A 72,089-nucleotide genomic window follows, 5' to 3' on the forward strand; every position below is an offset into this window, starting at 1 on the left:
CCTTCACGACATAATGTCACCCATTACGACAGTTAGGACATCACTGGAGTCCAAAATTGAAAATGTCTCTACAGAAATCTCATTGATAAGCGCCAATATGAGGTCAATGAATGTTATAACACTTGCATTAAAGTTGAACCACCTCAGTATATAATTTCATGAATGTACATGAATATAAAAAAAATGTGTCCAATTAATACAATTCCTTCCTTCAGGGTGTGTATTCTTCTCTTTATTTAAGTGTTCACAGCCAACGCGTTTCGTTCTGAAACCAGAACTTCTTCAGGGCATCCAAAGCCGTATAACGTCAATAGGATCATGGAATCAAATTCATTCCTTTTTACGTGAGTGCACAATAAATCATGTAGCGAGAGCAATTCCAATATTTTGCAGCAAATTCTGACAATAATGTGTCATTCTCTGGATCACCGGATCCACGGGTCAAATTGAGGTTTCAAATCCACCTCCTTAATGTCAAGATTGATGTATTTCACCAGCTATGTTCGTGGTCCGCTGTAATAAGGCTCCTACAGTGTATCTTCTTGGAAATGTGGGCGCTTATTTCATTTGAATCGACCGCCAGATACGCATTCCTACGGGGAAGGTCAATGAATACTAGACTCAAAGAGGTGGAATCAACCGCAATTTCCCAGGTCAAAGACACATCCAGCCTTCTTTATTTTATTCCTCATTACACCATGGCTACTGCACTCTGGGTCGATTGTAACACCCTCGATCCGTCTGTGGTCCAAGCAGTTTCGGACTCGCACTTTCCATGGCACAAGTCTTTGTGAAGGGTGAAGGGCGGAGAACCCCCACTACCTGATCCATAGCTTGATGGAATCATTGCACCAAATATCAATGTTTATGACCAACTTGTCGGCTTACCCTCGATTCCTAACCTGACCACTTCAGAAAATCCTCCCAAATTTCTGCGAACCGTCATAGGTTATCCTTAGTATCTAAGTTACATGTCCATTTAACCACACTTAACCAGCAGTTGAGTTCGGGGGGGTGCGGGTCCAAAATGTTTATAAATCTCTCGCCTGGCCAAGGTCTACTGATAAAATAGTAGACCCCTTTGCCTACTGTTTATAGCCTGTTGGGAGGCGTTGTCCACCCAAAAGAAGCACCAATGTTTCAGTTAAGATTATATTTTCTGCTAAGATGGCCCTTATGGTGGCTTCTACAGTCTACCAATTTTTGTTTTATTTCTGGACATGTATAGAAGACATGGACATCATCAGCCCATGAATGGCTATATCTCTTGAATGGGGAACAGGCTGCAGCACAAACTTGTCTAACATAATATGACCTGGTCCTACTTCATGAACAGTTCAACTTGGATTTCTACGTGTCTTTAGCTCCCACAATTTTGTGTGTTATGTTAGCAGTTATTCATATACTTTCTATCGCAGCAAATCCCTGTTCTGTTTTCTTGTTCAGCTCCCTTTATGTACAACCAAATGTGTAATGTAACATACATTCAAAAAGTGAAAAGAAAAAGAAAGAAGAATGAAAAAATGGTGAACAGGTATGGAGTACCTCACGGAAGTAACACCATGGTAGTCCACTGGTTGGTTCTCACCAGTGGGCTCAGGTTCTCATCATCAGCACTACCATACCATAACAAAAAATGTGCAAAAGTTGTGAAAGAACAATAAAGCCAGTGGAGAAAAATACTGGTGACGTGAGCGCTAGGATGTATCTCCCTAGTGCTTACTATATCTGACCCCTACTTAATAAAATGGAACCTATGGCCACATGCATCATTGCACCCGTTTGCGATTCCTAAATTGCGAAAATTAAGGAACCGCAATTTAGAAATCGGAAACTGCAATGCATGAAAAATTTGCTTTTTTTTTTGCGATTCGTTATTTTTCCTTAATTGCGATTCACAATTTGCGAATCGCAATTAGGGAAAACCCTTCCCATTGATTCCTATGGGCCAAAAGGCCCATAGGAATCAATGGGAAGGCATTCACATTTTGCGAATTTCAAATTGCGATTCGCAAAATGTGAATGCAATTTCAAGGGTGCAGGGGGGGGTCCAAAGAACCCCTCCCTGCACCCCTGAAATGTAACTTTAAATGCAATTTACACACACACATGCCACAAGGGCATGTGTGTGTGTAAATTAAAACTTTCAAAAATGCAATTTGTGCATATTTTAAAGTTTTTGGTAAATTAGTATGAAGGTCAACTTCATGCTGATTTACCACTTCCAAATTGCGAATTCACAATTAAAAAATGATCATGCATTGCATTTAAGAAATCTGAAATTGCGATTACTTAAATGCAATCGCAATTTTAGAAATCGCAACATGGTTGCGATTTCTAAAATTGCGAAATGCATGATGCATTCCAAATTAGTCAATTGCATTCGCAAACGGACGAAAATTGCGATTCGCACCGTTTGCAAATGCAATTGACTTTGATGCATGTGGGCACTAGTGCTTTGAAACCACTTGATTAAGTTTAAAAACGAGCTAAACCACCACTAGCTATCCTCCTGTATTCTGTGCCATAGGTCTGTTCACATTAAAAGACACTATGTTGCCTTCTATCTCCATAGAGGGCCAACATGTTTCATTGCCATGTGTATTTTAGGCAATTTCTTCAGGGCGAGGGTCAGTTTTCACCACACTGCAGACGTTTCATGCATGAATTATTACCACTTCACTGACCCATTTGGGCATACCGGTGTCAATTTAGGTTGCTTTTTTGGTCACACTCCATCGGTGTGATCCCCGTGCTGCTGTCCGTCAGCCGGCTCTGTGGGAGTGCTGTGTCTTATTTTGTCAGCTCTGAACAAGCAAACATAACAGGGATTCGCTGCAATAGACAGTATATGAATAACTGCTAACATAGCACACAAAATTACGGGAACTAAAGACACGTACAAATCCAAGTTGGACTGTTCATAAAGTAGGACCAGGTCATATTGTGTTACACTTGTTGAGTGGGGTTGACCTGTTCCTTTTAAATAAACCATTGAGCTCCTTTTTGAGAATAGTGTAGCACAAACTTGGCAAATCTTTGGGGTGTCCAATACAACCATGGATGACAAAAAAGTGATGGCATTTAAAGTTAGCTGGAGTTACTGTAGCATAAAGCAATTTCACAGAGTCTATCTACAGAGATTGCATGCTACCCTCCAGCAATATATCTGTCCAGACCTCAAAGGGATCCTTCATTTTCTCTTCCTCTGCCTCCAAGAATTGTCCATACCATTTTGCCACTTCTTTAGCTTTCTGATTGGTATCCTGGAGTGAGGTCTCAAAATCCCAATTACCACCAACATCATCCCCTGCAGTCAGAGCCCATGAAGTAAGCTGCAAGTACTTAAACACGGAGAGCCTATGGCCTGTCCTAATGTTCAAAACCTCCCAGGGAATCAATCATCCCCATTTCGTTATCCCCGCCTGCTTTAAGGGCAAGCATCTTCCAGACATTCTGGTGTCCCCGGGGATTCCCAAATTGGGGCAAATTCTGAGAAATAACCAATCTTTAGAATCCGTCTCACTACAAGCCAGAGGCCTAAAGCTGATCTTAAAACCTTTAACCTTACTTTTTTTATGCGAGCCTCAAATTTATATAAAAAGGCTCCTCCCACATCTTTGGTAATTTCTCTCAATATTAGACCCCAGGTAGTATTCATGGATTCCCCTGCCAGCATACACATTTTTTTTTAAGTGGAAGGCCATACAATAAAGTCTGAGATCTGGCAATGCTAACCCCCCCCCCCCCCCCACCCCCACCCCCTTCTTAAGGCTACCCAGATAAAACAAGATTTTGTCCCTTGTATTTTATTAATTTCATCTTTAGGGAAACTTACTTCAATATGATACTAACCATAGCGTGATCTGAGATGTGACCTGGAAGTATTTGGACCTCCTTTATTTTCCCAGCCCACTCTCTATCTACTAGCAGGTAATCCAAACTTGAGAAGTGATGATACTTCTTACTATGAAAAGTGTATCCTCTTTATCCTTTCATTAGGTGCCTCCAGGATTCAACCATACCCAACTCGTTTAGCATATGCTTAAGGGCCTGTTTTGTCTTTGGTGCTTGGGCTAGAACCTCCCTCCTGCTCGTAGATCTATCTAATATTGGCATTGGAAGGGTATTGAAAATACACAAGAATTAAGGGAGGGACAGTTTAACGACCTGAGCACAGTTATAATCCTCCTGACAAGCTATAGAGAAAACAACAATTAACTGTGGGTCATGAACAATCAGAAGGCTATGTGTGTATCAAGTTGGCTAAGTGTATGCTTTCAAATTAAAGCAGACTATCGGACATTTACCCTTTGTGAAAAAATGTCCATCAGTTACTCGTATTGTACCGCCCAATACATCATTTGGTCTACTTCACAGTAGGTAGTCCATTGTTTATCTCCACAGATTTAACAAGGAGATGAATTAATTCAGGTGGATGTTTGGTAGATGTTATTTACTGGTAACTAAAAGCAGTGCATATGTGATAAATAAAAAGTGAATGTGCTTATAATAAAATTGGATAGTGTACGCAATATGACTTTATTCTGGAGTCGTGCACTTCCAACCATAAAAACAATTTAGTGCAAAAAAGTCAGATGGTTCAAACAAATAACTTCTGACTGGGTAATCTGGTCGACATGTTTCTGCGGAGATTAAAAGTCCAAGTTGGTACCTGCCGCTTCTTCAGGACCCATTAACTTAATTGCTACTGCTCTTACGTGAAAAAATTACGTGAAACTAATGTAGTAGGACAACAGTGAACAAAAATGCTAAATGTCACCTGTTCACTTCTGGTTTCCCTCCTTTTTTGGGGTCAGAAGGTCCAGATATGGGATCACCAACGTACACACACATAGACAAACACAGGAAAAGAATAGAATGACAAACCATCATTAGTATGGGTTATCGCTAACATTATTAAATTGTTATCCTTGTCATTTTAGGTCAAAACCTTAATTTGCAGCCCATTTCACAAAATATATTAGGCTCACCTTAATTTGTAAGGGAAAACTGCCTCTCCTCGCCTGGCAAACACCTCAGGACAATGGAGCACAGCTCTATAGTGTAGAAAATTGAAAAACTCTGTTAAAAACGTGACCACTCAATAGTTAAAGACTCAGCGCTATTAAAAACCTTTGCAAAACGAGTTTTGTGTTTGTTATGCTTTATTATACACATTTTTACTCGTATGCTCTTCATATTTTTGTCTCTTCGTCAGACTAATGGATTATACTCATGCACTAGATGATTAACAACACGGCAATGAGCTAGTCGCTGATCGCTTTTATATGTAGTAGGGCTGTAGCACTACCACACGCGACTTATAGTGCTTTCAAACATCCTGTTGGGATGTATACTGTGTCCCGCCAGGCTCCCTGATCAAGCGGAGCCTCAAATACTACAACTGTGCTATAGCGCGAGTTATTGTCACGTGGCAATGTTATCCACTCGTAGTTATGGAAACTGATGTATTCGTCAAGCCCAAACATCAGCTCGGGATAGATCGTCTTTCTGCTACCCAAATTTTTTAATCTTACTGCGTTTCTTGCAGCATACGCTCTAATCTTTAGCTGCTAGTGTCCCGCCCTTACCTCTCCGTCGGTACTCCGATCAGCCTGCTGGGCTGTTTGGGGAGGTAACGCGGCTAGGTCAGAGCACTTCCTTATTGCTTTCCAATCGATCGTGATTGGGTCTCAACTATCAGATGATCCAACAATGTTGATCTGGGAGTTGTAGTCCACAATATGTAAATGGAGACTATACTTCAGATGGCCCGAGATTTTGGTTAAATGGATATACTTTAAATACTTGATTCAGTGTAGATTGTATAAGCGCTCTCATTTGGAGAGCGGGAACTTTTTAATTTTTAACCAATACCTTATTACGAGCGGAAGGGTGCCAAAAAACTTTGAAATCGTCACTCCGCGCTATACCCCACAATTGTAATAAGCGAGTTGTTTAGTGTCTGCAGGACAGAGAAGTTAGTTGCGTCTATATAAAATCAGATATGTGTGATGTTTTCAAGAGTCACTTCTTAGTATTGCTAGTAATAGATACGACTCATCCTGAATCAGAACATGTATTGAGTCATAGTAATGCGTTAATCTCATGTTTGGTTGGTATACAGTGTGCAGAGACCGGATCGATATCATTCGGTTCAAGGAACTTTGATAGTGGCAAAGTCAAATCAAGAAAATTATAATGACATCCATGGGATGTCTTCATTGAGTCCGGCTTTGTCGCAATTGAGTTTATAAACCCACTTTTGTTCAATTTTAAACAAGTGCTTGGACACGTCAGTTATGTGTGCTGGGATTTTGGGTTGTTCCAGTACTGTCCATTCAAAAGCAGTTGGTTTGTGCCCCACTTGTATAAAGTGGTTGGTCAATCGGGTCGCTTGTTTTTTACATCTTATTGTGCTCTTGTGCTCTGAAATCCGTGTTCTTATTTTTCGCGTTGTCATTCCAACGTACCTGAGTGAACACGGGCAGGTTATTAAATAGATCAGTTGGTTGCTGTTGCAATTTGTAAATCTTTTTTGCTCCCAGGGGCGTCCTGTCCCTATCTCAATGGCTGTGGAATGTTTTGTCTGGGGACATGCAGCACAGTTCCCACACGGATGATGCCCTATTACCGGGGGCATGTTCCATAGTGTGCCTACTTGATGGATCTCTTTAGTTAATGGTCTGGTATGTATCAGTTGATCTCTTATACTGACGCATCGTTTAAACGCGAACAAAGGTTGTTCAAGAGAGTCATTCCCCGTGTTCAAGATCTTCCAATGTCTACGAACTATACGTTGAATGGCATTAGACCTTGTGCTAAAGGTGTTGACACATGTCAGTCTTTTGTTCTTCTCCTTATGGCCAGAAGGCTCTAGCAGGGCTTCCCGGTTATTATTTGCTGCTCTCTTCTTGGAGCGTTTGATCAGTTTTTTGGGGTAATTTCTTTCAGCGAGTTGATTTGCTAAAACCTTGGAATGTCTTTCAAAGTCTTCCTTCATTGAGCAGTTACGTTGTACACGTAAAAACTGCCCATATGGTAAGTTGTCACGTAGTGACTTAGGATGACAGCGGGTGTATTGTAACAAGGAGTTACGGGCCATAGGCTTCCTATACAGTTCTGATTTAAGACCTTCTGATGTCGCGGTGATAAGCAGGTCTAGGAATGCCAATGAGTGTTGGTTGCATTCCAGCGTGAAACGCAGAAACTTATTGCGATCATTCAGCCAGTTATGAAAAGACCGGAGGGAAGATTCATCGCCATGCCAAATCACCAGGATATCATCGATGTATCTCTTCCAAGACCGTATAGATGTTAAATACGGGTTCCCAGTGTTTAGTACATGATCTTGTTCGAATTTATGCATGTATAAATTAGCCAGGCTTGGCGCAAAAACGCTGCCCATGCTGGTCCCTGATGTTTGTAGGTAGCATTGGCCCTCAAATTCGAAAAAGTTTTCTTTCATGGCTATTGTGGCCAGGTTCATGATCACAGCGATCGGTGTTATAGAGTCCAAATCTCGCTCTCCTAATAGAGTTTCAATAACTTCCAAAGTTTCATTTTGAGGGATGGAAGTGTACAATGACTCTACGTCAAAGGACACAAAAAATCCATCGAGGAGTCAAACTCCATTTCAGGCAAAAGCCTGAGTAGATCTTTCGTATCCTGAAGGTACGTAGGCATGAGTTTGACCATCGGTCTCAGAATAAAATCAACGAACGTCGATAATGGCTCCAGTATGGATCCGATTCCCGAGATTATCGGCCGGCCCGGTGGAGGTCTCTGTTGCTTATGAATTTTGGGCAGGACATAAAAATACGGTTTTATAGGATGTGGAGTTTGTAAGAAGGCTGCTTCCTTAGTTGTTATCCACCCCTTTGCCAAAGCCTCCTCTACAATATGAGCAATAGTCATGGCTAATCTCGATGTAGGATCTTCTGTTAGTAGTTGATAGGAGTGTGTATCTCCCAGCTGGCGTAAACATTCCTCCCTGTAGGTTGTTGTGTCCATAAGTACTGTCGCTCCGCCCTTATCCGATTGTTTGATTGTTAGCGATTGATCTTTCATCAGTTCTCTCAGGGCTTCTTGTTCAGATTTGGCGATGTTAACAAAAGGTTTATGAGTTTGTTTGAATAACTCATGCACATCATGCTGTACTGCTTCTTCAAACGCAATAACCTTCGCCGGCACAGTGCCTGTCAGTGGATTGAATGTCGAAGGTCTTTTTAGTCCAGTGTTCTGAGGGTTTGTGTCTCCCTGGTCATCTTTTGCGAAAAAGAAGTGCAGTCTCACCTTTCTGAAAAATTTTGAGATTTCAATCTGAGTCTGGAAAGGGTCTCCCATATTTGTCTTCACAAAACCAAGGCCTCGGTTGAGTACTTTTTCTTCCAAAGGTGTTAGGGACCGTGAGCTCAAATTGATTACGAGGCTGGTCCCACACTCGTTCCTGCTTGTTCTTGTGGAACTTGTTTCCCGCTCCGGAGACCCATTGCTTGTTGGGGGACATTCCACTGCACTTGGCCCTGTGGAGCCCGGCGTCTTCCGCGAGACCTCCCTTGGCCATACCCTAAAAAAGGAGGCATGTTTTGGCCTGTTAGAAACGGTCCTGGTCCAAAAGGTCCCATATGTTGGGGGAACTGCAGTTGTCCTTGTATCCACGGATTTGGAGGCCACCAAGGATTGAATTGGCTTTGGTTGTAATTTTGTCCACCTCGTTGTTTCCAGCTTCCTCTCCCTCTATTAGTGGTTACAGAGTTATTCTGATTGGAAGAGTCCGAGTCGGTGGAGTTATCTTCTGATGAAGATGTACCATAGATAGAGCCTCCTCTTCTGCCGTCACGATTGAAAGGTGTGGGGACATAATTAGTACTTGTGTAAGGATAAATTTTTTCTTTAGAGAATTTGGAAAGATCTTTCTTACATTTCTCTAGTTTGGAAAACAGAATGTTGTCTTTAAAATCCTTATTTGTTTTGTTGTTTTCGTCCTGTTGTTTAGTAAACAGTTTACCCGATATGGTGGCTTTTATTTGACCCTCCAATGTTTGGATCTCTATCATGATGTTGTCTGCAGCTTTTTTTGCAGTTTTTATGATTAAGACCAACCAGTCTTGCGTGCACTTCCAGGCGATGAGATACCAGTCTCTTATAAAATCTTCATCGTCCAGAAAGAGTCTAGGAGAATTTGAAACAATTAAACCAGAGGGGGCACCATTCCCTCGGAGGTATTCCGCCATGGTAATTCCATGAATACAAGTGCGAGAATGACTCTTTTTTAAGATCAAGATTTTTGGCCACCCATCCTGACTAGCGTCTTGAGGTCTTGGTAGGTTATCTAGCATGCTCGGATTGTCGTCAAGAATCGACTGTATCTCGGCTTCATCATAGGCTAGGCCTAGATTTGATGCCATTGTAAATTCCAGACCTGAAAGTAATGTCTCAGTCTGTAGTGATTTATATACATCTATAAAAACAGAAACAGTTTTCGGTAGCTAAGGAGTCAAGGTCACTAAAAGAGCCATCAACAGAAATTAACAGAGCTATTCGAACCACCTCTAATTTTAGAAGTGGATAGTGAATTTGTCACTCATATCCTAGAGTAGGACCCACAGCCTCGGCTGCTCTGGGACTGAAAATACACAAGAATTAAGGGAGGGTCCGAGGGACAGTTTAACGACCTGAGCACAGTTATAATCCCCCTGACAAGCTATAGAGAAAACAACAAATAACTGTGGGTCATGAACAATCAGAAGGCTATGTGTGTATCAAGTTGGCAAAGTGTATGCTTTCAAATTAAAGCAGACTATCGGACATTTACCCTTTGTGAAAAAATGTCCATCAGTTACTCGTATTGTACCGCCCAATACATCATTTGGTCTACTTCACAGTAGGTAGTCCATTGTTTATCTCCACAGATTTAACAAGGAGATGAATTAATTCAGGTGGATGTTTGGTAGATGTTATTTACTGGTAACTGAAAGCAGTGCATATGTGATAAATAAAAAGTGAATGTGCTTATAATAAAATTGGATAGTGTACGCAATATGACTTTATTCATGAGTCGTGCACTTCCAACCATAAAAACAATTTAGTGCAAAAAAGTCAGATGGTTCAAACAAATAACTTCTGACTGGGTAATCTGGTCGACATGTTTCTGCGGACATTAAAAGTCCAAGTTGGTACCTGCCACTTCTTCAGGACCCATTAACTTAATTGCTACTGCTCTTACGTGAACAAATTACGTGAAACTAATATAGTAGGACAACAGTGAACAAAAATGCTAAATGTCACCTGTTCACTTCTGGTTTCCCTCCTTTTTTGGGGTCAGAAGGTCCAGATATGGGATCACCAACGTACACACACATAGACAAACACAGGAAAAGAATAGAATGACAAACCATCATTAGTATGGGTTATCGCTAACATTATTAAATTGTTATCCTTGTCATTTTAGGTCAAAACATTAATATGCAGCCCATTTCACAAAATATAATAGGCTCACCTTAATTTGTTAGGGAAAACTGCCTCTCCTCGCCTGGCAACCAGCTCAGGACAATGGAGCACCGCTCTATAGTGTAGAAAATTGAAAAACTCTGTTAAAAACGTGACCACTCAATAGTTGAAGACTCAGCGCTATTAAAAACCTTTGCAAAACGAGTTTTGTGTTTGTAATGCTTTATTATACAAATTTTTACTCGTATGCTCTTCATATTTTTGTCTCTTCGTCAGACTAATGGATTATACTCATGCACTAGATGATTAACAACACGGCAATAAGCTAGTCGCTGATTGCTTTTATATGTAGTAGGGCTGTAGCACTACCACAAGCGACTTATAGTGCTTTCAAACATCCTGTTGGGATGTATACTGTGTCCCGCCAGGTTCCCTGATCAAGCGGAGCCTCAAATACTACAACTGTGCTATAGCGCGAGTTATTGTCACGTGGCAAGGTTATCCACTCGTAGTTATGGAAACTGATGTAATCGTCAAGCCCAAACATCAGCTCGGGATAGATCGTCTTTCTGCTACCCATATTTTTTACCCCAGGATCTCTGCTTCTCTATACTAAAAGTAAACCCTAGTAATGTGCCTAGTATGTCTAATGAGGACTGATTTTTTATTTTCTCCAACTGCTCCCCACCCTGTGCGCCCTTAACCCCACCCTTGGAAACCCCCCAAACTGTCAGGCATAAAGCCTATTGAACAGCTGGAGGAAGGAGACTTATCTGTGATTAGACCCGGACCAACCCCTCATCCCACCCCTAGTGCTGATGACTATGTATCTATATTGTATTTATTTCATTTATGTGTTTTTTTTCCTTTTCTTTCTTTTTCTAACTTTTATTTTCACTCTTTTTGGCTCACACTTAGCTTAAATTAAAGACTCATTTTCTCAGGAGCTCCCCCCTTTCCTTATGGAATCTATCAAGCTATATGCTTCTTCTATGGACAGAATATTGCGCATTTGGTTGTTCCACATGACACAGAGCATAGCTGGGAATTTTAGTTGGGCCTTAGTCCCAAGATTATTAAGCTCCCCCATTCTTTTTCCCAGGTCCCATTGTTTCTGGTCCGTTGTGTGGCATACATCTGGTCTAATATTAAACATGAGGTTCTGGATTGTGTAGGGACCATTCCTCAGCACGGCCAACAAAATGATTTCTTTAACTGAATATGAAAGAAAATATCAACATTTTCCTTGGCTTCTGCCGCTGTGGATTCCTCTTGAATGGGTCTCTAAGTACCCGTTATATCTCTTGATCCAGGTTGATATCTGGTCTATCCTTCTGGGTCGTCTCCATTAGTAATTTAATCACAAATGCTTTAAGGTTTGTCCCCTCCTCCGCCTCTGGAATATTTAAAATTGCAAATTGTTTCTCCGAGAATGGTTTTCTATTCTTTCCAGATCCTCCCTGAGGCTAGCGTTTTCTTTAACCAATGTTTCAATACTTTTTGTGTTATTTGAGATGTCCTTCCGCATCAAACTACTTCCTCCTCGAGTTTCCCTGTTCGAATGGCACATCCACCCTTCACCAAACAGTGAGCGACCTACAGTCTTGCAATGATAGGATGGAAGCTCGGAAGGATGAATATGAGGGGCATTCTAGACGTAACAACGTGCGTATTCTTGGTGTCCCAGAAAAGACGGAAGGGCAACGACAGACTTGTTCATGGAGGAAATTGTTACGAACTATCTAAAGCCTTCAAGATTGTCAAAGTTCTTTACGATCGAGCGGGCGCACAGAGTGACTGAAACCCGGTGCTCCTCCGAGGCCTATAGAAGCAAGAGTCTTCAACTACAGGAACAGAGACATCATTCTACAAACGGCTAGCACAGCACCTCCAATTGAACTCGAAAACAGTAGGGTCTCCTTCTTCCCAGACTTCACGGTAAAGGTGCATCGTCAACAACGAAGCTTTCTTGAAATTAAAAAAGCCCTGCATGATCAGGACATTAAATACGCAATGCTCTTCCCAGCCAAGTTGTGAGCGGAATCGAAGGTAAATGCCTGGTTTTTCATCACTCCTGAGGAGGCATGGGATTGGCCCAACGGCTGGCGAACAGCATGAAAGAAGGGTCACCAAAACCAATGAGACAGACCAGGGAAACTGCGAGTGGAACAGAGAGGGCAATCCTCCACAGAGGAGAATGCAGAGATTGATGGCTACAAAGAGGACTAGTCATCATTCTTCACTTCTTTTACGAAAGTATAGGGACTCCTACGTTGAACCTCACACGATCTTGATTCCCCAGCTGGCAAGCATTTAGGAGGGAGGTGAGATAAAATGGTGCTACTGACCACGAGGGGCAAGAGATAATGTAACAGATGGAGCTAATTGAGAAATCAGGACACTGACTCAGTATTTCTAATTTTTAACTGCTGGGCGGAAGTGGGGTTTACACACGCACCACAAGTTAAAGGGGTGGGCGATAGGCACTCTGCAAGTTTGGGGTGGTGGGAGGTTCTGAAACTGCCATGCTAGGAGGCAGGGAGGGGGTAAAGTTCTATGAAATGGGAGGGGTGGGTTTCCAATCAGCGAGAATCTCCGGCGAACACCACATTATGCATATGAAGGATCGGTCAATATACATTGGTGAAAGGAAGCGGGTTGAGAAGTGTTTAGTTATGGAAGCAGATTGTTTGGACAAGGTAGACACTACGCGTAAAGCTTGAGACAGTACAATCCATGCATTGGGAAATTCAAGATTGATAACCGGCAGGTCGAGATGGACAAAAGGTCCAACACAAAGAGAAGAGGCGGCAGAGGTCTTCCCTCCTCGATGCAGATTAATAACTCATACAAACATGGTAATAGCATCTAAACAAGGACTTAACTTGTTGTCCTGGAATGTGAATGGGTTAGGGGACAAGAAAAAGAGGAGTTGTTCTCCAATATGTAAAACATCACTCCTCTGACATGATTCTGCTCCAAAAAAACCACTTATTAGGCAATGCATGTAAAGCACTGACAAGATGCGAATTCAAACTAGTAGCACATGCAGCGTTCGGTTCGGGCTCCCGCATAATGACTCGTAAGTCATTTCAGATGACGACTGAGCACACATGGATGGACAATTTGGGTCGCTTTGTGGCAATCTCAGGGATGTGGGAGGGACGTACGTTAAATTTAGTATTTGTGTACCTACCACTGGGCCTTTAGACCCCAGCATTCAGAGACTTTGGTGACCTCCTGCTCACCCTACCAGAGGGTAGACTCCTAATTGGGGGCAACTTTAATTGAATTGTTTCTGATTCCTAAGACATATGGCCCCAGAAAGTGCTACCACCAGAGCGTACACAAATTCATAACTTTATGGAAGCAATGGGTCTAGTAGACATCTGGAGGGTACTCCACCCCAGGGAACAGCTGTATACATATTATTCAGGAGCTCACCACAGTATGTCCAGGATGGATTACATTATAACGCTAGCATACCAGTTAGAAAACATCAAAGAATTGAGCCACCTTGCCAGCGGTATATCAGATTACTCACCTGTCTGGGCCCAGATCGAGGTGGGAGAACCCAGAATTGGTAGAGTAGCCCCAATTAATCGGTGGTATCTTAAAAACCCTCAAATAAACAAGAAAATTATACAAAACACAGGACTGTATTTTCAGGAAAACGAGCATTTGGTGGATTCGGCTCAGACACTGTTGGAAGCCTATAAGGTTGTAATTCGTGGTGCGGCTATCTCTCAAATTGCTGGAAGAAGCAGGAAGAATTAGTGTGTTTAGAAACAGAAATACTGGAACAAGAGGGGAAGCGTCGAGAAGCTAACCTAGACGAGACAAGACACACCTTAACATTAAAAACAAAAGAGTATTCTGCAGTGGCCACTGATGCAGCCAAGACATTGCACAGGGCAACGCTCAGCAAGATCTATGAAGTTGAGGACAAAGCTGGGAAACTGCTGGCCTGGTTAGACCATAGGGAACTAGCAAGTTGAGTAGTGGCGGAGCTCGCATTGGAACCTGGGGAGAGACTCGCTGAGCCACAGGAGATCTCAGATGCCTTTGGTGTATATTTGGTGCCTGTGGTATACATAGGTCTCAGATGCCATAGGTAGAAAAAGACGTGCACTCCTTTTCTTACGTGTAGGAAAGGCATCAGGCCCAAATGGCTTGCACATTGCATACTATAAACTAGCCTCGAGTAAGATTGCACACTATCTCACTGAAATGTTTTGGGACAGCAGATTGTGGTAATTCATAAAAGCGGCAAACCCAAGAATTTGTGCTCGTCGTATAGGCCGATATCGCTGCTCAACGCAGAAGCCAAGATATAGGTGAAAGTCCTAGCCACTCATTTAATGAACGTCATAACACAACTGGTAAACCTGGACCAATCGTTCTTTATGCCAGCCAGGAACAGTGCTCTTAACTTGCAGAGACTACAGGGAGTACTGGACCGAGCCAACACGATTACCGAAGACGCAGTGGTGGTGTCCCTGGATGCGGCCATGGCGCTTGACAATGATCCTACAGGTTTGCAGTATTACAGAAGTTGGGATTTGACCCGCGCTACTTGGGATGGGTCCGCCTTCTTTATTCCGAACCGCTTGCTCAAATAGTGGTCAATAGCAGAAAGTCTCCTGTGTTCGAACTCTATAGGGGTACCTGGCAAGGCGGCCCAACCTCCCCATTGCTCTTTGCCTTAGTGCTTGTGCCACAGGCAATGTGGATACAAAAGGATCTCGTCATTAGGGGGCTCAGATGGGCTGAGGGCTGGGAAGACTGTATTTCGCCAATGATATTTTATTGTATTTGGCATCCCCTCTCAGCCTCCCTAAATAGAGTACTCCACATTTTCATGGTGTTTGGAAGATTCTCATGTTATACGATTAATTGGTTCAAGTCGGTCATCTATGTTGTTAGTGGAGGGCTGCCTACCATGCCCAGGGGTTTCAACAAAGCAGAAGCAGGGACAGGGTTTAAATATTTGGGCATCCGAGTCTCTAAGGACACGACTCACTTCTACGATCACAATCTTCTACCCCTGTTGAAGAGACTTAAAAGCTATATCCAACACTGGAGGTCGCTCCCATTGACCTGCTGTGGCATGTAGCCTTATTTAACATGATGTCCCTTCCAACGTTCTTGTTAGTCTTACAGAACACGCCATACATGGTGGGGGCTGACTACTTTAGAACCATAAATGGTGCCCTGAAAGATCTCCTCTGGGATGGTAAACCACCCAGAATTGCCATACATAAGCTTACATGAGGGTGGTATGACGGGGGAATTGGCCTCCAAGTCATTAAAAAATACTATTGGGAGGCGCAATTAGCCGCTATAAATCAATGTACATCCAGACCACAGGGAGATCCCGAATTTCACATGGACAGGTGGCTGCTCCTGGGATGTAGCTTTACAGGGTCACTATGTACTAATCCCGCCAGAATGAGATTTTCAGGGCCTACTGAACACGCAATCCAAGTGTGATGGGCTGCTTCAAGGAGCCTGGGATGGGAGGGTAAGATCACGCTGGCCGTCCCACTCTAGGATGCCGACCTGCTTGGCTATTTGTGGCACACCCGTGGATTCGACCGCGAGGACTTAATTGGTATCTCTAAGGTAGGGGATCTATAGAAGGCATGAAGAATCATTCCGTTTGCCCAACTATAAGTAGAGTATGAATTGGCCAATACTGAGTATTCTAGGTATCAACAGATCCGACATGGGCTACTGGCGGCAATAACAAAGGGAGAGACCCCACCAGACTCCACCCCACTAGAAGGTAGGGTCCTAGACGGGAATCTCCCATAAAAATCCATATCATCAATATATAAAAAAATTGTCAATAATGTGACAGACCCTCTTCTTCAACTAAAAGCCAAGTGGGACTATGATGTCGCTGCCCTGGAGGATGACGGCTGGCTTGAGGCCTTGGCCTCTCCTAAAGAAACTACCATATCCTCCAGGCTCAGACTCGTACAGCTGAAAATACTCCATAGAATATACCCAGCGGTACCTATGTTAGTAAAGATGGGATATAGCGAGGAGGCAGGATGCATGAGGGGATATGGACAATGAGGGCACTTTTATACATACACTTTGGGAATGCACACTAATCCAGAGATACTGGTCGTCCCTGAAGAAGTGTATGGAACGTGTAATGGGCCACATGATTGACTGTAATATTAAACAATGTCTCCTAAATATCTGGGCTCGACTGACCTACGTACCAAAGAAAGGTTATAGGTGGCACTTGGGATGGTTATTGCTAAGAAGAATATCGCTATATGGCGGTAGGCGAAGGAACCACCAACAATGGTTAAATGGCGGAAAGACATGGACTGGTGTATGGTAACGGAGAAAACTGTTTACGAATCCAGGGGATGTCCCACCAAATGGACACAGATTTGTAGAAAAAGGAATATCTACACATGGGAAATATGTGATCCCCTGGAGCATGGGAGGGATGCTGTTCCGGGAGGGCCGGGTATTAGCGGCTCCAATGAAAATGGGTTGTAACAGTCATGTGATTTCAGATGCATTGTTACGTTTTTGCCAGTACAGAACCAAATGTACATATGTACGAATGTTGATTAACGTGTATGCACCTTGTCCCAAATAAAAAGTTTTATAAAAAATAAAAAAATAAACTCAGAGTGCAACACTACACACTCATCTTTACTTTTAGAAAGCTGGGATTTTCTTACGTTAACCATTCTATTCCTCTACCTGTCTCTGAATACATGTCTGGGTTGGGTGACAGCTGGGCTTTGTGCATTTCCTATAGACCTTCATGCAAAGGGAGCCAGGGTGTGACATTTGCATCCTAATGGCCTATTACCAAGACAATGGGCCTTCTTGAGGTAAACTGAGAAGGAGTACCTGGCACTTGCATATTAATCAGGGATGTGTCTGTACCCACACATAAAGCTGCATACTCTTCATAGTATGTTGGGAGCCAGGGCAGGTAAGGCAGAGACTTGTGATCTTCAAAGGCCTCTGTGATGTCTCCCCTACTTCAAAGGCACATTTGGGTGTAAAAACTGGGGTCCTGAAACCACCAAATAACAAGTCTACTGGCAGCAAGATCATTCTACCTGGAAAAAGAGCTTCTGTGCTGCATAAGGGACTGCCACTTTGCTACTTGCTCTGCAGTGTTGGCGTGCTGTCTGCAGCCCCTTGCCTGGGAGCGAGAGGCACTGGAGCTGCTCTCTACATCCTTGAACCCAAGATTCTCCAAGGGCTTGCTGGCTTGCCTTTTGTTTTCTGAAGTCTCAGGGAGACAAAAGACTTCTTGCAACTCTGCTGGTGTTGCTGAACTCTGCCATTTGTGAGTCCTACCCTTGTCTGAGGTGCCCCCAACAGTCGTGGGCCTCAGAAGTGAGTTCTGCAGCTTTTTTTTCTACAAAAAACAGTGATTCAATCCAATTGTGTGAGACACATCGCTATTCGATACTCACACAGTGCCGAATGAACGACAACATGGATCCCGACTGCAAGGCTTGACGACGATGCAGCGCTGATCCATCGCTGATCCTTTGACAACATCTGTGAGGCTTCACAACAACACATTGGCCCGAATGCGTGAATTGGAACTGACACATTGAGTCTTTGACGTGGATGCTTTGCTCCATACAAGGTACTTTTTCAGCGGACCCTGCATAATATCTGTAGCTGGCCTGCCCTCCATTGCTGTCAGCTCAAACTTTGGATTTGTAATAGTTTCTCACTGCCCCAGGGAACCTTTTGACCACTAGTGAGGTCCAAGTACTGTTTCAATCTTGAAAAGTTCATATTTCAAGTTCTACTTGTTGGATATTTGTCATCTTGGTCTTGTTTTACTTGGATAAATATTTTCTGTATTATAAACTGGTTTGAAGTTTTTTGATGGTGTTATGAATGTGTTACTGGAATTAAAAGGTGTTCAAATACTTCACACATTCCCTCCTAAGTTAAGCATTATTAGCAAACTTTAGGGAATGTTTTTTTTAAATTCACAACATTGTGGAGTTTGTTGTACCTTTTGAAATTCTTCTAAAAATGTGAGATTTGCTGCAGGCCCACATATATTTAAAATGGGAAACAACCTTTACAACGCAACTTTTACAACGCACTACCATTACAACGAAATTTTACAACGCAAAAACCATTACAACGCATGTATTTACAACGCATGTTTTTACAACGCAGGTACCTTTACAACGCATACCATTACAACGTAAGTATTGGTAAGTATATAAGTATATTTAAAATGTTATATGTTTGGTTTCTTTTAGGGGTATTTTTAGGGTTCAGGGTCAGTTTTCAATTTTTGGGTAAAGGGGTATTTTTAAGGGTTCAGGGTCAGTTTTCAGTTTTTGGGTAAAGGGGTATTTTTAGGGTTCAGGGTCAGTTTTCAGTTTTTGGGTAAAGGGGTATTTTTAGGGTTCAGGGTCAGTTTTCAGTTTTTGGGTAAAGGGGTATTTTTAGGGTTCAGGGTCAGTTTTCAGTTTTTGGGTAAAGGGGTATTTTTAGGGTTCAGGGTCAGTTTTCAGTTTTTGGGTAAAGGGGTATTTTTAGGGATCAGGGTCAGTTTTGGGTTTTTGGGTAAAGGGGTATTTTTAGGGTTCAGGGTCAGTTTTCAGTTTTTGGGTAAAGGGGTATTTTTAGGGTTCAGGGTCAGTTTTCAGTTTTTGGGTAAAGGGGTATTTTTAGGGTTCAGTGTCAGTTTTCAGTTTTTGGGTAAAGGGGTATTTTGAGGGTTCAGGGTCAGTTTTCAGTTTTTGGGTAAAAGGGTATTTTTAGGGTTCAGGGTCAGTTTTGGGTTTTTGGGTAAAGGGGTATTTTAAGGGTTCAGGGTCAGTTTTGGGTTTTTGGGGTACAGGGGTATTTTTAGGGTTCAGGGTCAGTTTTGGGTTTTTGGGTAAAAGGGTATTTTTAGGGTTCAGGGTCAGTTTTTGGTTTTTGGGTAGAGGGGTATTTTAAGGGTTCAGGGTCACTTTTGGGTTTTTGGGGTACAGGGGTATTTTTAGAGTTTAGGGTCACTTTTGGGTTTTTGGGGTACAGGGGTACAGGGTAAAAATAAAATAAAATTAAATTTAAATTAAATCAATTAAATGAAAATAAATTAAATTAAATTACATTAAATTAAATTAAATTATATTCATTTCAATTAATTTAAATTAAAACAATTAATATATACTTACCAATACTTACGTTGTAATGGTATGCGTTGTAAAGGTACCTGCGTTGTAAAAACATGCGTTGTAAATACATGCGTTGTAATAGTTTTTGCGTTGTAAAAATTTCGTTGTAATGGTATGCGTTGTAAAAGTATGAGTTGTAACGTCATACATCCTATTTAAAATGTGTTTTTCTCTGTAAATAAACCTAAAAAATATTTTTCTTTTTAATACTATTTATGTTTTTCCACCTAGTATGAAATGTTTGCAAAGCATTCACTTACTAAGAATACTAGAGACAAGTATTCCATAAGCAGCAAATTTGCATGACAATTTCCGACTTAACCAATGCAGATGAATTTGCACACACTATTTAGCATGTTAGCATGTAGTGTACTAACTGCAAAAATCTGTACCAATCAGGCTTGCTATTATCCTCCTTCAAACAATGGTACCCCTCATCCTGCTGGTGTGTAAAAGTGTTCATTTATGACCCTTTGTTAGTATTTTGGGCTGTAGCAACTTTAGAATTGTACTTTGTGATTAGCAATTTTCTTTCTCTTCAGTGGGTGAGTGTTGGTATTAGTATGTCCCTCATTAAACCCTTCCTTATTCCTGCCTAACCCCTTCCTAATTTGTAGTAAGTGTTCCCAATTTTCCAGCAACTTCCCCTCATCTCTCCCACATGTACTAGTAATTAGTAAAATTACATGTGTGGAGATGTCCCTTAAAAAAAGATAGGAGAGTTTTCCACTCAATTGTCTGTGAACTTAATTTTGAAGTACGTACGACAAAATTCAGCTTGTAAATCATGCCCTTTTTGTCCAAGTCTCCCACTCACAATTGCACCATGCAACCTGTAAGATTTGTTCATCTTAAAGTAAAGAGCAAAACGTTATCGTTCAAAACGGCTCTGTAGTGTCTGATTAAAGAAGAGAAGGACTCTGGCTGAAAGTTCAACAACGATTTATTCCAGGGGTTACCAAGTAAGAAATATACGACCCCAGCCACAGCTGACAAGCTCCCTTTTCTCCGGTGACAGCTACCGCCTGGGCGCTCGCCCGTGACAATCTGCATGATGTCACACGGCACGTTCCACTGGTGGGTGGGGAGACAGGGGGTAGTGGGCAAGCACACCTTAACTATAGGTGGGTGATACCACACATCCCCCTTCCCTACATAAAACAAGACAAAATTAATACATTTGAACAGCTCATGAGCAATAGTTGCACTACCTGGTTACATATTGCTCTGGGTATCTGGGATGAACTAACCACCCTTTGGCTAGTTCCGCAACCAGTGTGGGAAAACACATTTGAACAGCATGAGAGCAACAGTTGCACTACCTAGTTATATATTGCTCTAGGTATTTGGGGCGACTAACCACCCTCTGGCTAGTTCTGCAAGTAGAGTGGGATGCCCCAAAACGCTCCCTAGCAGGCAGTTCGCACCGCGTCCGGGTTTTGTCTTCCCTCCTGACCTCAGGGTTTATCTCTTCAAGGGGAGGGTGATATCTCACTACACTTCCCAGATTCCAAATCTTTACCTCCTGCGTTTTCACAGCATTTTTAAATAGTTTGACAATCCTTGTGGGTTTGCTAAACTCAGACCAACTTGCTCTGCCTGTAGGTGCTTTGATTTTTATAACATCTCCTACTTTGAATCCCACCTCTTTTGTGGCATGTAATTTATCAAACCTTTCTTTTCTCTCTATCATGGCTCTGCGCTGTCTGTCTAACCCTTTGGACTCTCTAGAGTGATCTGTCTATCCTTTGTGCCACCCCATCCATCCCGGTGAGAGTTTGGTATTGGGCCTTCTCGCCCGGAGCAATTCAAAGGGGGTGGCCCCTGTCGTCTGGTGTGGAGTCAAACGGTAAGCTTCCAGACGCTTCACAATTTTTTCCCTCCAGTTCAGTCCATTGGTTTTCGTTAACTGGATGCTTTTCTTGAGGGTCTTGTTGAACTGCTCGACCATCCCGTTGGTCTCAGGGTGATAAAGCGCGCAGCGTTTGTGTTTAATCCCATTCTTCTCGAGAAAGTCTCTCATTTCCTTTGAACAAAGTTGTACTCCATTGTCAACAGACTACTGGGTAGGCCTTCCCTGAGGAATAGTTTATGTATGTATGTATAGGCGTACTTATAAAGCGCTATCACTGTCACCCACCGGGCATCCTGGCGCTATGACTGTTTCTGACACAAAGCAAGATTATACCAACTACTGCTCTTACTGCGTTATCCTAGGGAACAGGTACGTTTTTAACTCCTTTTTAAAGATGGAAAGAGCTTCCAGGCTCCTGAGGCTCAATGGTAAGGAGTTCCACAATCGTGCCGCAGCCGTCCTGAAGGAGCGACCGCCCATCCGAGTCCTCCGAAACTTGGGTACCACCACCAGAAATGCCGATGCCGACCGAAGAGTTCTTACGGGGGTATACCAAGAAAATAAATCTTGTAATGGGACCGGGCCTTGGTGGTGCAGAGCCTTAAAGACGATACACAGAGCCTTAAAGGTTACCTGTTGAGAAATTGGGAGCCAGTGAAGATCCCTGAGTTCCTTTGTGGAGGAGTCCGAGCGGCGCCGTGAAAGCGCCAACTTAGCGGCGCAGTTCTGAATCCTCTGGAGTTTCCCAAGCACGGTAGTTGGAGCCCCCAGAAGCAGTGCGTTGCAGTAGTCCAAACAACTAAAGACTATGCTCCGCACTACTTCTGGTCTTACCGATGCTGGGAGCAAAGGTAGAATCTTTCTCAGGGATCCAAGTAGGCCCATGCACGTGGCCACAGTCTTGTTTACTGAGGTGCCCAGTTGTAAATCGGAGCTAAACATCACCCCTAGATTCCGAACTGAATCAGCCGGCAGATTTGAGCCCACGAAATCAGGAGGCCAAAAACCCTGGGGAAGGGGCCTGGGAATCCGATCCAAGGAGCATTGTAAAACCTCTGTTTTTGAGCTGTTGAATTGAAGGGAATTTTTCCCTAACCAATCTGCCGTGGCCCTCATGCATTGGTGGAACACCTCCTGTGACACCCCACCCTTACCCTCAAACGAGAAGATAAGCTGGGTGTCGTCAGCATAATTGGTGACCGTAATGCCAAAAGACCTGATCAGTGTGATTAAGGGCCGGAGGTACAGATTGAAAAGGATGGGGCTAATGGCCGAGCCCTGGGGAACTCCCTGACCTACCCTCTTGATGTTAGATTGGTAGGGCGGTAGTGCAACTACCTGATGTCTTTGCTCAAGATAAGATACCAACCATTCCAAGGCCGACCCTGACACCCCCGCCTCTGACAATCTCCTGATCAAGGTCACATGGTTGACCGTGTCGAACGCGGCCGACATGTCAAGCAGCACTAGAAAGGCTGCCTGACCCATGTCGGCCCGCGTCCGAAGATCATCGAGAACGGACACCAAAGCTGACTCTGTCCCGTGTGCCGGTCGAAACCCAAACTGAGCCACATCCAGACAATCGTTCTTCTCAAGAAAGTTGGATAGGTGTTTTGTGGCCAGTTTCTCTAGGATCTTGATGGGAAATGGCAGGAGGGAGATGGGCCTAAAGTTAGCTGGACATGTGGGATCCAGATTTTCCTTTTTGAGCAGTGGGGAGACCACCGCCAGTTTCCAGCAATCTGGTACCCGTGCCGAGGTGAGGGACTGGCAACATGTGAGAAACAATGGTGGAAACAGCTCATCACGATAAAATTTCCAAAATCTGGGTGGTAGAGGATCCAGCGGTGAACCAGAGGACACCCAATCAGCCAAAGAGCAGAAATCCTCAAAAGATGGTAACGGGAACGTGCTTAGCTCCACCAATTTAGTGCGCTCCCTATCATTTTCGGGCAAGATGAAATCATCTGTAGTACTCCCAGTTGGAGAAGGGAGGTTATTTAAGATGTTGGTGATTTTATCCTCAAAGGCTAGTGCTAACTGATCGCACAAAGCCTGTGAGGCCGGGATGGCGTTCTTGGTACATCCGGGGTGGGCCAGGTCCTTCACGATCTTAAATAGGGCCTGAGATTTGTTGGCCGCTGCCAGCAGAGAACTTTCTAAAAAACTGGATTTAGCCTGCTTGATCTTGATCTTATAAAGTGCCAGTGCTTGCCTAAAGAGGACCCTGTGCGGTTCCAGGTACTGTTTCCTCCAGGTTCGCTCAGCCCGTTTACATTGTAGCTTGAGCTGCCGGAGATCTTCCGAGTACCATGGCATGGCAAGATTGGGCCTATCTTTGATTTTCCTTTTCGGGGCCACGGAGTCCAGAGCTGTGGAGATTTTCTGGCAGAGAGTCTCGTAGCTCTCGTCCACGCTCTCTCCCAGCACAAAAGCGTCTGGCAACAAAGAAGAGGGCGGGGCGGATTGTCTAAGGAGCCTGGACCACAATCTCCCTGTTCTCGTGCCCATCACACTCTCTCTCTTCAGAGGGGTGCTGGTGCACACATGAGAAAATTGAACAAGGGCGTGGTCCGTCCAACACTGCGGCTGAACATCCCGAATAGAAGTATTGCCGGGGTCCGCGAAAAGAAGGTCAAGTATGTGACCCTTTACATGGGTTTTAGATAGCACTAGTTGTTGTAACTCAATGTTAATACAGGCTTGTACCAGATCTTCATAGGCCGACTTAGTTGAACCCTCTGAGCACAAATTTAAATCCCCCAGCACCATCATCTTGGTGTGGGAATGGGCGAGATCGTATATCAGGTCAATGAGCTCAGGAACGGCCGCGAGCGGGCCAGCTGGAGGTCTTTAACATAATAGACCTGTGAGTAGCACACCTCCTGGATCCTTGATAGAAAAGGCCAGCGATTCACATCCAGCAATAACCTTCACATTATGCTGAACGAGATGTAAAGTCTGCCTGAATATAATGCCAATTCCGCCTCCTCTACCTCCCGCTCTAGGAGTATGCACTATTTTAAAGCCCGGGGGGCACGCCGACCCCAATTCCACAGAGCTGGTAGATGTTGTCCACGTCTCTGTCATGAACAATATGTCCATATTCCGTGACTCTATTAGTAGCGCAATCTCATCGCAGTGTTTAACGAGCGAGCGCACATTTAGCAGTCCGCAGGATACCACAGCTGGATGCTTGGTAGAGGCATTGTCCCTTAAAATGCTGGCCTGACCAGAGTTAACACTCAGAAGCTCCGCGCAAGTGTACGAGAGAGGGGGGGAACCTATGTGTCCAGAGGCATTCCGTCCGGCCCCCGGCGCGACCCGTGCGCGAACGGGCGCAAACAGGCTTACCTCTGGCGCACCTCCGGCGCTCCGCCTGCGCTCCCGCTGCGCGCCCACGCTGCGCGCCTGTATGTTAGCCATATTGAATAGCCGTAGACTCTGCAGTCCTGTAGTGCGAGCACTAGACCCCCCAGCCAAAATGGCGCCCGCAATTCGGCGCTCCCTGGCTTCCCGCACTCACCTAAGATGGCGGCTGCAAACAGCCCAGCGCGATGTCTCTAGGAACCCTCAATCCCTAAGCAGGTCAGTTTCCCACTAAATGCGGGATGAGGGGCACAATTTAAGGTGCAAGTGAGAGGGGAGAAATCACAATAGAGCGCTTAGATGGAATAGCGCCAAAGGCAACAGCGCGCACGCGCTATACAATAGGTGGAGATTTTTATTTTTTAAAATAGTTAAAACAGCAGCAGCAGTGCAGCGCTAGGTGTAGCAGCGCGCAATGATCAAAAAAGTCTTGTAGGAACTCAATGACCACTTTCGTAGTGATCTCAGACACGATATTTATCTCTGGCCACCTAGAGTATAGATCCATAAGCACTAAGATATATGGAGTGCGTATCTCCCCCGTCAGTGGACCTATTATGTCCAATGCCACTTCTTTCATTGGCCTAGAAGGGGGCGGCCTGCACTGCATGGGGGGTGTATGCTGTTTCAAGACTTTGTCGCAAACATTACATGGAATACAGTTTCTTACTTTCCTCTCGATCATATGATCCATGCACGGCCACCAGTAGTCTTCCCGCATCCTCTGTTTCGTCTTGATGATACCCAGGTGTCCTTCATGGGCCAAATCTACCAGGTATTCTCTCACAGTTTTGGGTGGGATCAACCTTGTTCCACGGAACAGACACTCATCAACGACAGATAGTTCCTCCCTGACCATCCAGAACGGGCGCAGGGTTTCGTCTTGTTTGTCTTCATGTTTTCAATTTCCTTTTGCTCTCCCGCACACTTCCATCAGCCGATCATCTGCCCTAAGGGCTTCTTTCCAAGAGTCTTCTCTAATGGCCCCTTGAGTAATCACACAAACATTTTCTGTCTGGAAGTCATCCTTGTCTTCTCCATTCTTGTCCCCGGACTCATCTTCTTCCTTTTCTTCCACTAGGCGCGAGAGGCAGTCTGCTGCTAGGTTCCTTGTCCCAGGCACATATTCGACGCAGAATGTATATTCCTGGAGGTTTCCAACCCAACGCCTGATTCTTCTCGAGATCGCGTCGAGCCCCGTCTTGTTGAATACTTCAACCAAGGGCTTGTGGTCTGTTCTCAGATTGAATTTAGGGGCATATTGCCAAGCAATAGCGATAATTATCGCTATTGCTTGGTTAGAGACAAAGGGGCATATTATCAAGGGGGTTTATCTCCGCTTTTTTGGCTTTAAAAGCCAAGAAAGCGGAGATAAAATTATCTCCCTATTACCTAGCTGTCGCTAACACCAGTTAGCGACAGCTAGTAGGAGATAGCGACCATCTTGGGCCCCGCTTTGCATGTCAGTGATATTTATCACTAATGACATGCAAAGGGGGCATGCCAAGATGTTAGCGACTGGAAACAGTCGCTAACATCGCTATCTCCTATTACCAACTTTTGGAGATATTCGCGCTAAGCGCGAATATCTCCAAAAGTTAACACCTGCCCTGAGCAGTTCTTAGCCATGTTATCCAATGGGAGGTGGATAACATGGCTAAGAGCATTAGCTCGGTAATGCATGAATATCGCTGACTTTTCAGCGATATTCATGCATTGCGGCCGTTTTTTATCGCATTTGCGATAAACCTTGGTAATACCAAGGTTTATCTGCGATAAAAATCGCCGCAGCTTAGCGGTAAAATTTTGGGGCATATTACCAAGCAATAGCGATAATTATCGCTATTGCTTGGTTAGAGACAAAATGGCCGCAATGCATGAATATCGCTGAAAAGTCAGCGATATTCATGCATTACCGAGCTAATGCTCTTAGCCATGTTATCCACCTCCCATTGGATAACATGGCTAAGAACTGCTCAGGGCAGGTGTTAACTTTTGGAGATATTCGCACTTAGCGCGAATATCTCCAAAAGTTGGTAATAGGAGATAGCGATGTTAGCGACTGTTTCCAGTCGCTAACATCTTGGCACGCCCACTTTGCATGTCATTAGTGATAAATATCACTGACATGCAAAGCGGGGCCCAAGATGGTCGCTATCTCCTACTAGCTGTCGCTAACTGGTGTTAGTGACAGCTAGGTAATAGGGAGATAATTGTATCTCCGCTTTCTTGGCTTTTAAAGCCAAAAAAGCAGAGATAAACCCCCTTGATAATATGCCCCTTAGTTCCCCAGACGAAGTCTCTGAACTTGTTCATGGTCCAGTGTACCGCCAAGGCCTCTTTCTCGATTACCGAGTAGTTGATCTCGGACTTCGTCAGGGATCTCAATGCGAAGGCTATGGTCTCCTCACCACACGCCCCTACTTGTGTAAGGACTGCCCTGAGCCCTTTCGCACTCGCGTCGGTTGTCACCACCGTCTTCCTATTCGGTATGAATGCTTTGAGGCTGGGTGCCTCTGCAAGTGCTGTCTTCACATCTTCAAATTCTTTCTGGCACTCTTCGTCCCAGCAACCGGCGTATGGCATAGGTCCTGCCTGCGAAGTTCCGCACAAATTTGCTGTAGAATTCCAGCATTCCCATAAACGATTTTATTTCTTCTTTGTTTTTCGGTGGCATCAAGTTGGTTATGGTGTTCTGGAGTTCAGCTTTAGGACGGATTCCGCCTGGTGTCACTTTGTGTCCCAAGAAGTCTAGTTTTCTCTCTTCACTGTGAGGCCTTGCATTCTTAATCTCGCCAGCACTTGTCTCAACCTTGCGTTGTGTTGTTCATTATCTGTGCCAAACCCCAACACGTCGTCTTGATAACACAAGACGCCGGGAATGTCTCTCAGAATGCTGCCCATGATCCTTTGGAATACAGCAGCGGCCGAGACAAGCCCGAAAGGCATTCTCTTGAACTTGAACGTTCCCATTGGCGTTACGAACGCTGTAAGTTCCTGCGAGTCTTCATGGAGCCTGATTTGGAAGTAGGCCGAGGTCAGATCTACTGTTGAGAATACTTTTGCTACTTCCAACATGCTCATCATTTGTGTGATATTGGGCAGCGGAAATTTGTCGACCACGACCTCCTTGTTTAGTGCCCTGAGGTCAATGCATAGGCGGACCGATCCATCTTTTTTTCTTGCTGCGATGATCGGCGCCAGCCATTCTGTTGCCTCCACCGGTTCTATGACCCCTAGGCTGCATAACATTTCTATTTCAGTCCTAACTGCCTCCTGGATTGCAATGAGGAGGTTCCTAACTTTAGCTACAACAGGTACTGCGTGCTCTTTCAGTTTTATCTTGTGGAAGTAGTTCTTCAGGCACCCCAATTCTCCACTGAACACTTCTTTGAACTCTGCCTCGATGCTGTTTTCTCTACCTTCTGCACTAAAATTTGTGGGGTTTTGTTTGGGTTAAGGTATACGCCTAATTATTTTGGGGCTTGCCACCCCAGTATGTTGTCTCCCAACGGGGACACATAATCAATCAATCAATCAGTGACACTTATAAAGCGCGCTACATACCCGTAGGGTCTCAAGGCGCTGGGGGGGGGGGTGCCGCTACTGCTCGAACAGCCAGGTCTTCAGCTTCTTCCTGAAGGAGAGGTGGTCTTGGGTCAGGCGCAGGTCGGTCGGGAGGGAGTTCCAGGTTTTGGCGGCCAGGTAGGAGAAGGACCTTCCTCCTGTTGTCGTCCTTCGGATGCGGGGAACGGCGGCGATGGCGTGGTTGGCTGATCGGAGGTGGCGTTTGGGAGCGTAGAAGTTGACTCGGCTGTTGAGGTAGCTCAGGCCTTGGTCGTGTAGGGCTTTGTGTGCGTGGGTGAGGAGGCGGAAGGTGATTCTTTTGTTGACGGGGAGCCAGTGAAGGTCTCTCAGATGTCCGGAGATGTGGCTGGTTCGTGGGATGTCGAGGATGAGTCTGGCTGAGGCGTTCTGGATCCGCTGGAGTCTCTTCTGGAGCTTGGCGGTGGTACCGGCGTAGAGGGCGTTGCCGTAGTCCAGTCGGCTGGTGACGAGGGCCTGGGTGACGGTCTACCTGGTCTCGGTGGGGATCCACCAGAAGATCTTCCGTAGCATGCGTAGGATGTTGAAGCACGCCGAGGAGACGTTGTTGACTTGCCTGGTCATGGAGAGGGAGGAGTCCAGGATGACGCCCAGGTTGCGTGCATGGTCTGTCGGTTTGGGTGCGGTGCCCAGGGCGGGAGGCCACCAGGAGTCGTCCCAGGCGGAGGGTGAGGAGCCCAGGATGAGGACCTCCGTCTTGTCCGAGTTCAGTTTCAGGCGGCTGGTCGTCATCCACTCGGCTACCTCTTTCATCCCTTCGTGCAGGTTGGCTCTGGCGGCGGCGGGGTCGTTGGTCAGGGAGAGGATCAGCTGGGTGTCGTCGGCATAGGAGATTATGCTGAGGTTGTGTTTGCGTACGATGGCCGCGAGGGGGCTCATGTAGACGTTGAAGAGGGTGGGGCTCAGAGAGGATCCTTGGGGGACGCCGCAGATGACTTCGGTGGCCTCTGACTTGTACGGTGGTAGGCGGACTCTCTGTGTTCTTCCGTCGAGGAAGGAGATGATCCATTCCAGTGCCTTCCCCTGGATTCCGGCGTTGTTGAGGCGCTGCACTAGGGTGCGGTGGCAGACCGTGTCGAAAGCCGCGGAGAGGTCTAGGAGGATGAGGGCCGCTGTTTCTCCATTGTCCATCAGGGCTCGGATGTCATCGGTGGCGGCGATGAGGGCGGTCTCGGTGCTGTGATTGGCTCGGAAGCCGGACTGTGAGGGGTCGAGGGATCCGTTCGTCTCGAGGAAGGCGGCCATCTGCTTGTTGACGGTCTTCTCGATGACTTTGGCTGGAAACGGGAGGAGCGAGATGGGGCGGTAATTCTTGAGGTCGGTGGGGTCCGCTGTTGGTTTCTTGAGTAGAGCGCTGAGTTCGGCGTGTTTCCAGCTCTCAGGGAAGATGGTGGTGTCGAAGGATGTGTTGATGATGTCTCGCAGGTGGGGTGCGATGACAGCGTCGGCCTTGTTGAAGACGTGGTGAGGGCAGGGGTCGGTCGGTGATCCGGAGTGGATGGAGTTCATCGTGCGGATGGTGTCTTCGGTGCTGATCGGGGTCCAGGCGTGGAGGGTGGTGGTGGTGGGTGGTTGTTCGGTCATGGTGTGCGTTGGTTGGTTGTTGAAGCTGTTGTGTATGTCCGCGATCTTGTTGTGGAAGTATGAAGCGAGGGAGTTGCAGAGGTCTTGCGATGGGGTGATGTTGTTGTTTCCTGCGCTGGGGTTGGAAAGCTCTTTCACGATGTTGAAGAGTTCCTTGCAGTTGTGTGCGTTGTTGTCCAACCGGTCCTTGAATGCTGTTTTCTTGGCGGCGCGGATCAGCTGGTGGTGTTTCCGGGTGGCAAGTTTGAAGGAGGTCCTGTTGTCCGGTGTCGGTTCCCTTTTCCAGACTTTCTCGAGGGCTCGGCAGTTCTTCTTGGAGCTCTTGAGTTCGTCGGTGAACCATGGGGCCTTCTTGCTGCCGGGTCTGCTAGGCGGGGTCCTCAGTGGGGCGAGCTCGTCCGCGCAGATGCTGATCCACTTCGTGAGGTTGTCGGCGGCCTGGCTGGGGTCCGCTGAGCTGGCAGGAGGGTGCTGGCTCAGGGAGGTGGCGAGCTGGTCTGCTGTGATCTTGTTCCAGCTTCTGCGGGCGGCTTGTTGCTGGTGTTGGTGGGTCGTCGTTCTCTTGAAGGTGAAGTGGACGCAGCTGTGGTCCGTCCATTGAAGCTCTGTGGCGTGGCTGAAGCCGATGTCTGTGCTGGAAGAGAAGACTGCGTCGAGTGTGTGTCCGGCGAGGTGGGTGGGGGTGGACACCAGTTGCTTGAGTCCCAGGTTGGCGAGGTTGTCGAGCAGGGTGCTGGTGTTGCGGTCGTTGTTGTTTTCCAGATGGAAGTTGAGGTCTCCCAGTAGAATGTAGTCAGCGGAGGGGAGGGCATGCGGGCTGACGAAGTCGGCGATGTCCTCGCTGAATTGTGTGCGTGGTCCAGGGGGTCGGTAGATCAGGGTGCCTCTGAGGGTGGTGTTCGGGTTGGTGTGGATCTGGAAATGCAGGTGTTCTGCGCTGGTCAGGGTGTTGTCGGTGCTGGTCGTGAGACGGATGGTGTTCCTGTGGATGATGGCGATGCCTCCTCCCATCTGGTTGGCGTTGCGGTCCTTCCGGACATACAGCCTGATTCATGTACGGGCCGTTTTGCGTGGCCCTAATAGCGAATCATAGCGACTCGCTATTGAGGACACGCAAAACGGCATTCATGTAGGAATTGCTAAATCAATAGAGATTCCTACATGTTCTCTATTTGCGAGTAGCAATTTGCTACTCGCAAAAAAAGGAATAACTCCCCATTCATTCCTATGGGCCAAAAGGCCCATAGGAATGAATGGGGAGTATCCCTCATTTGCGAGTAGCAATTTGCTACTCGCAAATCAGATAGCGATTTTAAGGGTGCCAGGGGTGTCCAAAGGACACCCTGTAGCACCCCTAAAATGCACATTTGAACAGGTGTTGCGCACACACATGTCCAAAGGACATGTGTGTGTGCAACATGCAACTTAGAAAAATGCTTTTAAAAGCATTTTTCTGAGTTTTTGCTATTTACCGAGAGGTCTGACCTCTCGGTAAATAGAGGCCCAAAAGTGCTAAATCGCAATTTTTTATTGTGTCATGAATAGCATTTGAGGAATCTCTATTAGAGATTCCTTAAATGCCATTCCTCGCAAATATGCGAATTCTTAAATAGCGATTTTTGCATTTGGGATGATGAATACCAAATGCAAAAATCGCACTCGCAAAGGGCCAGATTCTCAGAATCTGGCCCTTTTGCGAGCGCTTTTAGCTACATGAATCAGGCTGATTGATCTTAGACACCGTCAGTCTATCTTTATACTCTACTGTGCACCAGAAATAACCCTTCATGCTAATAGGTTGTCCACCATAGCCACTCGGCCTTACATCCATTTTGCGCAACTTGATTTTAACTTTGGCCCCCTTTCAAATTCTTTTGCATTAATGATCGTTAATTTGGAGCACGAGTCAAACATAGCTTCTACTCCAGTCTCTTCAACCTTTATGGTGTCCTTAGGATTGCTGACTTGTCCACTCTGCACCTGCAGGACGATTTAATCACACACCCTGGTAGTGTTGTCCTTTCCTTGCTTCCTATACCCCTGACCACTCCTGCAGTATTGTCTAAAGTGACCTTTCCTGCCACACTTGCTACACGTGTATTTAAGCTCAGGGCAATCTTTGTCACTCACCATGTGCCCTTGCTTCCCACACCTACAGCAGTTGCCTTTGAAAGACCATCCTGCTTTACTCTGCTTCTGTTCTTTGTCCACCATCTTCTGTTCTTTGACTTTCAATACACTGTCGCTTTCTGCCACCACTTCGCTCACCTTAACTTTGCTCTCGCTTGCCTTATTTTTACTGTCCTGTTTAATTTCACTTACACACTGCGTCATGTGTTCCACTTGCTTAGCAACTATAAGTACCTCTCTTAGTGGTGGGTCATCTTTTAGCCACAATGCCTCATGCACACGTTCAGTCCTGCACGCTAATACAAACTGGTTCCTGATTCTTTCCTCACAAACACCCCCAAACTTGTATGTGGCAGCCAGTTTGCGTAAATCAGAGATGAAGTCTTCGATCGATTCCCCCTCCTTCTGCCCTCTTTTACCAAAATTGTATCTTTCCATAATAGTGCTGGTTTTTGGGAGGTGTAAGTCTGGATTTTTGATACTTATTTCGAATTCATTCAATCCCCTAGCTTCATGTGCACCTAGCTCTGGGAGATGCTCCAACACTTCTTCACCCTCCGCCCCCAAATAATACGATAGCAAAGCCACTTTTCTTTCCAACCCCAGATTCGGTCCGCAGACAACTGCGTAGTTCATGAAGACCTTTTTCCATTTTTTCCACTGGATGGTAGGCTCCCCTGGACTCGATAGGAAGAAGGGGGGGGGGTTATGTTTTGCATGCTTCCCAAGGTAATCTGCTATGCTAACACACCAGTGCACTTAGTATTACCCACCCTATTGGGTTGTAAATGGGGTCTAAAATGTTGAACAACACAGAATAATCACACTTTGTTACTTCAGTACTTCAAAATCACCCCACTACCTGTATAGTTGAGATTAGCTGAGCAAATATGAAGAAGAAAAGTAACAATTACACTTTGTAATATCCACAAACAGTCAGGAATATTTCTCTCATCCTCAGAATGACAGTTTACTCTACAAGTTGGCAGATGAAGGTCAATACACCCTGAAACCCACTGGATGGCGCTGTTCCTCAATGTTAATATTTCCTGAAAGGGTTTCTCTCACATTAGGCAAAATCCCTGTCTTTTACTACGGTGCCATTTCCTTCTGTGTGGCAGAAGCTTCCAGACAACGGTGAGGGCACACCCCCATTCACCTCAGGTTAATTTCCTCAGGGCGTGGAGTATGAGTTCCTAATGCGTCTCCTTTCGCTTGGAGACTGCACTTCCTCACGCGGCTACAGCTGGTTCTCAGGCTCTTGTCATGATCCCCGTCCAAAAACGACCTTGCAGTGAGTTTACGTGGAGATTGCGTGGAAACTCTGTTGGTACTATGTGTCATGCGCTGTCACTCCTCACGGCTGCTCCCCGCTTGCTTCTGTACATGATCGCCGCAGGTTTCACCAGCACTTCATACGCTATGCGCTAAATAATGGAACAGGCAGTGTATTTTGATTGCTAAAATGATCGTTTGCCCTGCAGTTTGTTATGCTGTTACACTACGTTGGAGGGTTCGCATCCCCATTTTCCCTCGATATCACTCACCGGGTATATTCCGGCATACGCTCAGATATCCCCACGTACTTTCACAAGTGAGGGGAATGGCAGATCCGACCTCCGTGACAGTTTCCTGGACCACAGCTTTGCCCGGTTAGTTTTGTCCTACTCTTTCTTCAGTGCCGAATATCCTTCTCACAGTTCTTCACTCCCTGTAGTCTTTTTTCTTATTCTCCTTTGTCAAGGTGTGCCGGTATGATAACTTCTTTCTGCTTCGTTTCTGTTTTCTTTGCTTATGTGTTGGGGTCGAATTCGTTTTTCTTCAATTCCGTTTGTCCTCGTCGCCAGTGTAGCGTCTGATTAAAGAAGAGAAGGACGCTGGCTGAAAGTTCAACAACGATTTAGTCCAAGGGTTACCAAGTAAGAAATATACGACCCCAGCCACAGCTGACAAGCTCCCTCTTCTCCGGTGACAGCTACCACCCGGGCGCTCGCCTTGGAATGCTCACAGCCGTGACATTCTGCATGATGTCACACGGCGCGTTCCACTGGCGGGTGGGGAGACAGGGGGTAGTGGGCAAGCACACTTTAACTATAGGTGGGCGATACCACAGGCTCCCAAAGCCTAATTCAGTTTTAGCTCCTAAAAACAGCCCAGTGAAGCATTGATCTATCAACTGAATAAATTGCTGATTTACCAACCTTATGACACACATTTCAGCCCTATGGGATCCCAAACAATGTTGTTAGGCTTTTCCTTAAATTTAAAACATGAGTTTCCTACAGCGTATAGTTTCGGGACTCAATGTACCACTGTTCGCAAGTAATGTTTGTTCATAACGGATAAGGATTTTCACCTTCTCTAGAATAGGTGTGTCTTACATAATACTTTACTGAGTACAATTTGGATAGTGTTGTCTTTTTGATACTGGGTTTCATGAACTGAGGTTTTTGTATATTGTATTTCTTTGTTTACATGGTAATACAGCATGTTTCCATATGACTTGTAATGCTTTGTTTCCGCCTAGTAGGCAAGCCAGCACTGATCCCATTGTAACAGTAATACATTAGCTGTTTTGGTTTTCTTAAATTGCCATTGGCATCATTTTCGTTTCAGGTGTAAGTCAATCAATCAATCAAATAAACTTTATTCGATTTTCAGATTAAAAAATCATAACAGTCACACATTATAAAATTGTCATTACATTCTTTAAAACAAATTCCAGTACCATGCATGATTACATCTTTATATATCTGTACAATATTAAAATCTTAAAATCATATCTCCAGTTAATTATTATGACAGGTATTCTAAACATTAGTCAGCCTCACATTGTTATACTTTTTCTTTTTTTCAGTATAGCCTTCAAAAGTCCAGTCATAGCTCCCACACAATAAAAATTATCCAATTTTGGTAAATAAAGGTAAGCAGGGTGACATTGCCTCCAGCCCCCGCCCTTCAACATTGGCAAAATCCATCTTGATCTTTCCACTCAATAAAATGTACAAAATGTATTGTAGTCTGAAGGGACATTTCATCACAGGGGCACCTGCAGAGCTCACTTGTCCAATCAGTTTGTGTAGGGAAACTGACTAGTCAATGAAAGCTATAAATTCTAAGTCTTGTGAGGACAAGCCTATCATTACTTTCTGTACACCATTCCAGGTAAGCTTGAATGGTAGGTGATACAAGGGTTAACTGACGAGGAATGAACGTACTTTTCTGCATTTCTGTGGCCGCTCTTAGGAACTCTAAATGATCTTGACATAAAACTCTAAAATCCTTCCTAGAAATTGTAATCAATTTTCCTGAATTACTATAAAACTCAGATTTACCCAAGTCTGTTAAGAACCTTCTAATGTACGTTAAAAAGGGGATCCTATTTGCGTGAGTTAAGCTCATGGCATCTCTAATAATATTTCTATTTAATTCTGTATTATTGTACGCCCAAACTCTATGCCATAACATCAGGGGCTGCATCTTGATCAAATCGGAGATATAAGAAATCCCCAATTCGTTGTGGCAAATATAAATGGATGTGCTCTGTGGTACTGCTAATATAAATTGCAAAAACTTGTTTTCCTCTTTTTGTAGCATGGCCGCATCCTTGTATCCCCAGACGCCCGCCCCGTACATCACTACACTCAAGCATTTTGCTTTATAAATCTTGAGGAGGATCCCCGGGGGTCTTTTGCCCATTTTGTTAGAAAAATTAATCAGTGCCCCAATTGAGCGTTTAAAAAGGAGAGTTCTGTTTTTAACCGCTGGAATCCACGACCCAGATTGGTCAAGTAAAACACCCAAGTATGAGAATGTATTGGTTGCGTCAATCCTAACCTTCCCCAGTGGAAAACTTTTACAGCTATTTCTCCCCTTCCCACATGTCATCACATATGTCTTCTTGACATTAAGTTTTAGTCCTCGACTTTCCATAAACTCAATTTAAGTTATAAGAGCACTCTGTAATCCCAGCTGAGTTCTGGCCATAAGCACCGCGTTGGCCGCGTAAAGTAGTGATACTATGGGCTTGTTGTTATAGTGAGGAGGGTCTTTTGTCCTGGCCGTTAATTCCTCCTCTAAAGCGTTGTTATATAAAGAGAAGAGGAACATTGCCAGGACACACTCCTGCCTCACGCACCTCTCCACCGTGAATGACGCAGTGCATTCACAGCCTATTCCATGTCTCACTTTTACTGAGGCCCCAGCATACAGTTGCCGCAGAAACTGGACTAAAGTTGGGTCTACCTTTAAGGCCCTCAAAATATCCCACAGTCTAATATGGTTAACGCAATCAAAGGTCGACGTAAGGTCCACAAATGCTACGTACATTTTCCCTTCTTCGGATTGGGTATATTTTCCAGATTATAAAATTCAGCACCTGTTCAACGGTCCCTAACCCCTGTCTAAAACCAAACTGCAATTAACATAAAATAATATTATCCTCGGCCCAATGTTGTAGTCTTTTCAGGACTATTCTACCTACTACCTTAACCAGGGAGTCCAACAAAGAGATCGGACGATAACACGCGGGGTTGTCATGTTCTCCCTTTTTGAAAATTGTTATGATCACAGATTCGGACCACGTTTTGATAAAGCCCTTCATACAGCAGGCCTTCAATACCTGTGTCAGCAATGGGGACCATAGCGCTGGAAGATATTTGAAAAGGTCCATAGGCACGCCATCTGGCCCGGGCGCTTTACCGCCTTTACTTTTGTTAATCGCTGCATGACCTCTTTTAGTGTGGCGTTTAGCCCTATAAGCACAAAACTATCCGCCTAATCTCGTATCTGTGGAACTGAATCAGTAACAATTTCCCTGGTCCCCCTAACGCTATATATGCCTGGGAAAAAATGAATCCAGGACACCTGTCTATAGCAACCTCAGGTCCCTCATTATTCGCAAAGGAAGGGGCATTTACTGCTCGACAGAACATAGTACAATCCTTTATTTGTGAGGCCTCATAGAGTAAAACCCAGGCTTGCTCCTTTAGTTCTTTTTTCCTATTTTTTCTAACCAAGTTATAGTTTTTTCTACATGTACTAATGTCCTCCTGGTTTCTTACACTTTCATGAAGGGCTACCTTCAGCAAGTTGTAAGCTTTCGTACATTTAGGGGCCGATTATGATCGCGGTTTTCCCACATCCTCCGGGCCAGCGGAAGCCACCGCCGGCCCGGAGGATGCGGGAAAACCGCTGCGGAGCCTCCAAAGACCCACCGCCAAATTAGGATGGCTGGTGGGTCTTAAATTCCGTACGCAGCTTTTCCGCTGCGGTCGCCTTCCGACCGCGGCGGAAAAGCACTAACATGGCTGGCGGTGTCTATCAGACACCACCAGCCATATTAGGATGGAGGGAATCACATGCTTTTCCGCGGCGGCTCTTCCGCTGTGGAAAAGCATATGGACATTCACTTCGGGGGCCCGTTGCGGGCCCCCTGGGTGAAGGGGCGGTGGGGGGTTCACATGGGGGGTACCTATGGTACCCCCCTGCCTTTGTGTGCACGAAGCGGCAGGCACCGCGCGGTGCCTGCCGCTTTGTGCATACAAATGCACTGCTTTCATTTTTTACATTGCGGCGGGTGCTGCTTCAAGCAGCACCCGCTGCAATTTAAAAAATACAGGATGTGACCGCCAGGGTGACGGTCACATCCTAATTGCCATGGAGGGACCGCCACTGCCCATGTGGATGGTCCCTCTTACTCAGGGGTGGCGGACGGACGCAAGTCCATCCGCCATCATTATAGGGCCCTTAGTGTCGAACCAGCCATTAATCCTTCTTGGGGAAATCTTCTTTTTGTCTTTTAGAGAGTTTTGAATCTCAGTAGTGATGGACGTATAGGCTCTCAGGATATCATTATAATCTGCACTCTCATGAAGACATACCGCTATATGATCATTTGCATTAACTACGATTGGTTTCGTCACTTCTTCAGCCTTTATATTGCCCATCATAAAGAATAGCCATTCTTGCGTGCTAGGGTAATGGTTTGTGACAATGCCAGATAGCTACTATTCAATTGTTCAACTATTTTAGGGAATATTAAGCTAATATTCAGGGGCACTAAGGGTGTTACAGTGAGTTATAAACGTATCAAGCCAGGTTGTGTATCTATTGGGGATGATTATGAAATCTATCAGTGAGGTTAAACCTCGACCAATGAACATAGGGTTAAAATCAACGCGTGGACTGCACAAATGGTTAACAAAACCCAGATCAAGCCCTGCCATAACTTTGTTAAACATTTCTCCCCTTATGATATGTATAGAATGTGGGGTATGTGCATCTGCTTCATCATGGATCCCACACTACCCATTTTCAGTATTAGCACAAAAACCAGTGTTAAAATCCCCGCCCCATAGGAAAATTACATCAGTGTCATTCGATACCTTTATATTAAACATTTCCTCATGCAGGGAATTTATGATTTAACCCAGCTCACCCTGTTCGATGTTATTATATAAATTCACTATACATAATACAACAGAATAGTTCAAGTGGATGCCCAGCATTTGATAGTATATCGTAGAACTGAGCTTTTCTATTTTCCTGACTTTAATCAAATTCAAAATATATACACACAACCCTCCTTTATTTCTTCCATGTATAGTTCTAACAGCAGGTACATGGAAGGTTTTATAGCCATCTAGGTTGATCTGCTTCAGTAGCAATGTCTCCTGAAAGCATTGCATGTCAAAACTATGAATGAAATCTATCCAGATGTGATTTTGTACTTTTGAATATAAACCAGCGATATTCCAGAAGAGCACGCGTATTCCCTCAAAAATATGAACAGTTGGACTATCTGGGCTGATTATTCCTTTAGCATGTGCATCTATCCCACTACCCTCAATAGTGTTTATTAGACATCCATCGCTTATAACCTCCTTTACTACCTTATTCGCTTCCTCCCTTTTATCCTTTATCACACTCAGGGTAATGTTACGCCCACCAGTGATACACTCTGGGATAATCACACTTAATTCTGGAGGTGCTTCTTTAACAACACAGTTATCCTCGTTGCAGTTAACCATGAGTCAATCGCTTTCGTCCAGGGATTGAAGCGGCATGAAACTATTGGAAACCTCAATACTATATGCCTGCTTGCTTAGGGTCGGTGGATGGGGATACCTATCCCTATATGCCTGGTTACTTATGGTCTGTATATGGGAATGCCTATCCCTGATCCAATTTGCAGGGCCTGATTGATAGAAGTAACTCAAAGGAACAAACTTTATGCCTATTTCCAGGTTTCATCTGTTATTTCCCATCCTTCGGAATATTTCCCTGGCCAACATTAGGCTTTCTAGGGAGAGAACTACACAGTCCCATTCCACATTTTTTCCAATTGTGCCTACCCAGGAGACCTGTCTAACCATTGTAAATGCTGCAAACATATCCCCAGTTAAAGTTGTTCTAAATCACAGACAGTGGATTGTTTTATTCCTCATTGTTACCCACATTTCCTTTTCCCCTTCAGGTAACAGGGGAACATTTGTCAGCACCACTGTTTAGGGTTGTGCAGCGGGAGGTAAATTTAGAATTTGACAATTCACCAACTGGTCTGATGGTTTATACTCTTCTTTCCCCACATCAGGGCCCTTTTCCCTCTGGTATCTATTTACCTGCCGTTTATTCATTTTATCGTTGCTCTTTTCTGGTGTTTCGTTGACATTCCCCAAACCTCTTGTATGGTCGATAATAATTGTTTTTTGGGGCCTATAGCCAGCGTAGTGTGATCACTTTTTCATCCAGTTTTCTCTGGGGACACAGTATCATCTATTATGTTCAGGTGGCGTGGATTGAGGGTGTCTCCCTTTTCTCTATTTCTTTTTATTACCCTTATTATCCACTGTCGAGAGCCTATCTCAATTTTTTGCTAGAGATATATATATATTCACTGAAAAAACCATAGGTTATAGACCATATATAGTTAGGAATTAGCATTTACAAAACCTTGAAAATTCACTGAAAAAACCATAGGTTATAGACCATATATAGTTAGGAATTAGCATTTAAAAAACCTTATTTTACTCACACAAAACCATTGAAATTCCATATATAGTTAGTTGCACTAACTATATATCGCGCACCCGCAATCCACTGCTGATCATGTCACATATTACATCATTCATGACATGGTCAGTGACATCACTGATGACATCACTGATGACATCTCAAATGACATCACTGATGACATCACTGATGACATCTCATTTGACATCATTCTTGTGCTAATACGATAAACCTCTTCAGACTCTAATATAACCTTAGATACACTCAGTGTATACAGACACTCACACACTGTCACTCATCCATGGAGTTACTCACACACCTAGTCAGTCATGCAAAGAAACAATCTCACCTCCATTTCCTTAACTATACAGTTATACACACCTTACTTATTCAAGCATATACTAACACATATTTACTCTCTTACACAATCCCTGATACAAGTTCACAATGATCCATACAGCCACTCACACATTCAGTGGCTCTCATGCACAGTTAATTATATATGCCAACTCTCACATGTACTGTGTTTTACATATGTACTTACTATGACATGTAGCATTGAGATATCCATTCACTCATCAATACACTCATGCACACAGTCAACTGCCCATGTAGCTGTTTCCACATGCACTCTTGAACTCATACACCTAGTGAATCAACTGCTGACACATCTATGCACAGAGTCACACACCTCCCAGCCACCCCCACACAAACTCAATCTCCCATACAAATACTTGGGCAACCAATCAATAACACATATAGCCTCTCGTATAGCTAATGATCAACACATGCAGCAGTTTACATCACAACAGACATACTGATGCACACATTCAGACTGTTTAGTCACTAACCCATGCATTTAGTACGACACATTTATTCACTCACTCACAGTCAGTCACGCACCTACTAAATCCTTCATCCAGACACTTATACATCCACTCATTCTTCAATATATCAAACATATTTAAACTTTACAGAAACACACAGTCACTGGATGATGTCATCAGTGATGTCATCAGTGATGTCATTTGAGATGTCATCAGTGATGTCATCAGTGATGTCATTTGAGATGTCATCAGTGATGTCATCAGTGATGTCATTTGAGATGTCATCAGTGATGTCATCAGTGATGTCACTGACCATGTCATGAATGATGTAATATGTGACATGATCAGCAGTGGATTGCGGGTGCGCGATATATAGTTAGTGCAACTAACTATATATGGAATTTCAATGGTTTTGTGTGAGTAAAATAAGGTTTTTTAAATGCTAATTCCTAACTATATATGGTCTATAACCTATGGTTTTTTCAGTGAATTTTCAAGGTTTTGTAAATGCTAATTCCTAACTATATATGGTCTATAACCTATGGTTTTTTCAGTGAATTTCAATGGTTTTTTAATAGCAAATATCATAAGCTGTCGAATGTCAAGTACGTGGTAAGTGAAAACATTTTCGTGTTTATGCACACTGATCTGCTTTGAATGGTGCCCCCCCCCCCCTCATTTCTATTAGGAGTACTCTCTCTTTGCAGATAGTGAAAGGTAGTTAACGCAGGCCTTTGCCCCCATTGTAATCCGTCGTGCCTGCTTCTCTCTCCATTTGATTGATTGTTATCCAAGTATTTACTGTTTTAGAATTAGTTCTCTTTGGTTCATTCTCTATTTACAAACAAACACAGAGTCGCAATACTCTGTTTAGTCTTTGCAGATAACGAAAAATCGTGTAAAAAAAAAGAAAAGGAATCGAGCAAAATCAGTAGGCCACTAATGGGATTTCTTTTTGACCTCGCTAAAATAGAAACATTAGGAACAACCCCTCATGACAAATACAAAACTAGTGAGATGAACTGAACTCCACACAATGATGGCTGCAAAACAGCTCGGCTCCGCCACCCACCCCGCCCAAAATAACGATAAAGAACGGCTGCCATGATTGGTTGCGGAATGACCACGACGGAGCTACGAAATGGTGCTGCTCTCATGCTAACCCCAGCTTCAGTCTGAAACATCCAGATACACTGTAGACTACCAATTCGATCAGTTCCGGTAGCGCCCCAATGTAACCCGGTAGAGAAGAACTAGCCCTCCCCTCTTTGACTGATGGTTCTTGTTGCCTGTCCCTTCTGTTGTCATTTAACAGAACTATTTAGCCTGCTGAAAGGGGTTGTGTTCCGACCGCTGGTTGGTGGAGACATTTTGACTATATTCTGTACCTGCGTTGTCGCGTAATGCGTCATATGACGCGCCGCGTTAGCGCATCCGGAAGTCATCCGGGGCGCGCAGCGCGTAACGTAAGCATAACAAGTCATGTGACTTGTTAATAAAACTTTTCATTGGTTCATTTTACTTTTCTTATTGTAATGATGAAAGGCTTGGTCATATGACCTAAAAATTACGCTTTTCATTACTTCCGAACATTATTTTTTCTTAAATATATGTTATAATGTTCCAGGCTAATGTACTTTCCCGGAAATTTTACAACTGTCCTGCAAGTAAAATATATTCTTTTTTCGAGAAAAAGAGCGTTTCTTCGTCCCATGACGGAGCCGTTGAGCAAAAGAGGGTCGACCTGCTGTCTTAGTCGCCGATAAGCCTGAATATGAGATTCTTATCGATCACTTTATGTTGCAGGAATAGAAAACACAACAGCCCTTGACCATTTATCTTTACTGCGTTCCTTCGTATTATACCTTTTACCCTTCATGTAATTGGTCTGCTTTATTTCACTTGCCTTTTAATGATTCTAAAACAGTCACTATTATTAAAAACTTTACCAATGTATATACTACTACCATGTTTTCTTTTAAAAACCTTTATTGTGAAAATTTCATTATACAAATACGAGCCTATAACCACGTGGGCCTGCCACAGAGCAAACTGTAATCGTATATGATGAATAGACATTTACACTGTAGAGGAACGTAACGGGCGAGCCATTAGGTTGCAAGAACTAAGGTGTCTAACAGTTACGGAATCGGTGGACGTACATTTTATAATTAAAATACGACAGGGCCAGTTACAATAAAATTATCTAGATATACATTTGCGGGCAAGTACCATGGGTGACGTTAATTCGAACTTTCAACAGTACAGTAATCAATAACACATCAGAACTTAATATCAATAGGGATGTCGAAATATTCAATCAATTCTCGTCCCCGCCCGCCATGTGCTTCAAAACTGCATACGTATCTCGTGATTTCAAGGTTCTGCAACCAGTACACAACAAGGAGTTACGAGTCCCATTTATTCTGGCGCCATTTTGGGCGAGGACGGGCAGGTCCAGGATATAGTCAAAATGTCTCTACCAACCATCGACTATGATGATGTTCATATGCTGTATTTATTAGAGTAACACTCATCTGTCCACATGAAATTAATTTACCACAATCTAAACATGTCATTTTAATCTTTCCAAATTCTTCTAAATATTTGGGACCGTTTCCCTTGCCTCTGAAGCTCTCAGTGCCACTTCTTTGATGAATGTACTAGCAGGTCAGGGGTTCTCCTCCAAATCTCTCTTTTATGCAGCACTATAATTAATTGGTGCCACCTCTCCATATGACGATGCATGGTATAGTTACCACAACTATATTTTTTTTCGGTTCCTCTGGAGAGTTCATCGTGGCAGATGAAGCGTGTAACGTACCGGGCATTTACCTTTTTTTGCATGTACAGGAAAGGAAAAAAAAATCGAGCGTCCGAGTTCTAAGGTGTCCCAGGGCCATTTTAGTGGACCAGGCCCAAATCCAAAGAACAGGCCGCCATTTTGAGAGTCCTCTTGCAGCCGCCTGTCGCTGTAGCATCAAGAGCAGCCGAAACTCAGCTGAATGGCAACTGAAACGGTAAAGGGGCGCCCCACTACAGCAGACGAGCCTCCACCTAGGAAGGCCCATTCACGCCGGCTCCCCCCCCCTTCGGGCACCCCACGCCGTTATTCGGAGCAGTATTGTAGGATGGCCACACCAGTGCGGCAACTTGCTAGACATCACCTCGGTGGTAACCGAATCTCAACGCCTTGTGGTGTCTCCTATTCAGAAAACATTGTTATGCTGCCTTCGACCTATTCGCCGCAAGTGCGCACACAACTCAACTGCATAGCTTGCTAGACACCACCTCGGTGCCATCCGGATCTTGGAATGTCAGCACCTTTTGGTGTCTTCTCTTCAGAAAATATTATTGCGCTGCCTTTGGCCCCATTCGCACATCAGTCCGCTACTGACGCCATCTCACAGGCTAATGGGGCGCCCCACGCCGACTTTCAGCATTGTAGAATAACCACACCAGAACAGCAACTTGCTAGACATCACCTCGGTGCCATCCGGATCTCGGCGCCCCACTGCAGATGAAGTGCCTCTCAACTATGAAACCACCACGGTGACATCCGGATCTTGGCGCGTTGTGCTGCCTTCGGCCTATTCGCACATCGGTCCGCTACTGACGCCATCTCACAGGCTAATGGGGCGACCCACGCCGAGTTTCAGCATTGTAGGATGACCACACCAGTACAGCAACTTGCTAGACATCACCTCGGTGCCATCCGGATCTCGGCGCCCCACTGCAGATGAAGTGCCTCTCAACTATGAAACCACCACGGTGACATCCGGATCTTGGCGCGTTGTGCTGCCTTCGGCCTATTCGCACATCGGTCCGCTACTGACGCCATCTCACAGGCTAATGGGGCGACCCACGCCGAGTTTCAGCATTGTAGGATGACCACACCAGTACAGCAACTTGCTAGACATCACCTCAGTGCCATCCGAATCTTGGCATCTCAACGCCTAGTGGTATCTTCCATACAAAAAATATTGTTACGCTGCCTTTGGCCCCATTCGCACATCAGTCCGCAACTTAGACACCACCTCGGTGCCATCCGGATCTTGGAATGTCAGCACCTTTTGGTGTCTTCTCTTCAGAAAATATTATTGCGCTGCCTTTGGCCCCATTCGCACATCAGTCCGCTACTGACGCCATCTCACAGGCTAATGGGGCGCCCCACGCCGACTTTCAGCATTGTAGAATAACCACACCAGTACAGCAACTTGCTAGACATCACCTCGGTGCCATCCGGATCTCGGCGCCCCACTGCAGATGAAGTGCCTCTCAACTATGAAACCACCACGGTGACATCCAGATCTTGGCGCGTTGTGCTGCCTTCGGCCTATTCGCACATCGGTCCGCTACTGACGCCATCTCACAGGCTAATGGGGCGACCCACGCCGAGTTTCAGCATTGTAGGATGACCACACCAGTACAGCAACTTGCTAGACATCACCTCGGTGCCATCCGGATCTCGGCGCCCCACTGCAGATGAAGTGCCTCTCAACTATGAAACCACCACGGTGACATCCGGATCTTGGCGCGTTGTGCTGCCTTCGGCCTATTCGCACATCGGTCCGCTACTGACGCCATCTCACAGGCTAATGGGGCGACCCACGCCGAGTTTCAGCATGACCACACCAGTACAGCAACTTGCTAGACATCACCTCAGTGCCATCCGAATCTTGGCATCTCAACGCCTAGTGGTATCTTCCATACAAAAAATATTGTTACGCTGCCTTTGGCCCCATTCGCACATCAGTCCGCAACTTAGACATCACCTTGGTGCCATCCGGATCTTGGCATCTCAGCGCCTTGTGGTGTCAGTCAGAAAATATTGTTGCGCTGCCTTTGGCCCCATTCGCACATCGGTCCGCTACTGACGCCATCTCACAGGCCAACGGGGCGCCCCACGCCGACTTTCAACATTGTAGGATGGCCACAGAAGTGCGACAACTTACTAGACACCACCTCGGTGCCATCCGGATCTTGGCGCGTTGTGCTGCCTTCGGCCTATTCGCACATCGGTCCACTACTGACGCAAACTCACAGGCCAACGGGGCGCCCCACGCCGACTTTCAGCATTGTAGGATGGCCACACCAGTGCTGCAACTTGCTGGACACCACCTCGGTGCCATCCGGATCTTGGCGCGTTGTATTGCCTTCGGCCTATTCGCACATCAGTCCGCTACTGACGCCGCCTCACGTGCCAACGTATTTTCTCCGCATTTTATACCCTATGCCGCATAACAGGTCATGTGACTTGTTTATAAAACTTTTCATTGGTTCATTTTACTTTTGGTTTCCTAATGATGGAAGACTTGATCATATGACCTAAAAACAACACTTTTCATTGGATGAAAACTTTTTTTTCCCCCCAAACGATGAAAGCCCCACCTTGTTTCTGGATGTTTCAGACTAAACTGGCATCAGCATGAGAGCACCACCATCTCGTAGCTCCGTCGTGGTCATTCCGCGAGCAATCATGGCAGCCGCTCCCCACCAGAAGCCTGCAGGAGTCGGGGCCCCCAAAACTTTTGATGAATTCTCAAGGCGGAGGGGACGCTTTCGAGAATGGGGTCCAAGACCTAGCAGACAAGCGTCCGATTTCCAAGGTGTCCCAGGGCCATTTCAGTGGACCACGCCCAAAAAGGAAGAGCCTGCCGCCATTTTGAGAGTCCTGTGGCAGCCGCCTATCGCTGCACCGCAAGAGTGGGCGCAACTCAGCTGAATGGCGGATTTTGACACAGTGGACCAAAAGCGGACGGAATGGCAACTGAAACGGTAAAGGGGCGCCCCACTAAAACAGATGAGACTCCACCTGGAGAGGCCCGTTCACGCCGCCTCCCCCGGGGCGCCCCACGCCGTTATTCGGAGCAGCATTGTAGGATACCAAAACCAGTGCGGCAACTTACTGGACATCACCTTGGTGCCATCGTTCTGCTGCCTTGGAACTATTCGCACAACAGTTTGCTACTGATGACCCACCCCCCGCGACGCCCCACGCCGTTATTTGCTGGGTGGCAACTTACTAGACATCACTTTCGTGTCATCTAGATTTCGGCGCGTTCTGCTGCCTTGGAACTATTCGCACAACAGTTTGCTACTGATGACCCACCCCCCGCCGGAAATCTGGACGTTGTGCTGCGTTGGGACTATTCGCACAGCCGACCGCTACTTCGTTGTTTTTCCCTAAAAATGTTTATATGTTATTACTATTTTTGTTTTCTTGTATATATTTATAAATTATTAAAGTTTTATAATCTTACTACTTTGTCGGAGTGCTATATATTTTTAATGTGACACATAATTGTAAAAACTTTGATGTACAAAGAGTCATCCCTGGAATCTTCCGCTTCACGCTCGGTCCCCTCCCCAATCACAATACAGGATGGTTTTCAGATAATAGCAACGCTTCTGCTGTGACGGATCTCATCGAGTGTGGGCCTTGATCTACTATAACTCCTTTGAAGAGGGGTGATTCTTTACAGCTGTGGCCATAAACTACATCTGCAGGGCTAGCTGATAGCCTAGGACCGGCCTGGACAATCGGACACAGAGGAAAAGGAGTGTCAGAGGGTGCGGTAGTGAATAGGGCGAAAGGGAGGTGTCGGGCGGGCACAGGGTGTGATTCTCAGGGAAGAGCAGCGCAGATGGGGGGAGGTTTATTACCCATGCATAAGACAGAGAGCGGGGGTGACCACTGCCTGGGTGAGATGCTTGCGAGGGTGGGGAGCCATGCTAAGGATCGACAGCGTGCACAGAGTGGGTCTGGTCAAGGCATCTAAAATGGCTGCCGTGCACGACAAAAGTGTGGCATTTGAAAAAAGACAAGATGGCGCAGACAATGTTTTTCAACACTTCCTGATTTCCTTCGAATCGAACGTTAACAGACGTTGGGGCATATTACCAAAGTTAAGCGATATTTATCCCTAACGATGCATTGCAAAGATTTTTTTACCGTCAGAAATTATCGCAGATAAACCTTGCTATTATCAAGGTTTATCGCAAATACGATAAAAAACGACCGCAATGCATTAATATCACTGAAAACTCAGCGATATTCATGCATTACCGAGCTAATGCTCTTAGCCATGTTATCCACCTCCCATTGGATAACATGGCTAAGAACTGCTCAGGGCAGCTGTTACTTTTTGGAGATATTCGCGCTTATCTCGAATATTTCCAAAAGTTGATAATAGGAGATAGCGATGTTAGCGACTGTTTCCAGTCGCTAACATCTTGGCATGCCCACTTTGCATGTCATTAGTGATAAATATCACTCACATGCAAAGTGGGACCCAAGATGGTCGCTATCTCCTACTAGCCGTCGCTAACTGGTGTTAGCAACAGCTAGGTAATACAGATATAATTTTATCTCCGCGAAGCGGAGCGCTGTTACAGATATATATCTTGTTTTTGAACGTTAATTTCTCAAAATGCACTGAAGCACATATATTGAGACATAGCAAAGGCACATCGGGCTACCAGTCCCTAATATTTTACCAAGTTTCGTGCAAATCCATTCAGCCGTTCGATTATTATTATTATTATTTTTTTTTGCCCCGCGGGGCCCTTTTAAAACCTCCACATCAAACCTAGGGGGTCAGCGAGGATCTACTATGCCCCCTTATGGTCATTTGCCCCTTCGCTTTGGCCTCCTCTTGTCTCTCGATCCTACCGAGAGACAAGATGGCAGCCGCTACGTACTGTTTGGAATGTTTACAGACACCGGAGAGCCAATCAGCTTCGCTTCGCAAAGCTCCGTAGCGCGAAAAGTACGCGAAGCGGTGCGCTGTTACAGATATATATCTTTTTTTTAACGTTAATTTCTCAAAATCCACTGGAGCACATATATTGAGACCTAGCAAAGGCACATCGGGCTACCAGTCCCTAATATTTTGCCAAGTTTCGTGCAAATCCATTCAGTCGTTCGATTATTATTATTTTGGTTTTTTTTTGCCCCGCGGGGCCCTTTTAAAACCTCCACATCAAACGTAGGGGGTCAGCGAGGATCTACTATTCCCCCTTATGGTCATTTGCCCCTTCGCTTTGGCCTCCTCTTGTCTCTCGATCCTACCGAGAGACAAGATGGCGGCCGCTACGGACTTTTTGGAATGTTGACAGACGCCAGAGAACCAATCAGCTTCGCTTCACAAAGCTCCGTTGCGCGAAAAGTACGCGTCCTGGGACGCTGCCCGGTCCGCTGTTACAGATATATATCTTTTTTTAAACGTTAATTTCTCAAAATCCACTGGAGCACATATATTGAGACCTACAAAAGGCACATCGGGCTACCAGTCCCTACAATTTTGCCAAGTTTCGTGCAAATCCATTCAGCCGTTCGGGCTAAAAGTGAGGCCAACCGCCCTATGGAAAACTCAATGTTAAAAACACGTTTTGGGACCCCCCTTTTTTCTCGGCCCCCCCTTGACGAACCCCCCCCAAATTTTCAAAGGCTGCTCAGAAACAAAATGTGCCATTTTCCTGAAAATTTCAGCCAATTCCGTCCACAAACGGCAAAGTTATTAGACATAGAATTTTCAAAAAACCCATAGAGAAAAAATCCTAACTATATATACCTACTGGCGACCGCCAGTAGGTAATATATATATATCTATATATATATATATATATATATATATATAGATATATATATAAATTATATACATGTTTATTTTTTAATTATGTTTATTTGTTATATTTGTTGAAACATATATTAAATCTACTACTTTTTTATTAATGCCACTATTTAATATATTTAATACTATTTTAATGTATATATATATTTAAAAGACGATATTTAATACAATGATATTTATTACAACAATATTTTTTTCGATATTTTTGTTTTTACCATTATAAGTATAAGCTGACTATATTTTTGGCAACAATATTTTTGTCTCAATATTTTGGTGTAGGGATATTTTGTGGGTCAATATTTTGTCAGTGAACACCCTAAGGTGCATGCCTGCTATCCAGAGCATTGACATTGTCGGCTGCATTCTCTGCTCAAGTGTGAATGAGGACTGACCATGTATTTCTTTGTAGTATATTGCGAGAAAGTATGTCCCCCTCAGTAAAGGTATTTTTTCTCTGAAGTGGTGTGTGAGTCCTGGCGGATGAATATGGCTCCTGGTGACTGCAGGATTACGTAGACAAGGGGGACAATATGGAGAACCTAGGGTATGAGCTATGTTTATGTGTTTTTCACTGAATGTGAGCAAAGTGTTTTTTTTAGGGCCATCTGTATAGTATTTGCCTATGCCTTTCTTTTCGGTGGTTACCATACCTATGGTTATGGTCACCATCTCTGTGGCAGAAGTCCCACTCTTTATGTGGAGGTCTCTGTCCCGTGACAGGCATACCTGCCAAGAATGTCGAATGTAATATGTGATTGTAATGTTACTTGCAGTAACTTTGCAGATGTAAATTATGTTCGAGTCACCAACCCCTCACTGGAGGGAATGGAGCCATGTTAGTCTACGTTTAGGTGTAAATCTACACAAAGAAATAGTACATAGTAAAAAGGCATTTTATGAGACTGAGGTCTGGTTGTAAATAACACAGGAATGGATAGGCCCATGTATATTAGGCATAATGCATGATACAGAAGGGTGGCATATTCAGTCCCTCACACGTTTGATCTGGATTTAGGATTGAATAATGCTGTCAGATTGTAGAAGAGCACCTTGTATGCTAAAGGTCTAGAGAATAAACAAAATCATAAATGATCCTGCATAAATAATTCAAAATGAATTTAGACTCAGCAGAATCCATCCAAATAATCTGGCTGTGAAAGCCTGAGCCACAAGTGAGTTATTGAGAAAATACGACCTGTGAAAGTGAAGGACTGAGATGTAGCATGGTTGAGAAGCAAGTAAACAATTTGATAGAAAAGATATTTAGAAAGATGTGCTCTGAAATTACTGCGCAAAAACGTAATACAACTTATTAGATTGTTGATTACTCTGTCTAGCTACACTGTCAAACATCTAAAGCAGTTGAAAAAGAGAGCAGCAAAAGCTACTGTTCCTGTTGTCTGTGATGACGATGGACACCATCTTATACACCCAGCTATCAATACCTTCATTCTGTTATCTGAATGGCACCATGACTCAGAAAGATTAAGACAATTTATGTATTTTTAAAATGACAAGCATAGCAGAAAAGATTAACAAGACACTGGTAGGAATGACAAAGAATAAGATTAACGGTGTCATGAAAAGATAGACAAAAGCAAATCAATTAGAAAATAATGGGTGCAAAACTACATTTTTAAAATGTAATGCAAATTCATCTTCCCATCCTCTTTAAGGTATTTAGGATACTTAGTCATCCAAGATGACAAGGACGGAATTCAACAAGGGTTACAAGCTCTTTGGTCCCACACCAGTGAAGGATCTACTGGAGTGTGGCAGCTATCCCCCAGAAAAATATCAATAAAAGAATTGACACCATGCCTAGAGTTTAAATAGTCATGAGCTATAGAGATGATAACCTCCAGACATTTCGAGCGCCCAGCAAATTGATACAGGAACTGATCAACCTCATATTGTTATTTGCGCTGATTTCTCTGGACCTAATGGCATTGGGGAACAAAAGTACTCATGACCAACTGCACGATCAAAGCTACTGTGCATTTATTGTTGTTTACATGTATCTTCAAGAATCTAAAGCACAGTGAATCAAAGGTAACAATGATCTTGAAAAATGATTATAGATAAAGTGACATCTAAGATATTCACTGCAACCAGTAGTATTCAGACAATGTAGATGATGCTAATGCTAAAATGTAACTATCTATTTATGTTACTATATCATCCCAAAAAAGTATGGAACGATCCAGCTGGGCACATTGAAACTCACATGTTTGCTGACTCCAAACACATAAGGAACATGATTAAATTGCACGTATTTATGGAATCTGGAGGTGTACCCCATCCCAGCATGAACTTATACTGTAGGGAACTGCCACTTGTCTTCCCAAAATCTAGACACAAACAGCTGTGGTTCCAAATTCAAGAGCTTGGGGTGGGTGGTATAAAAAAGTAGGCACCATCTACAGTATCAGAATTTCCTAGTAACTATACACACAATGTAGACAGTTTGAAAGAGCAGAGAGGGTAAAATAGGCTACTGGCCTCTTTCAACCCATGAGGCATCAATATACAATAATGCCAAGCTGCAGATTGACTGGAACCCCATAAACATATACCACAACGGACCTTGAATGGGATAAGCACAAGTGGAGATGTAATCAAGGATGGATGATTAATTCTAAGGTGTCCCAGGGCCATTTTAGTGGACCAGGCCCAAATCCAAAGAACAGGCCGCCATTTTGAGAGTCGTCTTGCAGCCGCCTGTCGCTGTAGCATCAAGAGCAGCCGAAACTCAGCTGAATGGCAACTGAAACGGTAAAGGGGCGCCCCACTACAGCAGACGAGCCTCCACCTAGGAAGGCCCATTCACGCCGGCTCCCCCCCCCTTCGGGCACCCCACGCCGTTATTCGGAGCAGTATTGTAGGATGGCCACACCAGTGCGGCAACTTGCTAGACATCACCTCGGTGGTAACCGAATCTCAACGCCTTGTGGTGTCTCCTATTCAGAAAACATTGTTATGCTGCCTTCGACCTATTCGCCGCAAGTGCGCACACAACTCAACTGCATAGCTTGCTAGACACCACCTCGGTGCCATCCGGATCTTGGAATGTCAGCACCTTTTGGTGTCTTCTCTTCAGAAAATATTATTGCGCTGCCTTTGGCCCCATTCGCACATCAGTCCGCTACTGACGCCATCTCACAGGCTAATGGGGCGCCCCACGCCGACTTTCAGCATTGTAGAATAACCACACCAGTACAGCAACTTGCTAGACATCACCTCGGTGCCATCCGGATCTCGGCGCCCCACTGCAGATGAAGTGCCTCTCAACTATGAAACCACCACGGTGACATCCGGATCTTGGCGCGTTGTGCTGCCTTCGGCCTATTCGCACATCGGTCCGCTACTGACGCCATCTCACAGGCTAATGGGGCGACCCACGCCGAGTTTCAGCATTGTAGGATGACCACACCAGTACAGCAACTTGCTAGACATCACCTCGGTGCCATCCGGATCTCGGCGCCCCACTGCAGATGAAGTGCCTCTCAACTATGAAACCACCACGGTGACATCCGGATCTTGGCGCGTTGTGCTGCCTTCGGCCTATTCGCACATCGGTCCGCTACTGACGCCATCTCACAGGCTAATGGGGCGACCCACGCCGAGTTTCAGCATTGTAGGATGACCACACCAGTACAGCAACTTGCTAGACATCACCTCAGTGCCATCCGAATCTTGGCATCTCAACGCCTAGTGGTATCTTCCATACAAAAAATATTGTTACGCTGCCTTTGGCCCCATTCGCACATCAGTCCGCAACTTAGACACCACCTCGGTGCCATCCGGATCTTGGAATGTCAGCACCTTTTGGTGTCTTCTCTTCAGAAAATATTATTGCGCTGCCTTTGGCCCCATTCGCACATCAGTCCGCTACTGACGCCATCTCACAGGCTAATGGGGCGCCCCACGCCGACTTTCAGCATTGTAGAATAACCACACCAGTACAGCAACTTGCTAGACATCACCTCGGTGCCATCCGGATCTCGGCGCCCCACTGCAGATGAAGTGCCTCTCAACTATGAAACCACCACGGTGACATCCAGATCTTGGCGCGTTGTGCTGCCTTCGGCCTATTCGCACATCGGTCCGCTACTGACGCCATCTCACAGGCTAATGGGGCGACCCACGCCGAGTTTCAGCATTGTAGGATGACCACACCAGTACAGCAACTTGCTAGACATCACCTCGGTGCCATCCGGATCTCGGCGCCCCACTGCAGATGAAGTGCCTCTCAACTATGAAACCACCACGGTGACATCCGGATCTTGGCGCGTTGTGCTGCCTTCGGCCTATTCGCACATCGGTCCGCTACTGACGCCATCTCACAGGCTAATGGGGCGACCCACGCCGAGTTTCAGCATGACCACACCAGTACAGCAACTTGCTAGACATCACCTCAGTGCCATCCGAATCTTGGCATCTCAACGCCTAGTGGTATCTTCCATACAAAAAATATTGTTACGCTGCCTTTGGCCCCATTCGCACATCAGTCCGCAACTTAGACATCACCTTGGTGCCATCCGGATCTTGGCATCTCAGCACCTTGTGGTGTCAGTCAGAAAATATTGTTGCGCTGCCTTTGGCCCCATTCGCACATCGGTCCGCTACTGACGCCATCTCACAGGCCAACGGGGCGCCCCACGCCGACTTTCAACATTGTAGGATGGCCACAGAAGTGCGACAACTTACTAGACACCACCTCGGTGCCATCCGGATCTTGGCGCGTTGTGCTGCCTTCGGCCTATTCGCACATCGGTCCACTACTGACGCAAACTCACAGGCCAACGGGGCGCCCCACGCCGACTTTCAGCATTGTAGGATGGCCACACCAGTGCTGCAACTTGCTGGACACCACCTCGGTGCCATCCGGATCTTGGCGCGTTGTATTGCCTTCGGCCTATTCGCACATCAGTCCGCTACTGACGCCGCCTCACGTGCCAACGTATTTTCTCCGCATTTTATACCCTATGCCGCATAACAGGTCATGTGACTTGTTTATAAAACTTTTCATTGGTTCATTTTACTTTTGGTTTCCTAATGATGGAAGACTTGATCATATGACCTAAAAACAACACTTTTCATTGGATGAAAACTTTTTTTTCCCCCCAAACGATGAAAGCCCCACCTTGTTTCTGGATGTTTCAGACTAAACTGGCGTCAGCATGAGAGCACCACCATCTCGTAGCTCCGTCGTGGTCATTCCGCGAGCAATCATGGCAGCCGCTCCCCACCAGAAGCCTGCAGGAGTCGGGGCCCCCAAAACTTTTGATGAATTCTCAAGGCGGAGGGGACGCTTTCGAGAATGGGGTCCAAGACCTAGCAGACAAGCGTCCGATTTCCAAGGTGTCCCAGGGCCATTTCAGTGGACCACGCCCAAAAAGGAAGAGCCTGCCGCCATTTTGAGAGTCCTGTGGCAGCCGCCTATCGCTGCACCGCAAGAGTGGGCGCAACTCAGCTGAATGGCGGATTTTGACACAGTGGACCAAAAGCGGACGGAATGGCAACTGAAACGGTAAAGGGGCGCCCCACTAAAACAGATGAGACTCCACCTGGAGAGGCCCGTTCACGCCGCCTCCCCCGGGGCGCCCCACGCCGTTATTCGGAGCAGCATTGTAGGATACCAAAACCAGTGCGGCAACTTACTGGACATCACCTTGGTGCCATCGTTCTGCTGCCTTGGAACTATTCGCACAACAGTTTGCTACTGATGACCCACCCCCCGCGACGCCCCACGCCGTTATTTGCTGGGTGGCAACTTACTAGACATCACTTTCGTGTCATCTAGATTTCGGCGCGTTCTGCTGCCTTGGAACTATTCGCACAACAGTTTGCTACTGATGACCCACCCCCCGCCGGAAATCTGGACGTTGTGCTGCGTTGGGACTATTCGCACAGCCGACCGCTACTTCGTTGTTTTTCCCTAAAAATGTTTATATGTTATTACTATTTTTGTTTTCTTGTATATATTTATAAATTATTAAAGTTTTATAATCTTACTACTTTGTCGGAGTGCTATATATTTTTAATGTGACACATAATTGTAAAAACTTTGATGTACAAAGAGTCATCCCTGGAATCTTCCGCTTCACGCTCGGTCCCCTCCCCAATCACAATACAGGATGGTTTTCAGATAATAGCAACGCTTCTGCTGTGACGGATCTCATCGAGTGTGGGCCTTGATCTACTATAACTCCTTTGAAGAGGGGTGATTCTTTACAGCTGTGGCCATAAACTACATCTGCAGGGCTAGCTGATAGCCTAGGACCGGCCTGGACAATCGGACACAGAGGAAAAGGAGTGTCAGAGGGTGCGGTAGTGAATAGGGCGAAAGGGAGGTGTCGGGCGGGCACAGGGTGTGATTCTCAGGGAAGAGCAGCGCAGATGGGGGGAGGTTTATTACCCATGCATAAGACAGAGAGCGGGGGTGACCACTGCCTGGGTGAGATGCTTGCGAGGGTGGGGAGCCATGCTAAGGATCGACAGCGTGCACAGAGTGGGTCTGGTCAAGGCATCTAAAATGGCTGCCGTGCACGACAAAAGTGTGGCATTTGAAAAAAGACAAGATGGCGCAGACAATGTTTTTCAACACTTCCTGATTTCCTTCGAATCGAACGTTAACAGACGTTGGGGCATATTACCAAAGTTAAGCGATATTTATCCCTAACGATGCATTGCAAAGATTTTTTTACCGTCAGAAATTATCGCAGATAAACCTTGCTATTATCAAGGTTTATCGCAAATACGATAAAAAACGACCGCAATGCATTAATATCACTGAAAACTCAGCGATATTCATGCATTACCGAGCTAATGCTCTTAGCCATGTTATCCACCTCCCATTGGATAACATGGCTAAGAACTGCTCAGGGCAGCTGTTACTTTTTGGAGATATTCGCGCTTATCTCGAATATTTCCAAAAGTTGATAATAGGAGATAGCGATGTTAGCGACTGTTTCCAGTCGCTAACATCTTGGCATGCCCACTTTGCATGTCATTAGTGATAAATATCACTCACATGCAAAGTGGGACCCAAGATGGTCGCTATCTCCTACTAGCCGTCGCTAACTGGTGTTAGCAACAGCTAGGTAATACAGATATAATTTTATCTCCGCGAAGCGGAGCGCTGTTACAGATATATATCTTGTTTTTGAACGTTAATTTCTCAAAATGCACTGAAGCACATATATTGAGACATAGCAAAGGCACATCGGGCTACCAGTCCCTAATATTTTACCAAGTTTCGTGCAAATCCATTCAGCCGTTCGATTATTATTATTATTTTTTTTTTTTGCCCCGCGGGGCCCTTTTAAAACCTCCACATCAAACCTAGGGGGTCAGCGAGGATCTACTATGCCCCCTTATGGTCATTTGCCCCTTCGCTTTGGCCTCCTCTTGTCTCTCGATCCTACCGAGAGACAAGATGGCAGCCGCTACGTACTGTTTGGAATGTTTACAGACACCGGAGAGCCAATCAGCTTCGCTTCGCAAAGCTCCGTAACGCGAAAAGTACGCGAAGCGGTGCGCTGTTACAGATATATATCTTTTTTTTAACGTTAATTTCTCAAAATCCACTGGAGCACATATATTGAGACCTAGCAAAGGCACATCGGGCTACCAGTCCCTAATATTTTGCCAAGTTTCGTGCAAATCCATTCAGCCGTTCGATTATTATTATTTTGGTTTTTTTTTGCCCCGCGGGGCCCTTTTAAAACCTCCACATCAAACGTAGGGGGTCAGCGAGGATCTACTATTCCCCCTTATGGTCATTTGCCCCTTCGCTTTGGCCTCCTCTTGTCTCTCGATCCTACCGAGAGACAAGATGGCGGCCGCTACGGACTTTTTGGAATGTTGACAGACGCCAGAGAACCAATCAGCTTCGCTTCACAAAGCTCCGTTGCGCGAAAAGTACGCATCCTGGGACGCTGCCCGGTCCGCTGTTACAGATATATATCTTTTTTTAAACGTTAATTTCTCAAAATCCACTGGAGCACATATATTGAGACCTACAAAAGGCACATCGGGCTACCAGTCCCTACAATTTTGCCAAGTTTCGTGCAAATCCATTCAGCCGTTCGGGCTAAAAGTGAGGCCAACCGCCCTATGGAAAACTCAATGTTAAAAACACGTTTTGGGACCCCCCTTTTTTCTCGGCCCCCCCTTGACGAACCCCCCCCAAATTTTCAAAGGCTGCTCAGAAACAAAATGTGCCATTTTCCTGAAAATTTCAGCCAATTCCGTCCACAAACGGCAAAGTTATTAGACATAGAATTTTCAAAAAACCCATAGAGAAAAAATCCTAACTATATATACCTACTGGCGACCGCCAGTAGGTAATATATATATATATATATATATATATATATATATATATATATATATAGATATATATATAAATTATATACATGTTTATTTTTTAATTATGTTTATTTGTTATATTTGTTGAAACATATATTAAATCTACTACTTTTTTATTAATGCCACTATTTAATATATTTAATACTATTTTAATGTATATATATATTTAAAAGACGATATTTAATACAATGATATTTATTACAACAATATTTTTTTCGATATTTTTGTTTTTACCATTATAAGTATAAGCTGACTATATTTTTGGCAACAATATTTTTGTCTCAATATTTTGGTGTAGGGATATTTTGTGGGTCAATATTTTGTCAGTGAACACCCTAAGGTGCATGCCTGCTATCCAGAGCATTGACATTGTCGGCTGCATTCTCTGCTCAAGTGTGAATGAGGACTGACCATGTATTTCTTTGTAGTATATTGCGAGAAAGTATGTCCCCCTCAGTAAAGGTATTTTTTCTCTGAAGTGGTGTGTGAGTCCTGGCGGATGAATATGGCTCCTGGTGACTGCAGGATTACGTAGACAAGGGGGACAATATGGAGAACCTAGGGTATGAGCTATGTTTATGTGTTTTTCACTGAATGTGAGCAAAGTGTTTTTTTTAGGGCCATCTGTATAGTATTTGCCTATGCCTTTCTTTTCGGTGGTTACCATACCTATGGTTATGGTCACCATCTCTGTGGCAGAAGTCCCACTCTTTATGTGGAGGTCTCTGTCCCGTGACAGGCATACCTGCCAAGAATGTCGAATGTAATATGTGATTGTAATGTTACTTGCAGTAACTTTGCAGATGTAAATTATGTTCGAGTCACCAACCCCTCACTGGAGGGAATGGAGCCATGTTAGTCTACGTTTAGGTGTAAATCTACACAAAGAAATAGTACATAGTAAAAAGGCATTTTATGAGACTGAGGTCTGGTTGTAAATAACACAGGAATGGATAGGCCCATGTATATTAGGCATAATGCATGATACAGAAGGGTGGCATATTCAGTCCCTCACACGTTTGATCTGGATTTAGGATTGAATAATGCTGTCAGATTGTAGAAGAGCACCTTGTATGCTAAAGGTCTAGAGAATAAACAAAATCATAAATGATCCTGCATAAATAATTCAAAATGAATTTAGACTCAGCAGAATCCATCCAAATAATCTGGCTGTGAAAGCCTGAGCCACAAGTGAGTTATTGAGAAAATACGACCTGTGAAAGTGAAGGACTGAGATGTAGCATGGTTGAGAAGCAAGTAAACAATTTGATAGAAAAGATATTTAGAAAGATGTGCTCTGAAATTACTGCGCAAAAACGTAATACAACTTATTAGATTGTTGATTACTCTGTCTAGCTACACTGTCAAACATCTAAAGCAGTTGAAAAAGAGAGCAGCAAAAGCTACTGTTCCTGTTGTCTGTGATGACGATGGACACCATCTTATACACCCAGCTATCAATACCTTCATTCTGTTATCTGAATGGCACCATGACTCAGAAAGATTAAGACAATTTATGTATTTTTAAAATGACAAGCATAGCAGAAAAGATTAACAAGACACTGGTAGGAATGACAAAGAATAAGATTAACGGTGTCATGAAAAGATAGACAAAAGCAAATCAATTAGAAAATAATGGGTGCAAAACTACATTTTTAAAATGTAATGCAAATTCATCTTCCCATCCTCTTTAAGGTATTTAGGATACTTAGTCATCCAAGATGACAAGGACGGAATTCAACAAGGGTTACAAGCTCTTTGGTCCCACACCAGTGAAGGATCTACTGGAGTGTGGCAGCTATCCCCCAGAAAAATATCAATAAAAGAATTGACACCATGCCTAGAGTTTAAATAGTCATGAGCTATAGAGATGATAACCTCCAGACATTTCGAGCGCCCAGCAAATTGATACAGGAACTGATCAACCTCATATTGTTATTTGCGCTGATTTCTCTGGACCTAATGGCATTGGGGAACAAAAGTACTCATGACCAACTGCACGATCAAAGCTACTGTGCATTTATTGTTGTTTACATGTATCTTCAAGAATCTAAAGCACAGTGAATCAAAGGTAACAATGATCTTGAAAAATGATTATAGATAAAGTGACATCTAAGATATTCACTGCAACCAGTAGTATTCAGACAATGTAGATGATGCTAATGCTAAAATGTAACTATCTATTTATGTTACTATATCATCCCAAAAAAGTATGGAACGATCCAGCTGGGCACATTGAAACTCACATGTTTGCTGACTCCAAACACATAAGGAACATGATTAAATTGCACGTATTTATGGAATCTGGAGGTGTACCCCATCCCAGCATGAACTTATACTGTAGGGAACTGCCACTTGTCTTCCCAAAATCTAGACACAAACAGCTGTGGTTCCAAATTCAAGAGCTTGGGGTGGGTGGTATAAAAAAGTAGGCACCATCTACAGTATCAGAATTTCCTAGTAACTATACACACAATGTAGACAGTTTGAAATAGCAGAGAGGGTAAAATAGGCTACTGGCCTCTTTCAACCCATGAGGCATCAATATACAATAATGCCAAGCTGCAGATTGACTGGAACCCCATAAACATATACCACAACGGACCTTGAATGGGATAAGCACAAGTGGAGATGTAATCAAGGATGGATGATTAATTCCCATTGAAGTAGAACACTCTACATTGGACCAAAAAGATGTGTATTTGGTTAGGTAGTTCAATTCTAGATAGGCACAAATATCAAAAAGAAATCAGTTGGAATGCATCAATGGTAATTGCCAGTGTTTCAAATTAATTCAAGCATTCCATTAATTATGTTGTTGACATTTTCAGAAAGATGATCTCAGTTCTATGGTATTTCTTGATGCAGGCCCTGTTGATCCCTCTGCTGTAGGGGCTTAAGCTGTACCTCATCTAAGATACACAGTGATGCTCCATGGTTTGTCCAATTTCCAATCAGATGGTATGTGGTGTAGTAGATCCTGGGGAACATACTTTGTATGAGAAATGGCTATAGCTTTTCTACACATGTTTCCTCTTCTTCTGTAATAAAACAGGGCAAAACAATTAGGATGTGGGGTGCTTTATTGACTACAATAGTAGCTCATCACCTTTTTGTTACTCTACCTAACACAAAGACATCACAATATTGGTTAGTGACAGCTCCTTCCTGATGCCAAATTTTAATGTTAATGTTAAGAATGACTTGTAAATCGCACGTACTCTGTGTGGTTTCATGGCGCTGTGGTAGTCCAAATGTATGTTGCAATAGAGTGGCCCCCACCATATTTGGAAGGAAGTCCACACAATAAATGCAGATGCTTTAAATTCCCACCCCCACAGTTCTCCCTACAAATCATCTGCTCACTAAACATTAACTAAAGCTGCAGTCAGAGAATTATCTGACTTGTTACTGCCTCTAATATGACATTCTGCAGCCCTTGAGGACTTCAACCTTGTAATGAACCTTGCCCCCACACAACCATGAATGAATTATCCATTGATCCTATCTCAACTCTCATCCTTATACTTTATTAATTACAAGCATTACAGGCAAAACACTTGCGATCATTATACATATCCACTAGGCACCCATCTTCCACTAAATAAAAAACTGTAGATCAATTTACTGCAATCAGCTTAACACCATCTATACTAACACTAATCATTGAAAACTACCCCACCAAAGGCAGCACCTACTGCTCCTCCTCTGCTCTTGCTTACTACATTACACAAGAGTATGATATCTTGATAAATATTGAAAATAAAGTAACACGCAATCCTGTTTCTCTTGCAGAGGTATCAACTCAACCCACCTGCTCCACCCCTAAGGAACTGCTTACCAGCAAGGTTATTATTCAAACCTATGACAGTGATCTTAAAAATGAATTAAGCTATAATTCCTTAAAATTCCTCTGCAAAGGTCAACCATGTGACCTACTTTCCACCTGCTAACCAACAAAGTACTTGCCAAAAGTTTTATTTTCCTCAACCTCCCTCTCCATTGGGCACTTCAGCTGAACTCATTGGACATCCCTAGAAAAGAAGGGAGTCTATACCTCTCATACAAAGAGTACAAATCCTTATCTGATAACATTTATCCTTGAAAAATAAAGGTGCCTCCCCATCTATGAGGAAAGAAAGGAATTGCATTGAAAGAAACTGAAAAAGCAAGCGCTCCAGGTAATAATGTGCCTTGTGTGAAAATTTAGACCCACACAAATGCTAAGGAATTTACATCCAATCTGTTGTGTTTATAGACTTTTTCTTTTTACATTGCAGTTGCCCTCTCATTTCCCCGGGCTTGGAAGAATGATCATTTAAACCACCTAATATGTACAACTAACCTCCGTCAGCAAGGTAACGAACACGTACAATCAAAAATAACATTAGTGACAGATGAAAATCTATCATGCATGAGCTTCTTTTAACTTTCTCACAGTGGTTGATGGTAGATTGTTTGAAAAGGGACCAGTTCTTCTCTTTATCAATGAAGCCTCTTCTCTAAGGCTATCATGACAAACCAATGCTAGCGAAAGTGGCTTTTTCTCTCCGAATCGTGTACAAGCTCAGGTGGTGGGAAACTGCAAATAATGCCTTGCATGATAAGATTCCACCCTTCACTAATGTTATTTTGATTGCACTTGTTAGGAAACTTGTGAAACAGGATACCTATTATGCGGGAGTGGTCTCCAAAAGGAATGTGAAGCAAAAAGTGTGCACTGCTTTGCAGTTAAAAAAGGCATGTTTTTAAAGTGTGTTTTGGAGAGAATCCATGGATATCTGAAATTGATTAATAACCTCTTGTGAAGGTAACTGGGAATTGCACTTTTTTGATCTTCGAGCTAAAGACAATAGTACATACTTCTCTTATGACATTGTCAGAGGGAAATCAACACTGGATCAAAGAATGCTAACTTCCATCTGAGGAAGGTGAAATGTGTGACTGCAACCACCCAAATGCTGCATCATCACTATTTGGTCACTCTGCTGGGCCTGACATTGAGCGTTTCGTCTTCAATCACTAAGCGGAGATGGGTTTTCTATTTAGATGCTGGTCTATGCTGAAGAGTGTAGGGATCTATTTGTCAAGAGCACAGTACCACCAATGCTGGTAATCAACCAACTCTTTCAGTCAACTGTCCACCTGGAACCCTAACATGTTCCATTTACCCTTAAAGGCGCTAGCACTAGAAGAATACAATACACCCCCCTTTCATAATAATAAAACACAGCTGAAAACTAGGAGAATATAGGAGAAAAATGGTAATAAAGAACATGTTGCAATAACCTATGACTGCAACATGATTAATGTTGAACACAAGGAGGAAAATCAACAGAACAAAGAACATTAATACCAACATAAATATTAGGTAGCACAATTGCATTCAGGTGAGCTGTAGACTCTGCAAAAAACAATAATGTTAAACAGAGGTGAAAAAGTATCAATAAAGAACATAATCAATAAAACATGCAGGCACATTTCTGAACCTTGGTGAACTGGATCTTTGCAGATCAATCCCCTCAACTTCCTCTAAGAAATACCCATCCAACATCTCACCATCAAGGTCAGCTGAGACTGGTGTATCTTTGGATGGTGTACCATTGGAATACTTCACAATTCCAGACATACTCCATGTACCACCTATTTCCAACGTCACCACATTTTTCTTGATGGCAACAATGGCAAAAGGCCTTCCTCTCCCACTTTGGTTTTTTCACCATCACAAGATCACCTACATTCCACTTCATATGTTTGACTGAATGTTTCTCATCATATCTTTTCTTATCCTTCTGTTGATTAGGCTTAAGAGAGGCTCTCCTCTCCTTCCCATTCAACACCTTTCTTTTCCTTGCAGGCAACCAGACAGGATTAAATTTGGAATTAGCCAACATGCCCTTCAAAACTTAAAAGGGAGACATTTGTGATTTGGAATTAAGGGTGGTGCAGTGTACCCACCACATCTCCATCAACACACTCCTTAGAGAGACCCTGGTTTCTAACACCCTTTGTGCACAAGCCTTCACCACCCTACGTATCTGTTCTGCCAAATCATTAGCCTGTTGCATATAAAACGGTACAAAACGGGGTGGTGATGGACGGAGCATCTGAACCAATCAAACAATCACACCCTGTCAAAAGATCTGGGTTTAATCCATCACCGTTCTTTAGCCCACTCTGCACCCCAGTTCAGACATGGCCATATGCCACTGAATTCAAGCAATCCTGGCTGAAGACGGCTGAAATGCCAGAAACCGGTCCTACGAAGCTTGTTAGCGGTCCAGGGAAGGCATGGTTTGGCAGTTCGGGCTGGACTGTTTCCATGAGGCACAGGGTCAGACTGATTTGCATATGGCCATGTCTGAACTGCGGTGGTAGAGTGGGCTAAAGAATGGTGATGGATTAAACTCAGATCTTTTGACTGGGTGTGAGTGTTTGATTGGTTCAGATGCTTCGTCCATCACCACCCCCTTTTGTACCGCTTTGTTGCATATAAAAGGCTATTTTTTTATTAACAAATCCCAGTTCTTTCAAGATTTCTTGCAATTTGAGTGACAGAAACGGTACCCTATTATCGGTTACTCAGTTTTGGGCACACCTTCATTCACAAACACATCTCTGAGAAATTCTAACACCATCCATGTGTTAGCAGAACTCACTCATCTAGCCTCCACACACTTAGAAGTGTAGCCAACTTAAAGAAGCACAAACCTCTCCCCGGATGATAACTATTCAATGGGGCCCATAATATCCAGACCCACCAATGACCAAGGTTCATCTGGTACTGCAACCGGAGGCAAAGGAGCAGATTTGATTACACATGTTTTGTCATTGACAGCACAGAGATGACGCTCCTTTCCCATCTGTTCTTCCATTCTGTCCATGTCTGGCCACCAATATCTCTCCCTTACACAAGCCTTGGTCAAACTTCTTCCAAGACGCCCCTTGTGTCCAAGCTTTACCATCTTGTTCCTCAGCCCACAGGGAGGAATCATCCAGTCACCCTTCATAAGGTTACCATGACATAATGTCAGTTCATCTCTCACTGACCAGTACGGCCTCAAATCCTGGTCTAACGACCTGTACTCTGGCCACCCCTTCACCATAGATGACCTCAGTGTAGGAAATAGGATGCCTTCCTCCAAACTCTTGGACCACTCCTCCTCTGCGAGAGTAGGCTCCGTTATCCAGTTCACACCTTCCACCAATTTCATGATCCTTTGGCTAAACCAAATGGCATCCTCTTAAAACTGTACTTTTCCCAAAGGGGTCACAAAAGAGGTCCAATGCCTTGACTCCTGATGCAATTTCACTTAATGGTAGGCTGATGAGAGATCCAAAACACTAAAAATCTTTGCTCCATTCAGCACACTAATGGACTCAGAAATATTGGGGAGAGGCTGTTGGTCTACCCAGATCTACTCATTGAGACTGCACAAGTCCACACACATCCTAATGGTTTTACCACCATCGTTAGGCGCTAGAATGACTGTCGCCAACCACTCAGAGGCTTCAATCTCTTCTATAACTCCAATATCTAGGAGTCTACTCAATTCCTCTTTCAACGGCTCAATAATCATGTTTGGTTTCACTCCAGGAGACACCTTTGAAATATGTCTTTCATTAACCTTTTGCAAATAAGTTCTTCCATCTTTTCCGCGGCAACAGGGGTTCTCCTTTCTCTAAGAGGAAAGCTGGGGGCTGGGACATACTAGTGCTAGACATGTTTGCAAATAATATTTAAAAAGCAGAACGATAAAAATGAAGACTCAAACCTTCCAGGGTATGGCCAAGAACACGTTAGTACATATAGAATGAGAAAAGTAAACCAACCAAATCTGTAAATAAAGACAGTTCATTTCACTACTCACTCACTAGTAGTACTGCATGCCGCTGAAAACGCTGTTCTCGTGGCTAAGTTCCTCAAAATTTCTTGGCCATACATACACATAAACATACACATAAACATGCATGATGCATGCAGACACCCTCCTTGTGTGTAAGCAGTTTACGCGGCGGTACAGGTAAGTAAACGCGTATGCATGTAACAACTTCCTTAAGTCAGCTGGTTAAGCATGACTTCTACACACTGTTGACGTGGTCCCAGCACTTCCTGAAACAAACATCTAGGATGTATCTTTCACACCCGTAGTGCTATGGCAACTGCTCCATCCTACGACATCATCCCGCTGGGAGCGTCACCACATCAAAGTCCTTCGAGCAGCTGGAAACAGATGCACAGACTTCAGGTATGCATCACAATTCTTTGGTTGCATTCCGCAATGGCTCCATGGTGACATGACCCTCATGTGGAATAATTTGCAGTCTGCATGAGCAACATCCGTTTATAGGGTCCGTCCTCAAACACTAGTCCCTAGCCACCGAAATTATAATTTAAAGTGGACTTCCAGTAAACACCTCTTGTAAGGCATCAAGTCACTTCACTTCCCATGTTAGCTCAGCATTAAAAATGATCCATTCCCTTCCGTAGCCTTGCGTGTGTTTCGAGGGGAGTTTGTGGTACAATTTCTTCTGTTTTATCAAAGGCTTTACTCTCTCACGGGGGTACCGAAACAAGATGAGATACGACGCTATGTTGAGGATAGCTGTCTCCCAGCAGCAGATGTAGAGATTGCCCTACAAGAGACACATCTTCCAGGGACTGAAGTGAAGCTATTGCAAAGAAGATGAAGAGGTCAGTTACACTCCACCGGCTACTCGGAATACGCCAGGGGAGTTTTAATTTGGGTTAAACAAGGCACACGATTTCACATAGAAGGTTCCATTATTGACCTGAAGGATGTTATGTTATAGTAAGGGGGAAGCTAGATAGGCAACTGATAATCATCGCACCTATATATCAGCCACGGCCTGTGTAGGGCGTGCCACCGGGCAGTGACGTGGGGTGGGGGAGGAGTATGGTGGGGGTTGTAAAATGCAGGAAAGGGACAATTTCAGGTAAGTAACAGAAAGCCCACATTTTGTTGCGCGTGCTGCATCGCATTTGGAACTGATCATGCTACATGTCTGGAGGAGTTGTCGGGTAAACTGTCTAATTGGTATGGGTTCTCGATGTTGATGGGAGGAGATTATAATAGTGTTATCGATGTTTCCCTCATTCGCTCCTTTCCTCCTCACCGGATTGCCCACTCATACTACTATGAAAGCGCTAAATAGCTGTGCCGAACAGTGGCATTTTACAGATGTATGGAGACATAGAAATCCCCAGGATAGGGTGTACTCGTATTACTCTGGGGCACACAGACAACACATACACCTTCACCCATAATGGTGTCCACTGATCTTTTAACAGACATTGACAATCCACAATACCTAGGGAGAACACACTCAGATCATAACCCACACACATTACATCTAAATTTGCCCCACAGTATGCCACCGATCCCGTGGTGGCGTCTACAACCAGACACACGACTAGACGCTAAATTCCGGGAGTTGCTGGGAACAGCGGCTGAACAATATTTTGAAGACAACGCAAACACAGCCCCGTCATCACTGATAGAGTGGGATGCTTTTAAGGTGGTTACCAGAGGACACTGTCTAGGCACACAGGCTGGCATGCACAGGCAGTTGGAGATAGACCTCACTGCGGTGGAGAAAAAACTAGGAGCCCTCGAAAGAGAGGCATTGGAGGGCTCACAAGAGAGGTTGATTAATAACAAAAAGGAACATGTCCACCTATAAGAGAGGTTTCGCTGCCTTAATTATGCGGCACACTCAGCGCGCACACATCATCTGGGTGACAAGGCTGGTAGGCTTTTAGCCTGGCTGATTTGTCAAAAGGATGTTATATCGCCCATTACATCCCTACAATCGCCATTAGGAGAGAGGGTTTATTCACAACAAGGTATATATCAGAAATTTACAGCACATTATACTGCACTGTATAAGTCCCAGATTCACCTAGTAAATATTACCCTACCAAAGGTCACGCCTGAGCAACAGCCTGAGCTGAATGACCCTATAATATTGGAGGAAATTAGGGCAAGCATACGTGCACTGGCTAATGGAAAAACTCTGGGCCCGGACCGTCTGCAGGCAGAGTTTTATAAGGCTTATGCACAGGTGCTGGCACCCCAACTAGAGAAGGTTACGAAACTGCTGTAGAAGACTCTACCCTCTCTGATACGCAAAATGAAGCGTTGCTGATTTCTCTTCCTAAGTCCGGCAGAGACCCAGAAACACTAGGTTCGTACAAACAACTGGCACTGCTTAATACTAATTACAAGGTCCTAGCATCCATAATAGCTGCACGCCTGACCCCACTAGTGCAGACTTTAGTGCATACGGACCAGACAGATTTGTTCCCACTAGAAGCACAGCGCTGAATATACGAAGGCTTTTCAGGGTACACGTTACGCCACAGATATCGGGCCCCATTCTGGATGTCTGGTTTTAAACTTGAAAAAGGCATTTGTCTCTCTGGAGTGGCTATATCTTTTCGAGGTTTTGTACGTATAGATACGGGCTAGGCAACAGGTTTTTACAAATGGTGCAGTTGCTGTATAAACGTCCCACTGTTAGAGTTCGGACGGGTCGGCTCATATCGAAAGTATACGGGTGCATAAGGGCACCAGACAAGGCTGCCCTTTACCTTGCTTCTGTTTTCTCTTGCCATGGAGCCATTGGCCACATGACTTCCCAGGGTAGGGGGTGGAGTGGGGCATCCAACTGGGAGACGGCTTACATAATGTTTCATTGTAGGCCGATGATCTTCTACTGTACCTACTCTACCTAAGGGACCTACATAACATCCCCCTTACGATAGTAGACACACTTCAGAAATTTGGGACAGTGTCTCTGGATGAAGTGGGCAAAATTGTGACTGTATCCATTTCATGGCGACATGGCCGAAATACACATATGCATGAACAACTCCTCCCTCAGATGGTATTCAAATACGTTTCGATATTTAGGTATCCTTATATATTGGATTGCCAATCAATCAATCAGCAGATTTGTAAAGCATGCTACTCACCCGCTAGGGTCTCAAGGCGCTGGGGGGAGGGGGAGTCGCTACTGCTCCAACAGCCAGGTCTTGAGTTGTTTCCTAAAGGAGAGATGGTCCTGGGTCAGCCGTAGGTGGATGGGGAGGGAGTTCCAAGTCTTGGCCGCCAGGTAGGAGAAGGATCTTCCTCCGGTGGTGGTTCTGCGAATTCGTGGTACGCTGGCGAGGGCGAGGCTGGCGGATCGGAGCTGGCGGGTGGGTGTGTAGAATGTGAGGCGGCTGTTGAGGTTTTTGGGGAGCATGTCGTGGACAGCTTTGTGTGCGTGGGTGAGGAGTCTGAACGTGATCCTCTTGCTGACGGGTAGAGAGTGCAGGTTTCTCCGATGGGCAGAGATATGGCTGTGCCCGGGGATGCCCAGGATGAGTCATGCAGAGGCGTTCTGTATTCTCTGGAGTCTTTTCTGGAGTTTGGCTGTGGTTCCTGCGTAGAGGGTGTTCCCGTAGTCCAGACGGCTGGTGACGAGGGCCTGGGTGACCGTCTTCCTGGTCTCGGTGGGGATCCACCTGAAGATCTTTCGGAGCATGCGCAGGGTGTTGAAACAGAATGACGAGATGGCGTTGACTTGCTTGGTCATCGTGAGGGAGGAGTCCAGGATGAAACCCAGGTTGCATGCGTGGTCCGTTGGCTTGGGGGCGGTGCCCAGGGCAGGGGGCCACCAGGAGTCGTCCCAGGCAGAGGGGGATGGTCCTAGGATGAGGACTTCCATCTTGTCCGAGTTCAGTTTCAAACGGCTGAGCTTCATCCATTCCGCGACATCTTTCATTCCTTCGTGGAGGCTGGTTCTGGCGGTGGCAGGGTTGTTGGAGAGTGAGAGGATCAGCTGGGTGTCGTCGGCGTATGAGATGATGTTTAGGTTGTGTTGGCGTGTGATGGCTGCAAGGGGGCTCATGTAGACGTTGAAGAGGGTGGGGCTGAGTGAGGATCCTTGCGGAACGCCGCAGATGACTTCGGTGGCTTTGGATCGGTAGGGGGGAGGCGGACTCTCTGGGTTCTTCCGGAGAGGAACAAGATGATCCACTCCAGGGCCTTCCCTTGGATTCCAGTGTTGCTGAGGTGCTGTATTAGTGTGCGGTGGCATACGGTGTCGAATGCTGCTGAGAGGTCCAGGAGGATGAGGGCAGCTGTTTCCCCGTTGTCGAGCAGGGACCTGATGTCGTCGGTGGATGCGATGAGGGCGGTCTCGGTGCTGTGGTTTGCTCGGAAGCCAGACTGCGAGGGTCGAGGGATCCGTTGGTCTCAAAGCAGGCGGAGAGTTGTTTGTTGGCGGACTTCTCGATGACTTTAGCAGGAAAAGGGAGGAGCGAGATGGGGCGGAAGTTCTTGAGGTCCGTGGGGTCTGCGGTGGGTTTCTTCAGGAGGGCGCTGAGCTCGGCATGTTTCCAGCTCTCCGGGAAGGTGGCGGTTGCGAAGGAGCTGTTGATGATGTCCCGGAGTTGGGGTGCGATGATGGAGTCGGCTTTGTTGAAGATGTGGTGTGGGCAGGGGTCGGTTGGGGAGCCGGAGTGGATGGTGTTCATCATGCGGGTGGTGTCTTCGTTGCTGACCAGGGTCCAGGTGCACAGGGTGGTTGTAGGGGGCGCTGGTTCGGTGGTCGGGTGCGTGGTCTGTGCGCTGAAGCTGTTGTGTATGTTGGCGATCTTGCGGTGGAAGAACGAGGCGAGTGAGTCGCAGAGGTCTTGCGAGGGTGTGATGTCGTTGTTGCAGGCGCTGGGGTTGGAGAGCTCTTTAATGATGCTGAATAGTTCCTTGCTGTTGTGGGTGTTGTTGTCCAGACGTTCTTTGAATGTTGTCCTTTTGGTGGTGCGGATCAGCTGGTGGTGTTTGCGGGTGGCGTTCTAGAGGGCAGTCATGTTTTCTGTTGTCTGGTCGTGGCGCCAGGCTTTCTCGAGGGTGCGGCAGGTTTTCTTGGAGTTTTTGAGGTCGTTGGTGAGCCATGAGGCTTTCTTGCTGCCGAGTCTGCTGGGAGGGTTCTTCAGTGGTGCGAGGTCATCGTCGCAGTTGGTGAGCCACTGTGTGAGGTTGTAGGCTGCTTCGTTGGGGTCCCTCGTGTTGGTGGGAGGGCTCTGGCTGAGGTAGGTGGTGAGTTGGTCGGCGGTGATCTGGCTCCAGTTTCTGTGGGGAACCAGATGCGGGTGGTGGTGGGTCGTGGTTGAAGTGGACGCAGCTGTGGTCTGTCCAGTGTAGTCCGGTGGAGTGGCTGAAGGCGATGTGCTTGCTGGATGAGAAGATGGGGTCTAGTGTGTGGCCGGTGTAGTGGGTGGGGGTGTTCACCAGTTGCTAGAGTCCGAGGTTGGCAAGGTTGTCCAGCAGGGTGGCGGTGTTGCTGTCATTGTTGTTCTCCAGGTGGAAGTTGAGGTCCCCTAGGAGGATTTAGTCCGAGGAAGTAAGCGCGTGTTGGCTGACGAAGTCTGCGATGGCTTCGCTGAATTGTGTGCCAGGTCCCGGTGGTCTGTAGATGAGAGTGCCTCTGAGGGTGGTCTTGGGGTCGGTGTGTATCTGGAAGTGAAGGTGCTCGGCGGCGGTGAAGGTGTCGTCATAGTTGGTCGTGATACGGATGGTGTTTCTGTGGACGATGGCGATGCCTCCTCCGGTTTGGTTGATGCGGTCTCTCCGGGTGATCTTGTAGCCATCCGGGATGGCTATGGCGATGTCGGGGGCTGAGGTTGCGTTCATCCAGGTTTCCGTGAGGAAGGCGACGTCTGGTGATGTTGTGTCGAGGAGGTTCCAGAGTTTGACGGCGTGTCTGTGGACGGAGCGGGTGTTGAGCAGGATGCACTTGAGGTGAGTGTTTCTGGTGCCTGGCTTGGCGGGAGCGGTGCAGGTTCGGAGGCAGGAGAATTTGCAGGCTTGGCAGGTGTAGGGTCCGTGGGTGTGTTTCGGGATGGCTCTGTAGCAGGCGGGGTTCCAGCCGGCGTTGAGTGCGTGGAGGGTGGCGGCGTCGTACGTCCGTCATGTGGGCTGGCGTCGTCAGGGAGCAGGGGTCCTGACACTGGGCGTGGTCCAGGCACGGATGGGCG

This window comes from Lissotriton helveticus, chromosome 9 (assembly GCF_964261635.1).
Source record: "Lissotriton helveticus chromosome 9, aLisHel1.1, whole genome shotgun sequence".
Classification (NCBI taxonomy): domain Eukaryota; kingdom Metazoa; phylum Chordata; class Amphibia; order Caudata; family Salamandridae; genus Lissotriton; species Lissotriton helveticus.